General features: G+C 39.2%; 3 long non-coding RNA genes across 4 annotated transcripts; 2 read left to right on the top strand and 1 right to left on the bottom strand.

Moving 5' to 3' along the window:
• Nucleotides 1-44,258: 44,258 nt before the first annotated feature.
• On the bottom strand, nucleotides 44,259-48,738 carry LOC112641000 (uncharacterized). The gene is made up of 2 exons (XR_007408028.1): nucleotides 48,099-48,738; nucleotides 44,259-45,483 (listed from the first exon to the last, which is right to left on the bottom strand). It is a non-coding gene; the product is annotated as an uncharacterized LOC112641000 (long non-coding RNA).
• Nucleotides 48,739-52,527: 3,789 nt separating this feature from the next.
• Nucleotides 52,528-54,961, top strand: LOC118353186 (uncharacterized). The gene is made up of 3 exons (XR_004811612.2): nucleotides 52,528-52,602; nucleotides 53,356-53,516; nucleotides 54,832-54,961. It is a non-coding gene; the product is annotated as an uncharacterized LOC118353186 (long non-coding RNA).
• A 3,393-nt stretch (nucleotides 54,962-58,354) lies between these two features.
• LOC112641440 (uncharacterized) lies at nucleotides 58,355-60,724 on the top strand. 2 transcript variants are annotated; one of them, XR_003124647.2, is made up of 3 exons: nucleotides 58,355-58,604; nucleotides 58,937-59,068; nucleotides 59,219-60,724. It is a non-coding gene; the product is annotated as an uncharacterized LOC112641440 (long non-coding RNA). The 2 variants fall into 2 exon arrangements; XR_003124649.2 differs by having other exon boundaries at nucleotides 58,357-58,604; nucleotides 58,937-59,029.
• The last annotated feature ends 10,619 nt before the right edge of the window (nucleotides 60,725-71,343 follow it).

Here is a 71,343-nt window from a genome sequence, read left to right as displayed (position 1 = left end):
TATTTATTACATTTTAATCCACAGGAGAAGAACATTTTACCATGTGGGAAAAACTCATTATATAGCTCATTTCTATCTGTTCATTTATAATGTCTTGTCTATTTATTTTCTAAAACTTCTGCAATGACCAGATTATGTGTATCTCTGATAGCATTTTCATTGACAGCCAAAAATTATGTTCTCACATCCAACTCATGTTCAGAACAAGGAATCTTAAAATAATACCAAAACATGAGCCAAAAGTGTGTTCTTATTTCAAATACCACTCAAGTTGATGGATGACAGCTATAATAGAGCTCCTTAGTGTTAACTGAATATCTCATATATGATTCTGAGTTTTACAGAAATATTCCAAAATCTTTTAGAAATATTATTTTGATATACTTAGAACAAATAATGCTTGGGGGTCTTTCACATAATTTGTATAAAATTTAAAACTAATATTTGTATTTAAATACACAAATGAATTTAAGCAATAAAAAGGGTTGTTTGACTTTTTCCCAAACATTAAAAATAAGAATTGATGGGGCACCTGAGTGGCTCAGTCTGTTAAGTGTCCGACTCTTTGGTTCAGCTCAGGTCATGAATCAAGGTTGTGTGATCAGCCAGTTGGGTTCCCCATTCAGCAGGAAGTCTGCTTCTCTTCTCGGTCTTTCTCCCTCTGCCTTTCCCAACCCCTCCCTGCTTGTACACACACACACTCTCTCTCAAATAAATAATAAATAAATAAATCTTTTAAGAAATAAGAATTGATATTCCCCTATTTAGACAATAATATTCCTCCAATAAGTTTGCAGTCTCTATTTAGAGACTTTCTATTTTACTCCATTTTACCTCTAATATTACTCAATGACTTGATGGAAATTAGTACAAAAACATTTTTGAAATTCAAGTAATATATCACAGTTACTGTATTTCAAAAATAAATGTTTGTTTTATGGGTTTGTTTAAAAAGAAAGAAATATGAAGCCTCTAGAATAGAACTATCTCTTAACTGGTATTACTCTGTATGTATTATGATTGTTTTATCTAGGATTCCTTCTGATTCTCTGGTCAACCATGTTTACAATATTATTTCATCTTCATATACTGAATAATAAAAGTTGAACGTGGCTTGATTAGACTGAACTCTGAGTAGATAGAATTCACAGTATTATGTAACTTGCTGAGCAATCAACTTAGGACTTGTCTACACAGTAAAATCAGTCCTGGTATCATTCTAACATTTCGGATAACCAAACTGGGTAACCTCAACAGAATCATATTACCTTTAAGAGTAAGCAGTGAATGCTAGCATGGATGACAAAATTTGTAGGGAATTCATCAAAATCCTATAATAAAAAATGGGAAATTTGAACTTTAATGAAAGAGCGACCGAATATAGAAAGTTTCTATGTGGGAAAATAGATTCTATTTTTCAATTGGAGTTTTCCATTGATTTTTTTAAAAACATTATAGGCTTTATATGCTAAACATTCTTCTAGGTTCCAGAATGCTCTAGTGGATAGACATGAATGTGCTTTGAAGTTTGAGTTATGTAGGTGAGATACGTAGTAAACAAGCAGAAATACAACATAATTGCAAATTGTGCTAAATACTATGAAATAAGTTAAAATTAATATGCTGTTACTGACATTTAACTAAGATCTCAAGGATAAGGAGTATAAATAATAAGGCTATGGACATTTCAGATAGTGGGGATACACAAAGGTAAAATACTTTGTGGAAGAAAAGAACTTGGTGATGTCAAAAACTTAAATAAATTGTCATCTTATTTCTCCTCTGGCTGAGGAGAAAGAACACATAGGGTCAAACAAAGGTGGACAGATATACAGATGTCAGACAATATTAGGGTCTTGTAAGTCATCGCAATAATTTGCAATCCTGCCCTACGTGTAATAGGTGGTTATTAAAGGTTTTTCTTTATTTCTTTTAAGAAGGCAAATTACATGTCTTGACCTCTGTGTTTTAAAGACCATTGTGATATTTAAACGATCAAAGGGATGATGGCTGGAAGACGAGCAAAAGCCAATTAATAAGCAGAAAATTGTTACTGAGTTCAGCAGACAGAAATATAGTGGCCAGACTAGGGTTGTGAAAAAAAAGAAGACAGTAGTGGACAGGTTGTAATGTACTTCTCAGGTAGAACTGATGACGCTTTTGTAATGTGTCGCATAAGGACAGGCCGCAGAGGTATAAAGTAAAATCCCAAACATCTGAGTTGAGCTACTGGGTCAATGTCAGCTACTAAAATGTGAAAATACTGATGAGAGGCTTATGATGTAGTGGTTGACTAGGTCATATTAATTTTGTGATGCATGTGAGGCATCCATATGAGGAGATGTGCGGAATTCAAGGGAAATATTAATATTCCTCAACATAGAAATATTAATTAGAGTTGTGTGACTGGAAAAAGGCAATCTAGGTGAGAAAAGAAAGCACCTGAGGGCTAAACCCTAAAAAATATGACATGTGGAAGATGTGCTGGGGAGAGAACCTGATAATGATGCTACCAAATAAGCACCAGTAGTGACACAAGGGAAGCCAGAAAAGCATGACATCATGAAAACAAAGAAATATATTAAAAGAAGGACTCTTAAAACTACATTCATTGCTAAAAAGGGAGTGGGGAATATAAGGCTGAAGGTCCGCCTCACATTTAGACAATATGGAAGTCCTCGGTGACTTCACAGGATGTTTCCTGAGAGGAAGTATGGTTAGAAGCTAGACAGTTGTGAAAAGAAAATTGCATTGAAGTTGAGAATTGGATACAGAGAAAGTTTACCTTTGACAAGAACTTGAGTTAGGGAAACAGCTGGAAGAAAATTTGGTGTCAAGAAAGATTTTAGCTTTGCTTGAATGGTTTTAAAGATGATTCTAGATCCTGTTGCATACTTACGGGAATGATCTCATAGAAAAGAAGGTTAAGGTTTACAAGAGGGTGACAAAAAAATCTAACAAAGTCTTATCAAGTACAGTAGAGGGCTGAGATTTTTATCTTGATTGCAAGCCATCATGGTAACCTGCCATAATTTTGTCAATGCTGGAGAAGGCATAGACTAGTGGACTAGAAGACACACGCACACACACAGACACACAGATGCACACACCACAGAAAAACCTTTATGACTCACGGAACAGCAATCTTAAATTTCAGGCTTGTGCCAATGTCTCTTGCCTCCCAAGTTTTATGAGGGTGAAGCAAACTATCCCAGATTCATGCTGCAGTTGAGAAAACCTTAGGTTAGGAGACCTAAATCTTTTATAATAGGTTGAAAGCAAGCCTTCCCAATCTTTGTCATGGTGGAAAACTGTACCTTTATTAAACAGGATGGCAAACAAATTTTACCCTCTGTCCCTGGGGGAAGCACCATTTCATCTTTCAAGAATGTTCACTATGCAAATGATCTTGAAAAGATAGCCCAGAATGCATGATGTCAGTATCTCTATTTGCATTGTGCAGAAACATGAGAAACCCCTGGTGAACTCTCTTCTAACCAGGTTCTAAGGTGGCAAGAAGGCATATGAGGGGTTAAGTTTTGCAAGTAGAAAGGATATTTCTTCTATTTCAATAAAAGGTAATAACAGAGATCTGGTAAATGGAGGTAATTTTATGGTTTGATTGTTTGAATGTAAGTGTCCTGTTTTCTCAGTGAAGTATAGGCAAAGTACAGCCAGGATTGAAGCGTGGAGGGCTAGATGGTGAGAACATATGAATTAATCATTGTAGAAAGTGGGAAAGTAAATTTAATAGGGAAGACACATGCTGGAAGGATCATTGCTTTGAGGATATGGATCAGGAATCCATAATGATACCAGTTCAGCTGGCTATATGATTTTCTTCAGAAATCAGTTGTATCTCAAAGAGGCTATTTCTTTTGGGGGGGCCCACATAAGTCAAGACAGACAAATTTAAAATGTTTTTTTTTTATAGATTATATTTATTTATTCATGAGAGACACACAGAGAGAGGCAGAGACCCAGGCAGAGGGAGAAGCAGGCTCCACGCAGGTAGCCTGATGCCGAACTCCATCCTGGGACTCCAGGATCACACCCTTAGCCACCCAGGCGTCCCTAAATGTAAAATATTGTACGGAAACAATTACATTGATAAATTATGGCATCCAATCTGGAAAAGAGAGAAGTGTTGAGAGGATGTGACAAATTGGTTGAAAGAATGGGAAAAGGTCAATGAACAAGTCTTAGTAAGGTTCAAGAACTATCATACTGGAGTACTGTAGCAAGCAAATCTTAGCTTTCAGCAGACAGCGGAATGTGTGAATTAATTATTTTAGGGATAGTGAAGTCTCTAGTAATATAAAGTGTGGCTGAGGAAGTGGGTGAATTAGAGTGAGGTAAGCCATCGTTGTCGGGATAAGGAGGTCAAGTAATGAAGAGGCAAAGAGGACAGGTGGATTTTCATGATAGTTGTTGAAATTACCTGGAATAATGGAAGAAAGAGGGAAGGAGGCATGGACAAGGAGATGACGGAAGAGTCAAAGCCTTCAGTGGTTTTAGCAGAATGAACAAGAAGTTAGTATATGAGATGAACGAGGAGAAGGAAGGGTGATGCAGCACCATGGTGTGAGCTCAATGGAGCAGGGAGTTTTTAAAAAGGAACGTAAGTTCTTTATTCCTTTTTGACTACTAATCAGCAATATCATTTATTAAAAGATCACAAATTAATATTCACAACTGTTTAATATATATATTTAAATACAATCTATACCTAAAATCATTTTATTTTCATAATAAGTAAAATATCTGTAAGGGTTCTTTTCCATTCATCATATTTTAATTACTTTCTAAATGTCTTTAAACAGGAATTATTTAAAGGCACCTAGAAAATGGAAACAAGTCAAAGTTAGAGTAAAAATATCCTCAGGGTACTTATTTCAAAGTGCAAATGACTATAGTCATCCTATCAGTATTTAATTTTACAGTAAGAGCACATTTTGATGACTGCGTTCAATTCTTGTTGCTGTACTTATAGGAAGGACGTCACTAAGATTGAAAAGGTCAAGCGAAATGACAGTAACTAATTCAGAAACGAGGTGTCAAGAATTGAAGTTATAAAGCAGGGATTAACCTATAAGCAATTCAAGTGCATTTATATAGAGATAAACACACACACACAGGCACACACGAAAGCTAGTTAAAGTCGTATTTGAAAATAAATTGACAAGGTCAACAAAAGCAGCAAATTATGTGAGCTGAAGAGTGAACTATAAAAAAGGGAAAGTAAAAATAAACTGTTAAGTCTAGGACGCATCTGTATGTTTTAGAAATAAGACATTTATGCTGTATGTACTTCTGTGGAGCTACACTCTGCACAGGAGAAATAGGTTTTTATATCATTGATACAAATTAAGAAACAAATTAATCATACAGCTAATTGTTTAGTTTGTTATTCTGTGTTTATGATAGTTATTGTTTTGAATGCCAGACTATGTTGCAGTTTGGGTTTTAAAAAATGGATCTTGGGCAGCCCGGGGGTTGGGGTGGAGGCTCAGCGGTTTAGCACCTGCCTTCCGCTCAGGGAGTGATCTTGGGGTCACAGGATCGACTCCCACGTCGGGCTCCCTGCATGGGGCCTGCTTCTCCCTCTGCCTGGGTCTCTGCCTCTCTCTCTCTCTCTTCTCTCTCTCTCTATGAATAAATAAATAAAATCCTAAAAAAAATAAAAATAAAAAATAAAGTCCATTTTAAAAAATAGCAAAGGGTCTGATATACTAATATCAAAGACGATATACTAACGGTCAGTAAGCACATGTGAAAAACGCCCCAGGTCTTTTTGGTAGTGGATGCGAATCAAAGCACGGTGAGAGCACTTCAGCCCCGGGAGGTCGCCGCGGGGAGCGGGGGGGCAGAGGCGGGGGCAGGTGTGGGGTCGTGGGGATGGGGCGGGGTCGTGGGGATGGGGCGCCCCCCCCCCCCCCCCCCGGCCAGGGAGCGCGAGGGCGGCGCCCTCACTTTGGGGACCTCTCTGGCAGGTCCTCGGAATGTGAAACTTAGCAATTTCCCTCCTAGGTAAATACCCCCAAATAGTAAAAATACACCCACGCAAAAATCAGCCCGCGGATGCTCACGGCGTCAGTGGTCGTGACGGCCACGGAGCAGAAGCCGCCCCAAGGCCGATCACGTGACCCACGAACACAGACCGTGGCGTGGCCACAGGGAGGGACACCACTAGGCCAAAAAGGGACGAAGCACGGCCCCATAGCGTCATGCGGACGGATCCTGAAAATACTGTGCCATGAGCCGATCATCAGGCCGCCTCCCGTGCGAGTCCTGGGCCTGGACCATCTGCACTTCATATGAAATCTCCGAAATAGGCACAAAAATAGTTTCATTTCTGACTGGCGAACCTTGGCAGTCACCGAGCTGTTCTCGGGTCCCGGGTGGGGACTCCTGGCCCCTCCGACGAGAACCGGGCCCGAGGCCGCCGAAGGGCGCGGGGAAATCCCAGCACCTGTGACCCCGCGACACGGCCCGAAAAGCCCCGTTGGTGTCGCGGCCCACGACGGGACGTTCTGGGAGCGCGAGAAGGGCTCGGGGCTGCAGGGTCGGGACGGCCTGGCTCGGGGGCGGCCCCTGACCTGCCGGACGCGCCACGGCGGCCTCCCGACGCGCTGACGCTCAGGTGCGGTCCAGGTGCGGGGGGCAGGAGGGGCGGATGGGCGGGGGGGTGCGGGCGGGGGCCGCGACAGCGACGGGGCTTGGGCTCTGTTCACTCTGAACCTAAGACGTCTCCAGGGAGTAAGTGCAGTCCGGCATTGCACCCGCGCCCGCACACGCACTCGCACCCGGGCCCGCACACGCACCCGCACCCGAACCCGCACCCAGGCCCGCACACGCACCCGTACCCGCACACGCACACGCACCCGAACCCACACACGCACACACACATGCACCCGCACACGCACCCGAACGCACACATGCACCCGCACACGCACCCGGGCCCGCACATGCACCCGCACACGCACCCGAACCCGCACCCAGGCCCGCACACGCCCGCACCCGCACACGCACCTGAACCCACACACGCACACACACATGCACCCGCACACGCACACGCACCCGAACCCGCACCCGCACCCAGGCCTGCACATGCACCCGCACACGCACCCGAACCCGCACCCGGGCCCGCACACACACCCGCACACGCACCCGAACCCACACACGCACACACACATGCACCCGCACACGCACCCGCACCCGCGGGCGGATGGCAGGAAGCCCAGGGCACCGCCGACGTCGCAGCGTCCCGCCGCGGGCACGGGGACGGCACACGGGACCTCCGAGGCCCGAGGCCTGCGTTCGTTGGCTCCGACCTCAGGCTCCTCCAGGGTGAGGAGAGCGCGGGGGGGGGGGGGGGACCCGCGGGCCGTCCCTGGGCCCCGCCCGGCTCCGAGGCGGCCCACGCGCCCCCTGCCCCCTCGCGGGCGGGCGCTCGGCACCGTGAGCGCTTCATTGCCTCCGCCTTTTCTTCCCGCTTCTAGATTTCCAGAGGAAAGAAATGGAAAATGTCTCCGTGTCTGCCGAGCTTCCTCAGGCGGCCGCCGCAGCCCAGCGAGGCCCCCGGGGTGACCGCGGCTCCCAGCGGGACGGCTTCCCGCGCGGCTCGGGACCTGCTGCCCCCGCGCCGCCACTGCGCCTGCGCGGCCCGGGCTCATCCCGGGAAACGCAAGGATCCACCGCGGCATTTTGCAGCTGGAGGGCGGGGGGGTGGCGGGGGGTGCAGACTTGAGGCTTCTAACGTTTGAAACTGGGTCATCCACCTGCTCCTATGAGTAGTCCTTTTTATTTTTTCAGAGGTTTTTATTTTATTTTATTCAAATTTAATGGTATCCTTTATTTTTTACATTTTTAAAATTTAAATTCAATTCGCCATCATATAGTATAACCTCCAGTGCTCATGCCCTCAAGTGCCCCCTCAGTGCCCGTCACCCGGTCACCCCAACCCCCCCCCCCCGCCCACCTCCCCTTCCACTCCCCCTTGTTCGTTTCCCAGAGTTAGGGGTCTCTCATGGTCTGTCTCCCTAAGTTCTCCCACTCAGTTCCCCTCCTTTCCCCTATAATCCCTTTCACTATTTCTTATATTCCCCATATAAGTGAGACCATATGGTGATTTCTCTTCTCTGACCGACTCACTTCACTCACCATCATACCCTCCAGGTCCATCTGCATCCAAGCACATGGTGGGGATCTGTCGTTTCTAGTGGCTGAGGAATGTCCCATTGTATACAGAGACCACAGCTTCTCTATCCATCATCTGTCGATGGACACCGAGGCTCCTCCCACAGTGTGGCTATTGAGGACACTGCTGCTGTGAACATCGGGGTGCAGGTGTCCTGGCGTTTCACTGCATCTGTATCTTTGGGGTAAATCGCCAGCAGTGCAATTGCTGGGTCGTAGGGCAGGTCTATTTTTAACTTTGAGGAACCTCCACACAGCTTTCCAGAGTGGCTGCACCAGTTCACATTCCCCCCAACAGGGCAGGAGGGTTCCCCTTTCCCCACATCCTCTCCAACATTTGTGGTTTCCTGCCTTGTTAATGTTCCCCATTCTCACTGGTGTGAGGTGGGATCTCATTGTGGTTTGGATTTGTATTTCCCTGATGGCCAGGGATGCGGAGCATTTTCTCATGTGCTTGCTGCCATGTCTATGTCTTCTGTGGAGAAATGTCTGTTCATGTCTCTTGCCCACTTCATGATTGGATTGTTTCTTTGCTGTTGAGTTTGATAAGGTCTTTATAGATCTTGGATACTAGCCCTTTATCTGACAGGTCATTTGCAAATCTCTTCTCCCATCTGTAGGTTGTCTTAGTTTTGTTGCCTGTTTCTTTTGCTGTGCAGAAGCTTCTTATCTGGATGAAATCCTGATAGTTCATTTTTGCTTTTGTTTCTTTTGCCTTCAGAGATGTATCTTGCAAGAAGTTACTGTGGCCAAGATCAAAAAGGGTGTTGCCTGTGTTCTCCTCTAGGATTTTGATGGAATCTTGTCTCACATTTAGATCTTTCATCCATTTTGAGTTCATCTTTGTGTCTGGTGCAAGAGAGTGGTCTAGGTTCATTCTTCTGCATGTGGATGTCCAATTTTCCCAGCACCATTTATTGAAGAGACTGTCCTTTTTCCAGTGCCTAGCCCTTCCTGCTTTGTCGAATAATAGTTGACCCTAGAGTTGAGGGCCCATTTCTGGGTCCTCTATTCTGTTCCATTGATCTATGTGTCTGTTTTTGTGCCAGTACCATACTGTCTTGATGACCTCAGCTGTGTAGTACAACCTGAAATCTGGCATTGTGAGGCCCCAGCTATGGTTTTCTTTTTCAATATTCCCCAGGCTATTCGGGGTCTTTTCTGATTCCACACAAATCTTAAGGTGATTTGTTCCAACTCTCTGAAGAAAGGCCATGGTATTTTGATAGGGATTGCATTAAACGTGTAAATTGCCCTGGGTAACATTGACATTTTCACAATATTAATTCTTCCAATCCATGAGCATGGAATATTTTTCCATCTCTTTGTGTCTTCCTCAATTTCTTTCAGAAGTGTTCTGTAGTTTTTGTGGTATAGATCCTTTACCTGTTTGGTTAGGTTTATTCCTAGGTATCTGATGCTTTTGGGTGCAATTGTAAATGGGATTGACTCCTTAATTTCTCTTTCTTCAGTCTCATTGTTAGTGTATAGAAATGCCACTGACTTCTGGGCATTGATTTCGTATCCTCCCACGCTGCCAAATTGCTGTATGAGTTCTAGCAATCTTGGGGTGGAGGCTTTTGGGTTTTCTATGTAGAGTATCATGTCATCTGTGAAGAGGGAGAGTTTGACTTCTTCTTTGCCAATTTGAATGCCTTTATCACTTCTTGTTGTCTGATTGCTGAGGCTAGGACTTCCAGTACTATGTTGAATAGCAGTGGTGAGAGTGGGCATCCCTGTCGTGTTCCTGATCTTAGGGGAAAGGCTCCCAGTGCTTCCCCATTGAGAATGATATTTGCTGTGGGCTTTTCGTAGATGGCTTTTAAGATGCTGAGGAATGTTCCCTCTATCCCTACACTCTGAAGAGTTTTGATCAGGAATGGATGCTCTATTTTGTCAAATGCTTTCTCTGCATCTATTGAGAGGATCATATGCTTCTTGTGTTTTCTCTTGTTGATATGATCTAGCAAATTGTTTTACGTGTTGAACCACCCTTGTATCTCAGAGATAAATCCCACTTGGTCATGGTGAATAAACCTCTTAATATACTGTTGGATCCTATTGGCTAGTATCTTGAATTTTTGCACCCATGTTCATCAGGGATATTGGTCTATAATTTTCCTTCTTAGTGGGATCTTTGGTTTGCGGATCAAGGTTATGCTGGCCTTATAAAATGAGTTTGGAAGTATTTCCTCCATTCCTATTCTTTGAAACAGCTTTAGTAGAATAGGTATTATTTCTTTAAACGTTTGATAGAATTCCCCTGGGAAGCCATCTGGCCCTGGACTTTGGTGTCTTGGGAGGTTTTTGATGACTGCTTCAATTTCCTCCCTGGTTGTTGGCCTGTTCAGGTTTTCTATTTCTTCCTGTTACAGTTTTGGTAATTTGTGGTTTTCAAGAAATGCGTCCATTTGTTGGCATATAGCTGCTTATAATACATTTTTAAAAATCATTTGTATTTCCTTGGCATTGGTTGTGATCTCTCCTCTTTTGTTTATGATCTTGTTAATTGAGTCTTTTTTCTTTCTAATAAGCCTGGTTTATCTATCTTATTAATTCTTTCAAAGAACCAACTCCTGGTTTTGTAGATCTGTTCCAGTTTTTCTGGTCTCTATTTCAGTGAGTTCTGCTTGAATCTTTATTATCTCTCTTCTTCTACATGGTATAGGCTTTATTTGCTGTTCTTTTTCCAGTTCCTTTAGGTGCAAGGTTAGCTTGTATATTTGAGTTTTTTCCATTTTTTTGAGGGATGCTTGTATTGCGATGTATTTCCCTCTTAGGACTGCTTTTTCTGGATCCCAAAGAGTTTGAACAGTTGTATTTTCATTTTCATTCGTTTCCATGAATCTCTTTAATTCTTTTCAATTTCCTCGTTGACCCTTTCATCTTTTAGCAGGATGCTCTTTAACCTTCATGTGTTTGAGTTTCTTCCAAATTTCTTCGTGTGATTGAATTCTAGTTTCAAAGCATTGTGGTCTGAAAATATGCAGGGGAGAATCCCAATCTGTTGGTATTGGTTGAGATCTGACTGTGACCCAGTATGTGGTCTATTCTGGAGAAAGTTCCATGTGCACTTGAGAAGAATGTGTATTCAATTGTGTTCAGATGGAGAGTTCTGTATAAATCTATGGAATCCATTTGGTCCAGTGTGTCGTTCAAGGCCCTGGTTCCATTGGTGCTCTTCTGCTTAGAAAATCTGTCATTTGCTGATAGTGCAGTATTGAAGTCTCCTACTATTAGTGTATTATCTGAGTATCTAAGTATGTCTTTCCTTTGGTTATTAATTAATTGATATACTTGGTAGCTCCCACATTAGGAGCATAAATATTCATGATTGTTAGGTCTTCTTGTTGGATAGACCCTTTAAGTATGATATAGTGTCCCTCTTCATCTCTTACTACAGTCTTTGGAATAAACTTTAATTTATCTCATATGAAGATTGCTACCCCAGCTTTCTTTTGAGTACTATTTGAATGGTAAATGGTTCTCCAACCTTTCATTTTCAGGCTGGAGGTGTCCTTAGATTTAAAATGAGTCTCTTGTAACAGCAAATACATGGGTCTTGCTGTTTTATCCAATCCAATACCTTGCATCTTTTGATGGTATCATTTAGCCCATTCATGTTCAGAGTAACTATTGAAAGATATGAATGTAGTGTCATCATAATACCTATTCAATCCCTGTTTTGTGGGTTATTTCTTTGGGCTTTCTCTTTCTTTTACAGGGTCCCCTTTAATATTTCTTGCAGAACTGGCTTGGTGGTCACATATTCTTTCAGTTTCTGCCTATCTTGGAAGCTCTTTCTCTCTCCTTCTATTCTGAATGAGAGCCTTGCTGGATAAAGTATTCTTGGTAGCAGGTTCTTCTCCTTTAGGAGCCTGAATATACCCTGCCAGCCCTTTCTGGTCTGCCAGGTCTCTGTGGAGAGGTCTGCTGTGAATCTGATATAATTCTCTTATCTAGAGCTGCTTTAAGGATTTTTCTTTCTCTTTGAAATTTGAAAGTTTCACTATTAAATGTAGAGATGTTGAATGGTTTTTATTGATTTTTCTGGGGGGGAAATCTCTCTATCTCCTGAATCTGAATGCTGTTTCCTTCCCCAGATTAGGGGAGTTCTCAGCTACGATTTGTTCAAATATACTTTGTGGTCTTCTCTTTCTCTCAGCCTCTTCTGGAATCTCAATAAGATGAATATTCTTCTTTCTCAAGCTATCATTTATTTCCCTAAGCCTTTCCTCTTGGGTTCTTAATTATTTTTCTCTTTTTTCCTCAGCTTCCTTCCTTACCACAAACTTGTCTTCTCTGTCACTCACTTTCTCTTCCATCTTATTAACCGTAGCAATTAGAGCATCCAGTTTGGACTTCATCTCAGTTAAAATATTTTTAATTTCAGCCTGATTAGATCTCAATTCTATAGTAACGGAGTCTCTAGAGTCCTTTATGCTTTTTTCAAGAGCCACCTAGTAACTTTATAATTGTGCTTCTGACTTGAATTTCTAGCATCATATTTAAATCCATGTTCAGTAACTCTGTGGCAGAGAGGAGTGTTTCTGGTTCCTTCTTTTGTGGTGCATTCTTTCCTCTAGTCATTTTGTCCAGTGCAGAGTGGCTGTATGAGCGAGCTGAGTCAAAAATATCAACCACAACCTAATAAAATACACCCTAGATAATTCCTAAAAGATCAGAGACCTGAAAATAAAAGAAAAAGAAGAACAGACCCCTTCCTACCTTGTCAGAAGTGATCACTTTTCTCTCCGTAGTGTTCCAACTGTTCTCTCTTTACACCTCAGGTCGAATTCACAGGTGTTGAAAGTTATATAGGTAAGTTTGTGGGGCCAGGCGAGTTGAGGACCCCTACTCTTTGGCCATCTTGCCGAGATTTGGCCCATGAGTAGTTCTTTATACTAACTCCCACTGCCTTTGAATTACAAAGAAAATCCACTCTTTAGAGACAAAACCAAAATAGTGTTTAAATATTTCTTTGTTGTTTCCTAAGGTGTTTGTTAAGCAACCCAATCTCTCTTTCAGCAAGCATATCAAGAATTCAGTTTTAAAGAAGCCAAATCCAAGATCTCTTCCATTGGTCAACAAGTGTGCATTCGGAGAATTATTTCCTCTTTTAAGAATTGCAGATTCTGGGTGGGAAATATTTCCACTGTGATCTCTATTTTACAGCAATGAAAGAATCTCAATTCCCACACTATCCTGTGTGGAAGATAAGTGGACACTCCTTGTATGGTAAGCAACATCTGGAAATCATTGGGCGACTATTATTAGCTAATCATTTGAAGATCTCTGGTAGGAAAAAGGGAGAAAGCTTTCTATTACCAAACTAAGCATACTGTCCAAACTTATGGGAGCAATGGAAGAAATTCTTAATAATGGGATACAGGTTTGTATTATTAGTAAAGGGTTATGTAAGTATTCAGTTGTGCATACTTATAAATAAGGAAGCAGGTCCTCTTTCTTGCTCTCTCTCTCTCTCTCTCTCTCTCTCTGCTTTGCTTTTTTGTCTCCAGGTCAAGTTATCAAAAGTGAATATAAGTATTAATAATAATTAAAGGCATAAAAATTTGCATGTTACAGTATCTTTTTTTCAAGTGTTTAATATAGTGTTCGGTAAATATGTATTAATGTTAATATTGAACTCAATTATCAGAAAAGTGACACTTAAAAATGACACTTAAAAATTCAATTGGTAATAGTAAGCATTAAGACAATAATATATGTTTGATAATTTTCAACTATGAATTACAGAGGATAACTGCATGTATTTATTTACAGATTCTATTTTTTCTATTAAATCCCTTCATTTTATTCATGTTTACAGTTACTAAGACACTGCCAGAAATACAGGATTGTTGAGGTTTTGTAGTTTTGCCAATGTCTCATAAATCATAACCATCAATCTTTTGATAATGAGTGCCTTCATTTCTTCACACTTAATACTGTGTTAAACTTTAAAACTGACTATTGGAATTTTAACTATATGATCTAAGTAAGTCAAGAAAAAGTAGCAACCACAAAAAATAATGTGATGGTTTGTTCCATAAATTCAAGTACATCATTCATTCTATAAAGATTTCTAAGTTCACCAGAATTCTTTCTATATAGATTTTAAAACGTATACGTAAAGTATGTAAATATGGTAAGTGGGAAAATACTTTTGAATTATAAGTGATTTATCTAGTAAAACAATGAAATCCTCAACTCCTACACATCTTATGACATTGTGAACATTTTGAATCATTAGCATCACACTGAAGGCTACTCAGTTTTACACATTTTAAACAAAATATTTTATCTTAAAAGCTTATATCTGGGAGAATTGTTTTTGGTTTTTTAATATATACTATACATGCTGATACACATTTCTAATACTCCTAGAACTTATATGACCACTAGAAAATGGCAAATGAATAAATGGTTGGCCAAGAACTTATTGAACTATAATATAAAGAGTATAATGTCTAACATGGTAATTGTGTTTGTGGTCTTCAAAAATTATGTTGGGGTCAAGTAAATTGAACAGAAGCTAATTTATTATAATTATCATTTATTTAATGTTACCAGAATTGCATTTAGGGCAAAGTGAATCGGAGCAATTGGTTTGGGAAATGTGTTTCACTGAGGAACGTTTTCGGGGGGAGCCAGCGGAGAGAAGGACATTGTTCTGCCCACTGTTTTTATAACTGACTGAAGACGCATACGCATGTAACACACACATACATGTATGTATATGTTTGGATATGCTACATATGTGTATGTGCATGTGTACACACGCACACATACCTATCACCTTCAACAATGCAGAACAAAATGAAATGCGTTTGTCTTCCTCCGCTGAATCATCAGCCTCTAAGCTATGTTCTTATCCCTTTAAATCTGTCTTTGGCATGATTTTGCCTTCTTCAAATGTTGTCTGGATAAGTGAGCAAATTTCAACACATGGTAGGTTCTCTCTGAAGCATTGTTCTGAATGTAATAATCCTTTAGGAGCTGGAGTGCTTCGCTTTAGCCCGTTTTTCCCTGCTATCCTTCAAATAAGAATAATTAAATTTGGGGCACTGGGATGGCTCAGTGGCTTGAGTGACCAACTCTTGGTTTCACCTCATGTCACAACCTCACTGTCATGGCATCAGGCACCATGTTAGGCTCTGGGCTCAGCTCAGAATCTCTTCAAATTCTCTCTCTTTCTCCCTCCTGTGCACTCCCTCTCTCTCTCAAATAAAATCTTAAAAAAAATAATTGATGTTGTAGAATTCCTCAGTCGGTAAGTATGCAATTTTCATTTTTATGTAATTAGCTCACTGTCAGGCTCTCCTCTTTTTCTCTGAAAGTAAATGATGTAATCATACCCAGGAACATTGCTTCAATTATGCATATGACCAGGTAGTTTGCAACTCTTCATCTCCAACACCTAAATCTTGAATTCCTGTCTCTTATTTCCAGTAGCCTTTAGAATGTATTCAGCTGGATGTTAAAGGCACTTGAAACTCAAATCTTCACAAGCTGCCTCCTTTTAGGTTCCTGGACCCAGTTTTAATGTGAGGGCAAAAAATTCCCCAATGGGAACGCCTGGGTGGCTCAGTGGTTGAGTATCTGCCATCAGCTCAGGTCACGACCCTGGGGTCCTAGGATCAAGTCTCACATCAGGTTCCCCCCAGGGAGCCTGCTTCTCCTTCTGCCTATTTCTCTGCCTCTCTCTGTGTGTCTCTCAGGAATAAATAAAATCTTTTTAAAAAACTTTAAAAAGATGTTTCCCCAATAGCACCAATCAATTGTCAGACATCAGATCAGTGTCTGAGAATTTAACTGAATTCTGACACTATCTGCTCAGAGATAGCATCATATTTCATAAATTAAGAGTTCAGCCCTACAGGACTGCCTCTGCCCCCACTTCAACTACCAGTTACAAGTCTAGGTAGTTACCTGTGCTTCTGACTGGTTACAAATTGGAGGTTCCAACAACCCCCTCTAACTCAGGATTCCAAACACCAACTCTGGGTTGTTACCTCTACTTTTGACTGATGGGCTATGAATTAGAGGTTCCCAGAATCCTCTTTGGAGTTTGCTTAATTTGCTAGAGTAGTTCAGACCTCCGAAAAATATTTTACTTACGACATCACATGTTTATTATAAAAGAAAATAACTCAGGAACAGCTAGATGGAAAAGATGCAGAAGAGATATGGGGCCCAAATGGGAAGGCTAAGTTCTATCCTTTATTTCTTTTTGTCCTTCATTGTTCACATATCTTCAGTTTTTCAATGTCTTTTAATTCTAGATTAGCATTTTTTAAAAACCCACCGATTCTTTTCCATTCCCATTATCACTATCATTGGATGAAGTAGAGAAATAACCTCCTTGAGAGTGGTTTCTCTTTCTACATTATGATCAGGATGGTATTTTTAGGGGCACCTAGGTGGCTCAGTGGGCTAAGTGTCTGCCTTCAGCTCAGGTCATGACCCCAGAACCCTGGGATCGAGTCCTGGGTTGGGGCTCCCTGCCCAGTGAGGAGCCTGCTTCTCCCTCTGCCTCTGCCCCTCCCCCTGCTCATGATCTCTTTCTATCTCTCAAAAAAATAAATAAAATCTTTTAAAAAGTGGTATTTTATTGACCTTAAAATAGTTCATTTTTCCCTTTCTTTATAGGATACATTCTAGCTTAACATATGAAGTGGTTCTGAATGCTCTAAATCCTGAATTATGTATTCAAATATGTGATTTATAAAATTCTCTATAATAATTTTATCTTTTATTCTGAGCACTGCCAATCCCTAACTCAATTTAGTGACTACTTAGATGTAAGTAAACTCAGCCACCTTAGGATTTTTGACTTGGTCAATCAATTATTTGAACTCTGAATTTTGGATACAAATTTCTAAAAAACAACAACAACAAAAAGTTTTACAACAAGAAAACTACCTGTAATAGAAACTGACTTTTTTATTTGCAATAGAGATACAAATAAATAAAGACACAAATAAGTAAAGATACAAAGAAATAAAATTTCTTTGAGATCTTCAAATTCAGATTATGGTTTGTATTTTTTCTACAAGGAAGTTGAAAACTCTTCTTATAGCAGATGTATTAAATGTGTATGGAGAATAAATACAGATGTAAAACATTTGTGAATCTACCTTTATTAAGTAAATTTCTAACCAGTATATAAAATTCTGTCTGGTTTTAGAACAAATATTTGCTTTAATAGCCACACCATAAATATTTATCTGTGTCTGTTATCATTGTAAATAAGTAGATTTCATATTTTATAAAACTGAAAGAAACTTGTATTTAGAGAAAGATCAGTTCCAAATGGGATGATTGGTGAAAATTTTACTGAAAATGCATTTGAGCTGTCCTTTGGAATCTAAATGGGAATTGGACAAATAGGTGTGGGGAAAAGGCATTTTGTATTTTTGTGAACATGGAAAAAATACAAGTTATTAAAAGACAGTGGTTAAGGCCAACAGTTGGGTAAAGGATTAAAAAACAAATGGTTGGCAAGAGGAAAAGGAAGCTCTGATAAGTATAGACTCTAACTTGTTACTGAGAAAACTTCAGAACACGGCTTCCTTCTGTCTTTCACTCTTCTAGATATTGTACAAACCAACCCAGAGCCATCTGGCCTTAATATCATTTCTTTCAACGCTTTCTTTCTTGTTTGACTTTCAGTACCGACTATACTACAGGCCATATATTTCTTTATCATTAAGTAAACACTGATTTTTGAGGCAGGCTCTGTGCTGGCAAGGGCATAATAAGAAGAGTTAAATCCTATGTAGACTCCTTGGACTCTATTATGTACTCAAAAACATAAGGATGATAATGAGAGAGTCCTATTCTCAAGGATTTTGTCCTGGATGGAAAAAAAAAAAAGGAAACACATGAAATTTCTAAGTAAGCTGATTTTGTTATCTCAAACACTGCATCTTTTATGACATCTTGGTATCCACAAGCAGATGTGATACATGTAGCATCCATACCTCCTTATGCCATAGAGTCTACCAGCAGTGGAGCTGGCCAAGCCCTTTCCTTATCCTCATCAATTAGACAGAGTATGCTTATTTATCTTTCTACCATACGAATTTAAGGAATTTAAGGATAGCCTATACACCTACTATGTTGGTTTAAATCATCTGAGGAGTGAACTCAGCAATATCAAATAATGTTAAAAGGTCATGGAGATTGAGAATGTGGGCAAGACCATTGAAATTAGAGTGGCATTGGTGACTCTAGAGATACCAGTATCAGTAAAATGGAGACACCAACATCAGGTCAAGAACAGCTAAAGATAAAGTACAACCCATTCTGCTCTAACCTGATTCGTGCATTCCTAAATTTTGCCACTCTATGCACAGCAGAGCAGTCGCTTCTATAGCACTCACAGAGAAACTGGGGTTAGGATTGTAGCACTCAAAAACTCTGTCAACAACACATTAAGACAATAAAATGGAATAGAAAACTTTGCCAAACTAATAAAAACTATAACACAGTTTTAAACTAATTAGTCCAGAAATCTATAAAATATATTTATATCAACAAATAAATGTAAACTGTTAAGAAACATAACGTATGACATGTACTACAATAAATATGACACTTAACCTCGAAAAAGCCCTGGGATTTGTTTATGGAAGTGGACGTAGGGAAGGTTGTAGCAATCTGAGTCACTATGAAAGGATAGAAGGAAGATAATCTGAATGCAGACAGAAACTCACGACAGCACAGGGCCCGGGTGTGCTTGTAACACCCACAACTAACACTCAATGGCCAGAGGTCCCTGCTGATGTTTGGGGTGCGTGCAGGTGTGTGTATTGTGTATTGTTCGGTGGCTAGTCTCAGGTGAGTGCAGCTTTCCACATCCACCTAGCGCTTCTTGTGGACAATATCTCGCGTAAGCAAACACAAAATCTACATTTCGCTTATATTGTTCCTTAGCATATCACTCTTATTGGAAAACGTTCCATTTTCAAAACAAGCATGAGAGCAGAACTGACTATAGGTTGTGAGAAAGTGTGATAAGCTAATGGGTCATTTGTTCCCCTTGCTAAAATATCTCAACAGAATTTACTTGGACATAGCTATGACAGTATTCCGAGAGCAATAGTAGTAGTAGTATTCTGAGAGCAAAGCAATATTTTACGTAGAAAAATTATGAAAACCAGTAGATTTAACTCAAGTAAATGAAGAAAGGCACAGGGATCAAATAAATTTTGACTATCTTATAACAAGGCTCCCAAACATGCATATGTATCCTCAGGTCCCATACAAATTGCATATTTCTGTTGTACATAAATTCCAGCACCATATCCCTAGTACTTTCCTAATCAAATAGAGAAATTCTCCGACTCTGGTTCTCCATATTTTACTTAAGCTATTTTTCCAGGAGAGTCAGTGAAATTCACGTCTAGTTCAGTTTTTAATGTGTCACTAAGAAGACTTCATTCATTCAATCATTCATTCCTGGAAGCTATAGGCCTTGTTCCTTTCATAGCAATAATCAGGCATTTATTCTCTGTTCTAATTTCTTTTTCACTTGAAGATTTTAATTGCCAGGATGGGGGTGTGCGTGTGTGTGTATATGTGTGTGTGTGTATATGTGTGTGTGTGTTATGTGTATATACATTCTGTATATATGTATGTATATATCCCAGAAGACATAGCAGCATTTGTGTATGTTATATATAGAGAGAATTTTAGTATATTACACATATACAATTTTTTAAAACCCTATCCCTAGAAAATATGAAAATGAGGCCACAAAATCCAGTGACTATTATCCATAGATACACAAAGGCATATTTCTGTTCTTATAAAATGTTGCAAAGCTTTAGGCAGGCACATTTACATATCTAAATCCCTTGGCAATATAATTCAACCACCACTAGAGTTATTACAAATGAACTAGGGCATATGCTTATCAGAATATGTTAAATTCTCTTATACTGATAGTCTGTTTCAGCAAAAGCTTAATTTCAGATTACTGTAAGTGGCACGTGGAATGTATCCGGTGATGTACTTCAGTAATGACAGGATAAGAGAAATATGCAGGGGCACATTTCTCACAAACTGAAAGACACCATGGGCGATAGATCTTCTTTTCAACTGAAAGGTATTTTTACTAAAACCTTAAGTTTGTTTTCATTATTTCTTTAAAACCTCATGCCGTTTTATAGAAAAAAATTACGATTTCCACTGCTGGGGAACTGTTACCAATGCAAGCAATGGCAACATCAATTTCCGTCCAGTCCTTTTTTAAGTTTTTAATTTAAATTCTAGTTAACATATACAGTTGCTTTTTTAAAATATAAAGTTGGACTTACAGTCTATTATAAATCTCTAGGAGATACGAAGGGATTCATCCTAGATATTAGAGCTACAGCACAAAAACGTTACAATAGTTGTGTAGGTTTCTAATCTGAGAAATGGTGCCTAACACCCACCTCTGAGTTCCACTCACGAAAGCTGGCGAATCCGATTGTGAAAATAACTGCCGAAGGTGCCCCTCAAGATGTTGTTTCTTGTCTCTCAAATAGTTGTGATTTACTCTGCGTCACACAATAACCCTCTTTTAGAAATTTCATCTTTAATATTTGAGTAGGAAACATTAGGTCAAGTTACGGCATTATCTATATTATATTTATGGTGGATTTCTGATGAATCCAGTTTTATTGTGTGGTATACTAAGCATTTTTATGAACTCCCAAGTAGGATCGAAAAAAACTGGAGTTATTTGAGGCTGGAAAAATGTTTGAGTGGAACCTGAAACATAATCTGCAAACCACGGTTCCTCTTCATTTTATGTATATTTCAAGGGAAATTTAATTCATATGTTTCCGATTAATGCACACTTAGCTCATCAAACTTGTTGTGCAAGAGTTACTTGATTTCCAGGAAGCCTTTCTCTTTGCAAGCCATTTCCCTCTGTACGAGGAAGTCTAGTTCTGCCTGTGTTAGATGCTGTGCAAAACTGGAAACACTTCTGGTGCCTTTTTTTTTTTTTAACGTGTCTGAGTTCATACTTTTGCTTGACGAGAACTTTTAAAGCAACCACGGCCCTTGTCTTCTTATAAAAGCAGTAAAAAGAAAATAACTGATATACTAGATGTGACTTAATCAAACTCCACAAATTAGAAAAATAATTTGTGAATTTATATTACACTGAACCATACAATCTTTGACTGCAAAATGGCTAACATATGTTAGAAGCAGTAATGGAAAGAAATTGAACCAAAAGTCAAAGGATCTGGTTTCTAACCTCAATCCTGCCACACACTTTCTAGGTGACTTTAGAAGAATCATATTGTTTTTCTTTATCTTTATCTGTAAAATGAGGGGGTTGAATAACATGAGTTCCCTGGAAACAATTCTTAAAATTCTGTCTAATTTGTAAACTCAGTATGCATTTTGTCAGTGGTAACATATATATGTGTATACATATTTATATATACATATGTAATACAGCTGTGTCTCAAAATATCATCAAAAATCTATTTTACTTCAAGAAATTATCTTAATTCACTAAAATAAGTCTATAGCAAAATATATCTTGGTCAAAATTTAACTAAAGTCTTACAAAAATATTTTCTATAATTTTTCTGTGACCTGCTTTTATGAAAAAGAAACAAAAGATATGGCAAGGACTGAATTATGGGTTAATATTCTTTCCAGACTAGATTACAGTGTTTACATATAACACACATGTACAGCTATTACATCAGTGGTCTTTACATGACAAGTAATATAACAATGACATTCCTAAAACCCTGAAAATTTTGAGATCATTTTCTTAAATAGGATAGTTTGCTTCACACTACGATAACAGAGTCCCTATGTCTCAGTAGTTTAAAACAACCGTAGATCATTTCAAGCACATGTCCTTTGCGGGTTATCTGGGGCTGGGCTCCATGTCGTCACTCAGGGATCCACGTGGATGGATATACTTCACTTCAGGCTTTATTTGACAATCGTGGCAGGAGTGGGATGAGCATGAGAAATCACTAACGGTTCTCAAGTTTTTACAGAAGCTGGCTTATAACCTCTGCTGTGTATTAGTGACCATTGCAAGTTGCCTAGCTACACGTGACCTTCAAACAGGTGAGAAAGCACAAGTCTAGCATGTACCTGGGAAGCAAATGAGAAATAAGTGGTAGACAGTGTCAGTGACTCCCACAATGCAGAGAAAAATGTGATTTTTAGTGTAGCAAATTACTTAAGAAAAGAAAGTTGACTAACCTTAGATTTTTGAAATCCAGAGTGTTTTTTAATTGAAATAACTTTAAAAACCATATAATTAACTATCCCCTAATCTTTATTTTAAAATGCTAATTTCAATTAGTACATTTAAGAATACAAAATGTTATTATACTTAATGCTAAAATTATTCTTATAAAATCGTTTTTTAACTTAATAAGGACATTCATGGGTTTGACAAATTTATAATTTTAGATAATAGCTAATATATATCATTTCCTTTATACATATCATACATTCTTTTACTTATACATATATCCTCTGTGCCAACAATTAGTAAAAATTATTCTCAATGTGTATTCCAAAAAAGAAACAATTTATTTGTATTGTCTTTACTCACATATCTTTGAAGTATTGGTTTATTACCATTCTAGATTGAGACATGACCTCTCCAAGTCTTCCTTTTATAGATGAAGAATTGGTAACTCAAGTGATGCCTCCCTCAGTCCTTACCAGTATACTTAGAGCTCAATTTTTTCATTTTTAATCACTTCTTTTCTACCTTATTGAAGTATGATCAACAAAACTGTATATATTTGAAGTGTACAATATCGTGATTTGATATTTGAATATTGTGACATGATTGCCACAGTAAAGCTAATTAACACACCCATCAACACAGAGTACTTTTGTTTTTGTAATGTAAGCACTTAGGACCTACTCCTTTTGCAATTTTCAAGTCTACGATACATTATTATTTATAGTTACTATGCTGCATACAAGGTTGTCAAAACTTATTTATCTAACAACTGGGAGATTGTACTCTTTCACCAACATCTTCTCATTTCCCCAGGCCTCAGTCTCTGGCCACTACCATTCTCCTTTTTGCTCTGATGAGTTTGTCTTGTTTGATTATTTTATCTAAAAAATCAATAATGTTTCTTTTGTTTGGACTATTTTAAATATGGTTTAATATAATGCCAAGTAGTGAATTTTCTGTAGGTTATCTGATTCTTAGAACATTGAGCATTCTAATGGAACTCCTACAGTCTGCTGAATATTGGGGGAGAATCTAAGTGCTATCTCCAAACTTCTTGTTGTTGTTGTTAGTTGGTTTGTTGGTTTGTTTTCAGGGGAGAGGAAGGTTCTGCCTCAATGCCAAATGGACCAATGGTATGAAAAAGAGATTCTAGTTCAAAGGCATTCCTTCGCAATATGGTACTGCTTCCTCTTCTGTGCTACCACAGTGCATGTGGTATTGAGTTGAAATTAGGGCTTCTGTACTAGATTGCAAACTCCTTGAAGTCAAGTAGCAGGCTTATATATCTCAATAACTCTAGAACTTACTCCTAATTGGGTGAAACTTAATCTCTATTGAGTAAAATGTAAATGTCAAGTACTTCATAAAGTACTTGCACATATCTCATCTCACTTAACCCCCTCACACACTCAGGAAAGAGGATACTGCCCCCATTGTGCATGTAAGAATATTAAAGCTCAGATGACACAATTGAAAATACCCAATGCTGCATCAGGGTCAGGACAAGATGTAGACCTGGTTATTTTGAAGCCACGTAGGATAATATTTCCTCTATATCCTCTGTTTCATATATGAGGAGTCAGGCACAGAATAAACAGCCAATTAATAAGTGTTAAATGAGCCAATGTGATAATGTTGTAGAATTTTTAGCTGTGGAAGTCATGACAAGTAGTAGATAGTGTAGGATGTTGCCATGTGGACCCAAAGCACAAGGAGCACAGAGCATGGCTAGTTTTCTAGTCAACCACAGGAGGTGCTGAAAGAAAGGAAAGCTACCAGAATAAGGATTGTTAAAAGGTCAAAGCAGCTACATACCACTGGTCAGTTTATTATGAAATGAAAGGCACAGTGAGGGTAACAATGGAAGGACTAATGACCCCAAATTGTTTAATGGTAACTGACTCTTATTAATGATAGTTTGTTCTGTTGTTCTTTCCCTTTGTATAGCTGCATATAAAATTACTGATGTAATTCCTATCACTTTTCTAACCTAGTCATAAAATACATATTTACATTTTTACTTAAAATAATCAGAGTATCTAATAGAAATGAGACCATAACTATTAAAAATTCAATGCATTGCACAGAATTAAATTATTATTTCTCTTATTTCTGATTTTTTTTTTCATAGAAGTCAACTTTGTGGAGGCAAACAATGGCCTTGGGCTAATATTTACACTCTTTTATTTTAGTAAACTAGGAGTTTAGCATAGAGATGAAAAGAAGCACAAAGAGAGATGGATGTAGCTCTAATCTATTTTGATCCTACGTATCTTACTATCAAATTTGCCAACACTAATGTATTTTGGTCCTTATTTTCTTTTGGTTGAAATATTTTGATATTTACTATAATGGGAATTATGACAGTATGTGTATATATATATCTTCATACATGTATCTTTATACAATTTTGATCTCAGTAATTTCTAATAGAGTCTATTTTGTTTTTCTATATAGCTAACATTTTGGTACATTTTGTTGTACTTTCCTGTATAGCTCTTTAATATGTTCTGCTCCCTTAGTTTCTTGGGTATATTCTTCTAAATTTAAAATATGCTTCTGCTCACTTCAAGCTCATTTTGAATTCTGGACTTACTTTCCAGGGGGAGAATAAACACCTCCTTTCTGAAACATCTTCTCTAGCTTCTGTCAACAGCAAACATAATGAGCTTGCTTCTAAGACATCACTTAGGACACCGATGAAAATGCTAAGTAGCTTGTATTGTTGATCTTGGAAGCAGTATAGAATCAATTCTATAATCAATCAAGGCTGTATTTCTGACATTGTAGAGCTCATCGTGGTGATCATGACTCTCAGATAACACTTATTTGACTTTACAAGGTGGAGACAGGTACATCTGTTTATTACATGATGCAAAAGTAGTCTGACCTTAGATCACTGTGTTTCTAGAATAATGTGAAAGATAACAGTATTCTTCCAGCCATTTATTTTAAGAATCCTAAAATATGACTAATAAGAGGTAAATGATTACTTCTATAAATACAGTATTTTTCAATTAAGCCTAAAACATATTTGATAGCCTTTGAGGGAACCAAAGAAACATACAGGACTTAATCACAATGATCTAAGGGAAGTCTATCATGATTTAGTCAAAATAATTGTACAGAATCCTCTAGTGGCAATATAAATTGAATGTTTGTGTTCCTCCCCTAAGATATCCATATGTTGAAGACCTAATCCCCAACAGGATGGTATTAGGAGGTGGGTACTTTGGGAGACAATTAGTTGTAGATGAGGTCATGAGAATGGAGCCCCTATGATGAAGTAGTGTCCTTCTAAAAGGAAGAGACACTAGAGCTTCCTCTCTTCACCATATGAAGACACTAAGAAGGCCCTGCCTGCTAATCAGGAAAAGGACTCTCATGGGAGAACTGAATTGACCAGCATTGGTCCTGGATTTCCCAGCCTCCAGAACTGTGAGAAAGAAATTTCTGTTTTTTAAGCCATCCAGTCAATGGTGTTTTGTTATGGCGGTCCAAGCGGACTAACACATTTGGCGTTGTGCTTTACGATTCAGTCATAGACTGAAAAGAATACTAAGAGAAATGGAGGATATTAATGAAAGAAACCAATACAAGTACCTCCGACTTGAACAAAAAGTCAAGTAATATGGCACACTGAAAGGGGCCCCGACCAAGGAGATCAGGGACTTGATTTCTGATATTTTTCTCTGCAACTGAGAAGCCAAGTGATCTTGCACCAAATACTTTACTTACCCCACCTCAATTTCCTTATCTTTAATATAAAATGGCTGGAGGAGATAATTTTTATGATTTGTTTTTAGTACAGAAATCTTACATTTCCAAATATTGAAAAGTAGAGCACTTAATTGTATGCATCTATATACATATGCACCAGTATATATGCACACATCTATGTATATTTAAATGTATACATGTCTTAAAGATTTGCAGTAAAATGCACAGTATCATGTTTTCTCTCCTTTCAATAAAAATACAAAGATCAATAACAAGAGGAGATATAAATTTATGTGAGAAGGATATGAAATGCATTTCTTAATGTCTCTAAGAATCAAGAATTTGTACAATGAGCTAATGACATAAATCCAACCAAAGAAATCAAGTAAATCTTTAGGAGCTACTAAAATGGACATACTGAGGGTGGTAGATTTTTGAAGAGATGGGCATAAGGAGGAGGTTACTATTCTAAGGATCAAATTTTGCAAATGATTACTTATTATTGTCTCACTTTAGATTTAATATCCTTTATTTTTTACCTGGCTCAAAGATGTCTTGTTATAGGACGGCACAGCTATCTTTTCCTCACAAAAATGTATACATAGTTCATAAGTCTGTGAACTGGAAAATAATTTTTAATAAATATGTATCTGTTCCTCCTAACTTCAGGGTGTGGCTGAAGCATTCTGAGGTACGTTGCTTGCAAAAATGATACGTGCATCACACACCTGCTTCTCTGGTTTGGCTCCGATGGAAGGCACGGCTAAAAATGAAGTTTCCTCACTCATGTCGGTCTACAGGGTAATCACAATAGCTCTTTTATGCTATGTTTAACAGTATACTTTGTAAGCAGCACTTTTTCATATATATCATTTACACTTCTAGTACCCTAACTTCTTAGTCTACCCAAAAATCTAAGCTCACATCTTTGAATGGCAGAAAAAAATAAGCTTTTTAAGTTTTCAAAACTCTATTAAGGCCATTTGCTAGTTTTAAGGGAGAGAGATAGTGAGAAAAAAAGAGGAATAAAGGAAGATAGGAAGGAGAAAGGAAAGAAGGAAGGAAGGGAAGGAAGAGAAGGAAGGGAAGGAAGGAAGGAAGGAAGGAAGGAAGGAAGGAAGGAAGGAAGGAAGGAAGGAAAAAAGGGGAGAGAAAAAGAAGAAAGAAAGGCCGGGTATCTGAAGGAGAGCATCGAATGAAGAAGGGTGAATATTATTGACCACAACACACCAGTACAAGATTCGTTCTTCAAACCACAGAAATCAGGTTACCAGTTTATTCACCAAACTGATTCTAATTTTGAGTTTAATGAAGAAAAATCATCTGAAAAACCATGCCATGTAAATACGGTCTTTATTTCAACTTTTGTCTACGACCATGTTTCTGTGTATGAAACGTATTTCCCCCCCTGAGTGATTTTCCACATTTGCCACACACACTGCCCCCTCCTCCTGCCTTGAAACCTGCCTGTATTTTTCTTTTATAAACTTTGACAGAAAAATTGGAAACTTTCTTACCAATTAGATAATAAAAACAACTTCCCCTATTTCTCTCTATTACTCAGGGAAATCTCAGTTGTGCTGTTTTCTTATTTCCTCAGGTTATATATGATCTTAATATACGCTCATTAATTCAGACACACTGAACATTTATTTTATTTGTAATTTTTCCTCCTTGGTATTCTCTGGAGATGCACATCTCAAATTTATGAGTGACTTGGGGGTAAGTAGTTATGCAGTCATGCTCCGCCTGCCTCGGTGTCACACATTCATAACGTGGAACACTCCATCTACACCCCAGCCACACATCACAGTCATGGTTCCAGTCGCGCAGTGTCCTATTGCAGCGTTTCATGTCGTGCCTTTGAGAGAGGCAACTCCTGATTAGACCCTGGGTTTCCCCTGTTTCTAATGACTGGACCCACTTGGCTGCTGACCTGGTATAAATGGGGATGGTGAGCACGTCTTTGGTCTCCTGTAGCTGCAGAGGGCTCAGAGCAGACATAAAACAGGCCTACAGCTCTACAACATCTGAACAGTGTTTCCTGTCTGTAGTTCTCATTTTTACACTTGGCATGAGCTGCGGTGACCTTTGCCCTGTTCTTTAAAGAGATGCCTTTTATGGAGGTTAAGAATGACTTGGCCCCCAAGCTAACGGAGTCCTAGGCTCCCACTGAACTCCAACTGTGCCATATGTGCGTGGTGCCGTGAATGCTGATTTAGTGGTGTGGGCAGCAGTCCACCAGAACCGAGCACACTGAGATCACCACAATTATGTGACTTGAAGATATTTGTGTGCCCCACTGATCATTACCAGAGTTATGAAAGTTGGGCTTTGGGTTGCACTGAGCTGCCGAGTCGGCAGCATTTTGACCACATGAATTAATGATAGCGCGGAAAGAACATGCTACAGCTACTTGTGAGTATTCGCATTAAAGTCAAACATGGGACTTATCCTGGAAATAGTGTCTCAACCACTTGCTTCTGGATAGGGCTGCACACATTTGCTGTATCTCGTTCTCTACGTAGTTTTGACTCCACGTGCATCCCCGTGCATGGGATTCACTTGACTAAGAATCAATAATAAATTAAATGTATGTTTTTGCATAAAGTTGCATCCCTAAGAGATGATGAGAAAAACAAACGCTTCCTTTTGCTGGCCATTAGTATGATCATTTGGACATTCCTGAAAACTTTTGCAGGACCGAGTTCCTGGGAAGTAAATGTAATGTTTATGACATGAAGAATTCTCATCTTTTCAGAGCTGAAGTACAATGTTGTACCGTGCAAAATCTTTATTGAGATTGTCAGAGCATTGATTTAATATAAAATATTTTGATACTTTGTTTAATCAAGACAATGGAATACATATAAAACTATTTCCCTGACAAATTTCCCTTGATCTGTGATCAATGTGAAGGTGCTATCTTAATCATGGCATCTCAGAAATAGAGACCTTGCTACTTACTAGTTCTACTTACTATACTAACTAGGTCTATATTACTATTTACTATGATAGTAAATCTATTGTAGATCACTTAAAAATATATTATCTTGTCTGCCTTATTTCCCTCCAGGCCCTTGGAATAATAATAGAAGTGACTCTTGAGTTAATTAGTCCACTATGGCCAAATGCATCTACTTGTAGTAAATGAACAAGCAGAGCGCAATACTATGTCTCTTCCATTTATCACTCCCATTGACACTTTTTGGGCTCATTCAATGAGGAGTCTCAATCACAGACACTAGAAGTGATAAAAGTTAAGGAAGCAGATTCACTGTTTTCTGATATACTGTGTCAAAAACAAACTCCCAACATCTAAATATCTTTGAGGTCATGAAACGAAGAGCTAACAAGTAATTTTTATTCTCAAATTTAGGTTACTGAAATGTACTTCGACTGAATCTTTAGAATAAGAAATAAGTACAAAATCAAGAGAGGGCATTCTTTGGTGTTTACCCAAAGAATATCTATACCAAAACCTGCACAAGCATGTCTACAGCAGTTCAATTCATATTACCAAAACTTGGAAAAAAAAAAAAACAACCAGATATCCTTTAGCAGACAAATAAACTGGATAACAAATGGATTTATAATAAATGGATAAACTGTATATATTTAGACAATGGAATATTACTCAGTGCCAAAAAGAAATGAACTAGGAAACCATAAAAAAGACATGAAAGAAATTTAAATGACTATTACTAAATTTAAAAAGCTGATCTAGAAAGGCTGCATGCTGTATGGTTCTAACTCTATAACATTCTGGAGACCACAAAGCTATGGAGACAACAAAAGGATCAATGGTTGCCAGAGATTGAGGTGGGAGGGGGTGGGGATGAGAAAGTGAAGCACAGAGGATTTTTAGGACAATGAAAATACCTTACGTAATAGTATAAATGATGGATACCTGACATTATGCATTTGTCCAAATCCACAAAAATAACATGAAGAGAGAACTTTAACGTGAACTGTGGACATGGGGCAATATGGTGTGTCAGTGTAGGATCCTCAGTTGTAGTAAATGATCCAACTGCCAAACTGGTGGGGTGGGGGTATTGATGGTGGGGAAGGCTACACACGTGTGAGGGCAGGCGGTGGACGGGGAATCTCTCTGCCTTTTATCCAGTTTTTCTGTGAATCTAAAAAAATGCTCTAAAAATATTTAATCAAAAACAATCAAGTAGACAAGAGTAAAAATCTGTATCTTGGTGTTAAAGATAAATTACCACAGCATCCAAACTTGGCTTAGGCTAGACCATGAGCAAGCAGAGAGCAGGCTTCTATTTCATTTGTTCCTATTTCAGGTATCACCTAATCAAGTGTCTGACGTGACGTTGTTCAATGTATATATGTTGAATTGAATTGAATAGATATTAATTGCTGTTAACTACTTAAAATGAAGAGAAAAATAAATTGTATATCCTTTCTGGATGAGCCTTTGTCTTGAAAATCTTTCTCAAATAATTTTTATCTTTCCTTTTGCATTTATACTTTTCCCTCGCAGTTTCTTTTTCCCATTAGAAATGTATTTCATATAATTGGATGCCTGAATTCTTCTTTACTTGCCCAGAACAAATTCTCAATAGCCAAAGTTAAATGAAATCTCTAAGTCCAGCTAAATTTTCAGGAAGAAAATTTAAAAACCTGATTTTTATTTTAAGATTTTGTTTAGTAGATGATTAATGCTCTTTCTTAAGCAGTAAGTGTTGTGTACATAGAAAATAAGTATGTGTGTGTGTGTGAGGCCTATGAAATTCAATGACTTAAAAAGGAGATTTTAATTAGTATTTTAATTTGGCCATAAAACATGAGATTCTATAGCATGATACAAAAGAGTAAAAAATGTCTCCTTGACTTTGATTTGCTCAAAATCAAATGGTAAATAAGTCCAAATTAAAAATGACTAAGCATTCGGAGGTAGCAATATGTTTAAAAGCTTATGGTAATTGCATAAATTCAGAGAGGCATTAAGGGATCTGGCAACGTGAGTCCAAAATTGAATTGCTCTGCATTATCGAAAAAACGAATTCCTTCCAACTATCAACTTCAACATTTGAAGTCTTAACATATAGATTCTGTGGGCACTTTGCTACCTGCAGAAAACCCAGAGAAAATGGAAAATGGTTCAGTCAATATGCTCGATAAACTGCTCACCTAATAGAGGGAAGGGCAAAAATAACTTCGAGCATTTCATTTCATGGAGAGCTAGCCGCGGGGACAGAGCCTCCTTGCTGCTCTCCGGGTGAGCGTCCGTGCTCCCCTCCCCGGATGGCCCAGCTCCGTACTCCCCCTGCCTGGATGGCCCAGCCCCGTGCTCCCCTCCCCGGATGGCCCAGCCCCGTGCTCCCCTCCCCGGATGGCCCAGCTCTGTACTCCCCCTGCCTGGATGGCCCAGCTCCGTGCTCCCCCTGCCCGGATGGCCCAGCTCCGTACTCCCTCTGCCCGGATGGCCCAGCTCCGTGCTCCCCCTCCCCGGATGGCCCAGTCCTGTGCTCCCCTCCCTGGATGGCCCAGCCCCGTGCTCCCCTCCCCACGTGGCCCAGCCCCGTGCTCCCCTCCCCGGATGGCCCAGCCCCGTGCTCCCCTCCCCGGATGGCCCAGCTCTGTACTCCCCCTGCCTGGATGGCCCAGCTCCGTGCTCCCCCTGCCCGGATGGCCCAGCTCCGTGCTCCCCATCCCCGGATGGCCCAGTCCTGTGCTCCCCTCCCTGGATGGCCCAGCCCCGTGCTCCCCTCCCCACGTGGCCCAGCCCCGTGCTCCCCCTGCCCGGATGGCCCAGCCCCGTGCTCCCCTCCCCGGATGGCCCAGCCCTGTGCTCCCTCTGCCAAGATGACCTTTCCAGGGGCTGTGTAAACAGGCTTGGGCCTTGGATCTTAATCCCAACTCAACTGTGAGAATGAGAAACTGTGTGTTGCTTTCTGAATGGTCTTAGAGAGTCGTGATGTATGAATTCAGGATTTTGCGATCAAATCCCTCAGCCATTGTAGGCGCACCTGTTTCAGGCTCCGTGATTCGAGTGTTCTTCAGGAGCATTCCTGGTAGGAGACGCAGGGGGAGCGCCTTCCCATGGCACCTGCTTCCCCAGACGCTGCTGGGTTAATGGGCAGGTGCAGCGGCGCGTCCCGAGCGCCCTACGGGCCCAAGCGCCGGGGCTAGTGCTGGCAGGTGAGGCTCTGGCACCGCAGCGATCCGCCGCCTCAAGGCGGGAAACAGGTGAGCACCTATTTTTCCCAGATACAAAACAATGGGATACGGAAGACCTCCTTACCGGTTATTCACCCTGCTGCCGTAAACCCTCGGTACCAACTTTATCCTGACTTCATGTAAAACCCGTGTATTTAAGACGTTGGTGTTCGGGAGCTCCTCGTGACCTGGCCCCCTTTTGCACGGGTAACCCCAAACCGAGCGAGCACTGCAGGTCCTGGAATATGTACCCAAGTCCTTCAGTGGAGAAGTTTCCGCAACCAAGCTTTGCTTTCTTTCTTATTCCTCAATACTTGTCCGACTTTTGGCAAATAAGCCCTCCCTTGCTGGTCGAAGGCACTGTAAGGGTAGAGGATATTACTTGTACCCTGCTTTAGATTTTTACTTTCTATTTTTTTTCCCTTTGACTTCATGTTTAAAAAAACTGCATCAGCCTTTTCAATGAATCATAGAGAAGCACTGCAGGACGGCCTACTGAATGCAGCCAAGGATCTAGGGCTGCTTCACTTCTACACAATCTTGGTCCAGGCCCAACACAAGTTAGTCAGTCAAACCCTTGGATCTAGAAGGTGGTGAAAGACAGGGGGGGCCCTGCGCTCTTGTGATACGGTGATGCCAGCAAACCAGGAAGGGTTTGCCTCGTGGCTTGACCTGACATTGCAAAATGCTTTGAAGTACTCTTCTCATGGCCTTTTGGCATCTGGTTTCACTTGTACCTAATAATATTCGACAAGACTTGTGAAACACAAGTGGTAATTGTTTTTTCCTTAGCCACCAAATCTGCTGAAACAGTCTTACCTTCTTGTGAACCAAAAGACATCATATAACTAATATGTCTGGGTGCTGAGAAATGGGAGAATAGGAACAGATACCTGTACATTAAGCTGTAAAGTGAACTTAGACACTATTCACCTAATTATTTAGGAATTGTCATCCAGCTAATGGGACAGCACAGAATTCTCAAAGTTGACTCAATGCCATCCCAACAAGAGTTTTGTTTTTCTACCTTGTGATAAGAAATGGAAGCTTCTCCATGAAAAGAACATGCATGAGGTCTGTTTGCAAGGCAGATTTCAGTTGGTGCAAAAGATCAATCTTTTGCTTATTGTACTCATAAGGACACATAAGGATCTTATTAATTACTTAACTGAAAAAAGTGATGTGGGTAATAACTCCATTGACCATTGACAAAACACAACCATACTTGGTGCCTTTGAGTAACAAATGTTAATGAATATGGGCGCTTATACAATAAAGTAAGATCCATAGATTTGAGTATATGAACTCCTTTAGCTTATACACAGTCAAGACCAACAGATTCGTGGAAACAAACAATTAACAAAACAAGAAATATAATGGCAATAAAATGAATTCTTATAAATAATAAATGCCCATATAAGAGGAGACATAATTGCTTACTTCTGTAATGGATATAGAGTATTTAGTAAAGGAGAACATCTAGTACTAGATTCAAAGTATATCAAAAAGATTACTTGAGGATTGTATTAATAAAGTACAAATTGCTGGAAGTAATTTTGAAAGAAATTTTGGCTACTTTTCATAATCTGAAATGTAGTCTGATCCTTAACTCAGGATTTGCCTTTAAAAACTTATTCAGGGGATCCCTGGGTGGCGCAGCGGTTTGGCGCCTGCCTTGGGCCCAGGGCGCGATCCTGGAGACCCGGGATCGAATCCCACGTCGGGCTCCCGGTGCACGGAGCCTGCTTCTCCCTCTGCCTGTGTCTCTGCCTCTCTCTCTCTCTCTCTCTGTGTGTGTGTGACTATCATAAATAAATAAAAATTAAAAAAAATAAAAATTAAAAAAATAAAAATAAAAACTTATTCAGAGCAAATGAAATCTGCTTGTTCTAGAAGCGATCTATAATTGCATGTGACGTATCAGACAAAGGGCTAGTTTCCAAGATCTATAAAGAACTTATTAAACTCAACAGCAAAGAAACAAACAATCCAATCATGAAATGGGCAAAAGACATGAATAGAAATCTCACAGAGGAAGACCTAGACATGGGCAACATGCACGTGAGAAAATGCTCCACATCACTGGCCATCAGGGAAATACAAATCAAAACCACCAGGAGATCCCACCTCACACCAGTGAGAATGGGGAAAATTAACAAGGCAGGAGACCGCAAATGTTGGAGAGGATGTGGAGAAAGGGGAACTCTCCCTCCTGCACTGTTGGGGGGAATGTGAACTGGTGCAGCCACTCTGGAAAACTGTGTGGAGGTTCCTCCAAGAGTTAAAACTAGAGCAACCGTATGACCCAGCAATTGCACTGCTGGGGATTTACCCCAAAGATGCAGATGCAATGAAACGCAGGGACACCTGCACCCCAATGTTTATAGCAGCAACGTCCACAATAGCCAAACTGTGGAAGGAGCCTCGGTGTCCATCGACAGATGATGGATAAAGAAGCTGTGGTCTATGTATACAATGGAATATTCCTCAGCCATTAGAAATGATAAATACCCACCATTTGCTTCGACGTGGATGGAACTGGAGGGTATTATGGTGAGTGAAGTAAGTCAATCAGAGAAGGACAGACATTATATGGTCTCATTCATTTGGGGAATATAAAAAATAGTGAAAGGGAATAGAAGGGAAGGGAGAAGAGATGGGTGGGAAATATCAGAAATGGAGACAGAACATGAAGACTCCTAACTCTGGGAAATGAACTAGGGGTGGTGGAAGGGGAGGAGGGCGGGGGGTGGGGGTGACTGGGTGACGGGCACTGAGGCGGGCACTTGATGGGATGAGCACTGGGTGTTATTCTGTATGTTGGCAAATTGAACACCAATAAAAAATAAATTTATTATTAAAAAAATTGCATGAGCATAGAAATAAAAACAGCCAATAATAGGAAAATGCCTGATTGACTTTTGTAGCACTCCATGATACACTATTATTCAGCAGTAAAAATTCATGTTTTCAAAAGTATTAAGACGTGAAAATGTTCCTACCCACGTCAAAGGTGAAAGTATAAAGCTACCTACAGAGTCTGATTCACAGTCTATAAAATATCTAATAATATGATCTAAATGACAGCTGAGGTGACCCTGTCATTAATATATAAAGATGCTTGAGTCTCTCAAACACAAAATCCAGTTATTATCAAGATTTTTTTTTTTTTGCTTCTCAGGAATTTGAGTCTCAATAGTCATTTAGTGATTTCTCCTTTTTATGGATGGTCCTACAGTAATTAATAATATTCTTCTTTTTTCCTTTAATATTTCCTTTTTATTTGGTAATATTTTAGTTGTATTTATTTTTGCTTCTGATATTGGTAATTTGTATTTTCTCCTTTTTTCTTAATTATAGTTTCTTTGTGTTAATCAAGTCTAGAAATCTTTTCTTTTTTTTTTTTTTGTTCCTTTTGTTTGTTTTGTCTAGAAATCTTTTCAATGAACCAACATTGGTCTGTTTTCTATTTCATTGACTTATGCTCCCATTTAACTACTTGCCTTCTACTTACTGCATTTTTTTGTTACTTGATTTTCTGTTTTAGAATTCCTTAGCTATAAACTTAAATTAAGATTTCCTTCCTTTTGGATATAAATAAAGTATAAACTTAACACTATGCACTGCTTTAGCAGCGTTCCACAAATACATTCTATTTTATTACCATTCAATTTGACATATTTTCTCATTTTCATTGTATAGTTTTCTTTGACCCATTGGTGATTTAGGATTGTTTTAATTTCCAAATATTTGGGTATTTTATAGATTTTTTTTTTGTTCTTAATTTTTCATTTAATTTAATTATAGCCACCTATAAAATAGAACCTATTTTATAAGGTTTTAACCTTCTGACATTTATGGAAACATTCTGTGGTCCAGTGTATGGTCTATCTTTTAATTGTTGAAATGTTTGGATTTAAATCTATCATCTTGCTACTTGTTTTATATATTACAGGCAATTGAAAAAAACGTATTTTTCTGCTGGTGATAGATGTGATGTTCGGTCATTATTAATTAGGTTGGCTTTGTTGGTGTTTGTGGTGCACGTGGAAATGGGCTGTCCAGTTTTCTTTCAAGGAAGAACTAGCCATAGCACAACACACTGAGAATGTTTGTATGTCAGCCCCTTCAGATCCTACCTCAACCCCAAAAGTCACCTAACCGGAGGTCATGTCGTTCCTGGGAAGCTCACTTGTAGTAACCAGGAGAGGTGGGGAGATAAGGGCGCTGCTGGTTCAGCCCGATGTGGACAACTCTGACAGGAAATATTTTCTCCCAAGATTCTGTCTTGTGTTAAATGGAGAACTTGTCAGACTCACTTAACAGTTTCACTTCTATTCTTAATTCTGCTTTCTTCTTCCTTTCACAGGTGCTGACCTTGAGTATTAGATTGCCATGAAATCCTGCCAGAGTTTGCTTTAGGAGATCTACCTGACAGTATTGTTTATATAATTCTTGATTTTTTGCCAACTGTTTTTTTTAAATCAATTATTGATAGAAAGGACTATTAAAAAATCTTCAGGTATGGTCATGGATTTCTCCATCTCCCACTTTTATGCTGTCAGCATTTCTTCATGAATTTGAAACTCTGTTATTAAGTCATACATATTTAGGATTGTTATGTCTTCCTTATGAATTATTCCTTAAATCATTATTAAATGCCCCCTTTCCCTCTTGTAACATTCTTTGGCTTGGAGTCTAATTTTTCTGATGTAAATATGGACACAGAATCTTTATCATGTGTATAGTTTGTATGACAGACCTTTTTCTGTCTTTAAATTTAACTTCTTCTTTTCTTTAACATTTTTCTTTTAAAAAACATAGAATTTGTTCTTGTTCACTGTCCACTCAATACATCTCCTTTTTGATTGGAGTATTGCATTCAACTATGTTTATTGTAGTTATTGATACATTAAATTTATCACCCTTGCTATCTTTTTTTTATATATTCTGCTTATCTCTTGCTCTTTTTCTTAATTTTCTTTGGAAAATGGAATAGCTTTTAGCATTCCATTTTATTAACTCTATGATATCCTTACTTACAATTTAAAAATTATTTTCTTAATGGTTGCTTTAGGGATTACAATATGCATCCATAACTTTTTATTGAAAATAAAAATCAACTCAGAAGTTAGGGGGTCTCATGATGGAACACTGATGGAAACAAAATAATCTAATTATGTTTTAAATGTATGACATACCTCCACCCAAGAGGGTAGGTGGAAATAATGACTTAAATAATTTTGGAAATTAATGAAAATAGTAAGACTAAAGACAAAAGGAACTCTACATAAACCGTATACTTTAATTGGTAAGCTTGTTTCTTACTGGGGCATAGGCTAACAATTCTGAAATCACCACATATACTAGGATTGGATAAATAAATAAATGGACGACCATTGGCAAGAGTCAGGTTTCTTACCCCTGGAGAGAAAAGTAACAGATGAGATAAAGGGGAGAAGCTAGAATGAACTTTCAGTACTAGATTAAAGTCAGAGAGCCATGTTTATCTTCATATAAATGCAGGGGGGTAGATAAACAAATTATAGATCCATGCGTAGTCATATGTTAATATATACACATATATTTCCCAGCTGTGTCTGTTGAATAAGCCTAATGCGATTATATTATGGTAGCAATGTGGATACCCAGTGCCCAGATATTGATTTTTAATATCAATCCCCAATAAAAGGAATCAGGCCTCCTTCCAGAATGGCACTTCCCCTCTTTGGTCTTCCTTCCTCAAATCTATGACCTCAGTCTAATCACCAGAAAAACATCATATTTATCCCAACGAAGGATAGTCTATAAAATTCCTGATCAATTCTCCTCAAAACCATTGAGCTCATTGGGAATACCAGAATCTGAGAAATTGTCATAGACCGGAGGAAACCAAGAAGTCATAATGAATACATGTAATGCGATATTCTGGATAGAATCCTGGAAGTGAAAAAGGATATTGTTGTAAAAAACAAACAAACAAACAAACAAACAAACAAAGCATAGAGCTTAGTTCGTAATGACCTACCAACACCAGTTCATTAGTTGTGACAAATGAAGCATAGGAATGTAAAATGTTAATAATAGGGGAAACTTGTGTGGAGTATGCAGGAAATCTCTGTACTGTATATATTCTAAAGTAAAAAAAAATTATTTAAAAAATCTATTCAGAGCTAATAGCTTCCCACTTCATAGTTAGTATACCACCTTGACACTTCAAAACAATCACATGACCTACTTTGCATACATAATAACCTTACAGTAGTAGAATTTCATTTATTAATTATATAATGTAAGTCATTTTTACCATATTTTCTTCATTTATATATTTATGAACCCATTTTATAAAGTTAATTTGTGTTTAAACACAGTTGTCTTTTAAGAAAATTACAGAGAAAAAATATTTTATATAACTCATCCAGTGCTCTTTAATAGTTCCTCTATATCTGAAATCCATCTTATGTCATTTCTTTTCAATCTAAACATCTTTTTTTATGGCATTTTGTGTACTACAGGTAAACTGGTAAAAAATTTTCATAGTTTTTGTTTAAGATATTTTATTTCATTTTCTTTTTTAAAAATATTATTTATTAATTTATTCATGAGAGACAGAGAGAGAGAGAGAGAGAGAGACAGGCAGAGGGAGAAGCAGACTCCATGCAGGGAGCCTGATGTGGGACTCGAATCCAGGACTCTAGAGCCACGCCCTGGGCCAAGGGCAGGTGCTAAACCACTGAGCCACCCAGGTATCCCCCTATTTTCCTTTTCTCTATATTTTCATTTGACATAAATTCTGGATGCATGGTTTTCTTTTGTTTCTGTAATTTAAAGATGACATCCCATTATCTTTTGCTTTTCCATTGTTTCTAAAGAGAAGTCAGTCATAACTTGCATCACTGTTTTTTCCATTTGTAAAGTGTCTACCTCCTCTGTTTTCTTGGTGTTATTAGTATGTTTGCTTTTTAACAGTTGGGTTATCATTGATCTAAGTGTGGTTTTCTTATCCTACTTGAGGCTTGCTGAGGTTCTTTGATATGAGAATTGTTTTTTTTATTCTATTTTTAAAAACTTGTCAGATACTATTTTGTCTGACATTTCTTTCTATTCTCTTTCCAAGACTTGAGTTACATGTATGCTAAACCATTGCTATTGTCCCTTAGGCTTTGTTCATTCAAGAGACTTACATTAGCTTCTTTAAAGTTTTTGTCTTCCAAATCCAGCACCTGTATCATATCAGGGTTAGTTTCCCTTGAATGTTATTTCTTCTGAACATCTGTCATATTTCCGGTTGTGTACTGGCAATTGTGGATGATAAAGAGACTCTAGATTCTACTGTCTTCTCTCTGAAGAATGTTGATTTTTCTAAATCAATTACTAGATGATCATACTGAAAGCATATTGGCTTGTTTTTATATTTTGTGAAGATCAATCTATGGAAACTTCAGTATTCTTCAAACCCTTCAAATTTGGTAGGTCTCAAATTCCAAAGCGTGGACTTCTTCAAGTCTTGATTTTAAACTTTGTTGAAATAGACTTCGAGAAGGCTGTACTCTATAGTGTGGTCCTTTCTTCATAATGTGGCAGTTTTGCGTCTCTGCCCAGTGCCTGAGGTCTTAATGAAGTGTTAATGATGTCTCTCCGTTCTGGCTCAGCCAGACCTCCAGCATCTGCTTGTTCTGATTAAACTCTAAGAACTCAGTTCTATTCTCAACCCAGAAGAAACTGTTTCCAGATAAGCCGGCCCTACATATGTGAAGTCCCACTCTCAGCCAGGATGCATGAAGGAGGACCTCGGACTGCCCCCTCCCAGTTCCCTTTTTCAGCCACATCACTTGTCCCAGACCCCATCTCATCTCAGCAGGGTGTATCTGCCCCTCTTGAGCTCTAGTTTCATGCCATACTGATAGAGAGACTGACCAGGGAGCACACGGAGCTTCTTTAGGAGTTTCCTTTTGTCAGAAATGACGGAATTGTACCGCTGTTGTCAACATTTGCAAGTGACTAACACAGAGAAAGTGCTTAAAGTTTATACTTTGTATTAAAAGAAGCATTTGTCTCATATATTTTGCCCAATTTTATGATTGCTTGCTGTGTAAGGCAGTTCAGTACCAATGTAGTATCGAAACCTGGATGCTCTTAATGAGCTCCTGGTCTCAATTACATTTCATCCTGCATGGATGTTCTCTTTTCTCTCCTCTGTATTGACAGATAAATGAAATCCAGACACTTTTACTTGAGTTTTCCAAAAATAAGACAGGATATTTATATTTGTTATAGAATTTACTGAATTTTGGGAAAGAGAAGAATCTACATCACACAAATGCAAATGATCTTAAATTACTTGCTAGGTCTGCCTTTGATTTAACACGTTTTTGGGCACTGCAAAATTTCGAATGATCATCTTTCTGTCTGGTTTTCAGGCTCCTCGAACATGATCGACCTCTTTCTTCCTACCTTCACTTCTTCTCTTTTCACTACGTTCCCACCTCTAAGTGTCTCATCATCATTTTTTTAATGCATCAAGTTTAGCTTTTAGTTTTATTTTGCTGTTTATTTTTACAGGAAAGCCTCAGGGTCTCATTTTCCACATCAAAGGAGCTTAATTTCCTAAATAACATTCCCTCCCTAAGAAGAACTTTGGTGCCAGTAGATAAAATAATTATATCTATAAATGCATATTTGCAGAGATTAAAAATATGAATATTCAAATATATTATGCAAGTATCAATTTAAGTCATTCATTTGACAGGCATTTATTGAAAGCTTTCTGTATTTCATGTGCTGAGATTAAAAAGACGGAAAATGCATGATCTATCTTCTCCATGAACTTCCCATTCAAATCTGGAGGTTAAATCAATAGAAAACAATTTATCAAGTTCTATATCTGATTTGTACAACATGGTTTGCTATGGGAACATAGAGAAGATAATAACTCAGACAATTTGAATGGTGATCTGAGCTCAGATGTCTCTTTCTGAAGCTTTCCTTGGGTCTGATCATATAGCTCTGGTATTGGCTACCATCCCTCTCTTTATTCCTCTTTATAATTTTAACCACATTAATATATATGCCTCTACCACTAGAAAGCAAGTTCTGGGATGTTGGCCCTTTGTTTGCACAGTAGCTAGCACACAGTAAGTGTAAGTATACTCAGTAAGTATACTCTGAATGAATAAATAGTGTGTGTCTTGAAATATGTGTCTTTTGATGCTTAATATGTGGATTTATTTGTTGATTTTTGATAAATGATTAATGTCTTCAAAATACAGTCTTTTATTAATCTTTTATGTGTTCATGATTGATTCTCTCAAGAATCAAACATATTTTCTTTGCTTTTCTTAATATTTATATAGATAAAATTATGGTCTTGATTTCTATGCCTTCATTTGTAAAGAGATATGCACGCTTTTGTTTTTAATCTTGTTATGCATATGATCTGAGGAAAATGTTTCCTTCTTTGTACTGTTATTTGCTCTCTCTCAAAAAAGGCAGTGTTGTTAGGTCTTTGAGGATTTCTCTCATTGATATATTCAGAAGATAGATTATATTCCTCTTTGATTGACTTCATACTTGCAATTGTAGCAGCAGGAGAAAAAAAAAAGTATTTTTAGGTGTGTTAGAAAGAAGTGTCAAAGCACCTCAGGCTGAGCAGACAGGCCAAGATCACACTCTCTCCTGATGTTCAAGACAATCTGTCCTTGCCTTCTCCCCACTCTGATTTGAGCTCATGCACATTTAAACAAGAAACCTTAACACTGATAGATGCATATTTACATAAGTAAATAAGGTGACAAGAAAGCCTTTAATTTTGGAAGTTATTATTGCTATAATAAGAGGGTGCGCCGTCTCCTTCTGCAACAAATTAATGTTTAATTGTTCAGAATCTGTTTAGGGAACTAGGTATCTTGAAAGATTTATAATGATATAGAATTGTCAGCAGGAAGAAACACCAGGACTCATTAGTTAGTTCCCCAACTTGTAGGCAGGACTGGATCCAAGCCTACCCCAACATATGGATAGCCTTAGGAAGGAAGACTTCTCAGATTATTTTCATACCTAGTCTAGTGCCTTGAAATGTTGTGTTGTCGAAAGAACTCTCTATAGGAAATCACAGATCCGACTTCTATTTTTAATACAGTTATTGGCTTCATGGCATTTTGCTTGCAAAACCTACCTGATTTGCTTTTTATCTGTAAGATAGCAGTGGTGAGACACAAGTATGTGGAAAGCTCCCTTGAGGGAAAGGTGTGTTTGGAAGAATGACATTATTTTCTAACCTTATAAAACAATAACTCTGGAAGTTATAAACTGCAAATATATGCCTTTAATATTAGGATATCATGATAATTCATTGATTTCATTTTCATAATCCCTTCTGGTGTTGATATTCAAAGTTCTTTCATAAAATTATGAATTTTAAGGCTGAAAAGTAATTTTAAAGTGTGAATAATATGCTCGTGCTTTTGGTGAAGTGATTCATTACACATCCGGATATCTAGAAAGAGGAGAAATGCCTTGAACCTTTTAGAAGAAAGAAAACAACTAAATGCACATTCTTATTGTTGTCTAATCCAGGAATAGAAGGAAATATTTTCTTCAAGGAGATAAAACTAACTATTCTAATTCTTAAGGTAATATTTGGTATACTGGGACCCTCAGTGCTAACCTTGCATTCTGAGAATCCAGGATGACCACTACACACCCTCGCTCTGTGGACCTGTTTCTTCTTCAGAGAATAGCATGGGATGCTTGCTACAGATCATATAACTCACAGCCATCCCTGGTATCTGAATCAAAGTCTCAGAGAATGGGACATTTGTTACAGACATCTCAAGTGGTACTATTGCAGTACGTGCAGTTGATTCAAGGACCACATTTGGAAAATACTGTATTTGGACAGTATGAGTAAGAAAGAGGTATTAGCCCTCTGCAGCCACAGTGTGAAGTCTACACAGTGCAATGACTAAATTCAATGCATTCAGTCACCTCATGCTGCTGTTCTCTTCTATGATGCCTCATCCCTGACATTTCTATTTACTAATTATTTTTCTTGACGTATATTTTGGTTACATCTATTAAGCTGCGACTTATGCTCATTTTTCTTTCCTTCAAAACTTGGGTGCCTCAGAAAAGAGACCCCTTCAGAAGAATCTAAATCTTTAGGAAGGATCTTTGTGGTACTATGCAAAAAAGACCACCAGTTTTCCTCCCTCCCCTGTATCCATGCCCATTGTAGGACTCTTCCACTCTTGGCCTGAGCTTGGCTATTTGACTTGCCTTAGCCAACAGGACAGTGGGCAAATGTGACACAAGCAGGGACTTGAAAAGTGCTTGCATCCTTGCTGCTGTTGGAATCCTAGGAGCACCATGTGGAATGGCTGAGCTAGCCAACTGTGGGACGAGAGAGGGTGGCCCTGTGACTCCTGTGACTCTGCCTATAGCTCCCAAATACAACGCATGTGAATGAGGCCCTTTAGGTCACCCAGCTCTTTGGAGATCCGTAAGCAAAGTTGTTTTGCATACTTAGGGTAAAACTGCAGTATTGTGGCATTAGACTCATTCATTAATTGAAGTAAATAATTAACATGTTAAGATCATGAAAGTTGCAAGAGATGAGTTATTAAGGTATTTTCAAAAGCCAGAAACATTTTGGCTTCTGGTCGTGCAGTATTTTGACAACCTGCTGTGCTTGTATTTATAATTAAATAATTTATATATTTAAATTAGGTAATTGATCATCCCATTGCAAAATTTCTAAATATCCAACCAGGGAATACGGATGCCTGCAAAGCAAATGACATATATGACAAAGATGCCTACTTGTGCATATCTACATGATAAGTTTATTGCATATTTTATATGAGATGAAACACAGTGGAAAATGAGCACATATGTGGTTAATAAACTACATACATGGTTTTAAATATGTTAAAAAATATAATTGTTAGGATAATTCAAGATAGGGTATTTTCTATAGTATATAAATATTATATACATACACATATCTCAAAACTTTTAAAATTGACTTTAGAGTAAATATTACATCGTTGCCAACACCTAAATTTAATACTGAAAACAATATAACCCCACTGAATACGCCCCTCCATGCCGAGATTATTGTGCTATTACAAATGAGACACTTGGCTTTTAGTTTGCTGAAGCAGTTATATGCAGGTACCTGAGATGCTTCATGTCCAAACAGGGAATTCTTAGGCACTTTGGAAGATTAGTTAATTAGAAAAAAGTGTGGTTTTGCATAAATGTTTGCACATGCATCTGTGTGCATTACCATAGAAGACATTATTCATAATAAGAATATTTATTTTACTGTGCAGCAGCAGGAGGAAATTATATTTTTAGGCATTTGAGAAAAAAGTGGCAAAGTGCTCTGGCTGAGGATACCTGAGTTTACGTATCTATTTCAGTGTACGGATCTTGTACCATAAATGAAACCGTAAATACGGGCGATGGCCTCTCTTCAGCACTTACAGAGAAACTTCACACTCTATAAACATTTCTTACATTGACGAGAGCTTGTCTAGCTCCCAAGACATATGTCAAACCCATACCTTTTTATGCAACACTCTTACCCTAAATCCCATGGAAATACTGAGTATGGACAGTAATAAATCTGTGGAAACAGACTGTAGAACAACTATTACCTCTAGTTTCCAAAGAAAAGTATTACAATAACTTTTCTTTTAAAAATAAATCAATTCCCTCTCTGGTTCCATAAAATTTTAGTTCACACTGGGACATGTGGACACCTGTTTATTTACAAAGCTTTCAGTCATGAAGACAAAGATTTAGAGAGTTGAGACAAGAATAAAATAAACTGGATGGCCTCCTTTTAAATCCAACTGTGACTTTCATCTTTGTCACAAAATAAGCACAACATTTGGCAAGATTGGAAGCCTCAACACCAGGCCAGTCCAAGTTGGCATGGAATCACCTTGACAGGCTCCCAGATCAGCAACAACTCTCAGCTCTGAAAAGGCTCCTTTTGCTAAATTTAACTTTCCCAGTGTAAAATGAATTAGCTGTTCCCGAGGAGAAGAAATGGCTTTAAGATGGAGGAGAGAGGGCATCAGGCTCCGTCAGCGCATCCAGGTATGTGAGTTCCCAAGACTGGTGAGAACAACCTGCACAAGAGAAACACAGTGTAAACACATTAGGATCCGCCTGCAAGTTTGGGAAGATAACTGATTTACTCTGCTTTGCTTTTCCTGTAGGACTGCATCATTTCCACTCTCTTTGGAGGCAATCGGGCCCAACAGAAAAAGTGGGAAAGATGGATAATTATGTTGTGTCTCTATGCAAGCAATCCGATGATGGGTCTCAGGGCTATTTTCAATGTTAGGTTTTATGATTGGAAGGAGCTCCAACTTTCTTCTGCCTAAATTAAATCTTTTCCTAGAATAGAACCCAAAGAAATACACGTAATAAAACAGTTGCAGTTCTGGCAGGGCTGAGTCATGCACACAGCAAGAACTTTGAAGTCAAGGATTATTTCCTCTTTATTTAGGTTCACGATTTGCACAGAGGGCTGTGTCTTTTCCCCTGTCACACAAAACATGTTGGTAAAACCCTGATGAGATGCTATAGCATAAGTGTGGTTATTTTAGGAATCATTTTGGCTCATGTCACTATAGAGTCAACCAGCTGTCAAGCAGCCTAAGAAAGTTACTTAAACTAAAGACTGTCTTAGTAAATTAAATATTGATGAAAAAGAGTCCTTAATCTCCGTCTGCCTCTGGACATACATTTGCTTAATTTCAGCTTAATTTACTTAAATTCTCAGTCCCTTTTTCTTTATTAGATAGTAGAAACAGAGAAGTTTATTATCCTGCCAGAGACAGAATTCTGTGCCACATGATGTAACTTGTTCCCCTTTTTTTGGACAAGTATGGCTCATTATATGCTCCTAGCTTTAATTTCCTTAATCAGTCTGTATGGATGGAAGCTCTCCCAGGCTTCATCTCTGTGTCAGTGCAGCATCAAGCACTGTTTGCTGCGTTGTAAGTGCTGTGGCGTTCTGCAGCGAACGTCTTATGTATTTTGCTGGCTGGTATTTTCTTCTTGTTCATTTTGCTCTTCAGAATGCAATAGGCAGAGAACCTTAGGAAGCATCTGCTCTACGTTGTTCACTTTACCAGTGAGGGAATCAGATCTCTATGATGCACAGAAACATATCCGCACTCACACTGCTCATCAGAAATGTCAAATCAGAAATCAGGGCTACCTGTTCCTGGTTTTGCTTTTTTTCTTTCTGATAAATATGTTCCCCGGGAGCTCCTAGGGCTTTTCCTGGAGTCCCTTTCTATTCTTTTTTTTTTTTTTAAAGATTTTTATTTTATTTTATTTATTCATTCATGATAGACAGAGAGAGAGAGAGAAGCAGAGACACAGGCAAAGGGAGAAGCAGGCTCCATGCCAGGATCCGGACATGGGACTCCATCCCGGGACTCCAGGGTCGCGCCCTGAGCCAAAGGCAGGCGCCAAACCACTGAGCCACCCAGGGATCCCCGAGTCCCTTTCTATTCCTACATCAAAAAACAGAGGCCTGTCCTATTTATCACCCCTTGACCGTACATGAAACTTTCTGCTAGAAAGATGAAATGTTAAAAGATGCTAAACACCTACATAGGTATCCCCAGTCTCATTGCCTTGCAGAGTGACTTAGACACGGAATTTTTATTCTTATTTTTACTTTTTTTTTTGCATTTTTATATTTTTCAGTTTTTTAATTGAGAGGACTGCCCCCAAAGAAGAAAAGCAGATAAAAAACAGGAAGCATGGATGTTCAATGTTATAATTTTTAAGGAAACATTTAAGTTCATCTTAAAAGTTCATTTTTAATTTTCTTGGAAAAATTATTTTTCAAAAATTCAATTCATTTTAAAATCAAGAAGAAAAATCTGTTGGAAATACATAATAGAAATAAATATATTCCACTGGAAGTTTTCCTTCTAGAAGGATGTACTTCTCCCAAAGGACTGGGGGTTCCCTCGAGACTATGAAATGGTCTCGTCCTCATGCACATTATCTCCAGTTTTTGTATTCTTATGGGTGAGAAAGACACAAAGTCAACTCTTCATGCATATTGAATCCCAACTTTGTTAGCCTTCATGCCATAAAGTCACTAGATGGCAAGAGCCTCTCTACCTTGAACACTGGAGCCCCCAAAAGGCTTGGACACACAAATGAAGTGTGGGTTCTCGGCAGCGCCCTGTGCACACTCGCCAGCCGACTTCGAAGGCCTCCGGACTTCTGCCAGGGATGGGTGTGGGTAGTCGGCCGGGGCGATGAGGCCGCCGCAGGGTGCGACACGGCCGTGGACAGCCGCCGGACTGAAGTCACGTCAAGGTCTGTACACTATTTCTTTCATCCCTCAAAACCGTATGGGGCGTGCCCTCGAGCATCCTGAGTGTGAAGCCCAAGAACCCAGGAGGCCGATGCTCCGCTGGTCGGAAAAGCCCCTCGTGTGGGTTTGGACGGGCTGCGCTGATCTGACCCCACACATTAAACTGCCAGGCGGTGTACACATCTGTGAGTGTACACTGGGGTTTCTGACCCTAATATGCCTTCTTCCTCCTTTTCTCTTTAAGATTTTATTTACTTATGGGGGGGGGGGGGCAAGAGTGGGGCAGTGGCAGGCAGAGCGAGGGGAGAAGCAGGCCCCCCGCGGAGCCGGGGCGGGACGTGAGGGGGACGCCCAACCGCTGCGCCCCGCCTTCAGAACTGATGCTCAACCCACCTGGAAGACACTGATCCTCGGCCTCGGCCTTGCCCTCAGAGGCCTTGGCTGGACCCTAGCGGGGTCTCCGGAGGGCTTGCGCATCCCGCTGCATCTTAGGGTCACTCCTGCAGCATCGCTCCTGGACCGAGCGCAGGGCAGGTGCGCAGGGATAAGAAGTACGAAAAAACTCAACGTAAGATCTAGAGGTAAGAGTATTCCTATTGTTTATGTGTTTCCTTTCGTGTGTCTTTTTATTTCTTGTTTTCTGAATTCTTCATTGTCTAAAAATAAGTGTCTCTTTCTCTCTCGCTCTTTCCTTCCCTCTGCTTCCCGCAGAGGCCACTTCCCGCGGGAGCCAACCGGGTGCGAGCGGCTTCGGCTTCGGCTTCGGCTTGGGCGGAGGCAGCCCGTGGTACCCGGGCCACGTGCCGTGTGTCGCCCAGGGGCCGTTAAACTGGGTAATTGTCTACGCGGAAGGGGTCGGCGCTAACAAGCGGAGCACAGTCTCTGTGTTCGATCCCTAAAGCGACGTGAGCCGTGCGGGGCTGAGGGTCAGCCTGGGAACCGCGCTCACCCACCGCAGCAAACGCGCAGCCCCGGGACCCACTTCGGAGTCAGACCCGCTGCAGTCGCCGCAGGGCGGGTTGGTGGGCGGTGGGCGGGGCCGGGGGCGGGGCGGGGCCGGGCGGTGGGCGGGGCCGGCCCGGGCGGTGGGCGGGGGCCGGGGTGCCCGGGCCTCTGCGCGGTCAGTCCGGCTGAGCGCTCGCACACCGCGTGCCGGGGCTCCGGGATTCCCCCGGGGGCCCCGGCGTGTTCCGGGGCCCAGCCCTCTCGTTGGGGCGACGGGACGAGGACTTGGGGTCCTCGTTCCGAGCCCGCGCGGGCGAGAGGCCACCGAGGAGAGGCAGGCGGACCGCAGGCGGACGGGCGTCGGCGGGCTGTCCGGGGCTGGCCCTCCCGGCCCCGCTGCCTGCTCGGGGCTGCGGGCGGGCCTGGCGGGGTGAGGCCGCGAGGGCGTCGGGAGCTGCCCCCGCCGTGAGCGCGGCCACGAGGTCCAGGACCCGGCTGCTCTCCGCCCTCCGTGAACGTGTCGGCCCCGGCGGGGCCGTGCCCTGGTGCTGCGGCCCGCGTGTCTCCGAAGCCAGACGGTCCGGGTGGCCGAGCTCTGCGACGCCTCATTGAAAAGAAGAGCAGGGATCCCCGGGTGGCGCAGCGGTTTGGCGCCTGCCTTTGGCCCGGGGCGCGATCCTGGAGACCCGGGATCGAATCCCACGTCAGGCTCCCGGTGCATGGAGCCTGCTTCTCCCTCTGTCTCTGCCTCTCTCTCTCTCTCTCTCTCTGTGATTATCATAAAAATAAAAAAAAAATAAAAAAATAAAAAAAGCAATTGGCTGGTCGACCGTAAAGAGAAGGACGTTTACGGTAATAAAAGAAAGAGGCTGCGATGGCAACGAACCCAAAATGATCATTTCGTAAGTGATGAAAACTGTGCGAATTTAGGTGGCTCTGGCGCCCTGGATGTCACATCTCATACGGTCACAAATTAGGAAAGAAATGAGGAAGAAAAGGGAAAGAAAACATTTGGAAACATAACTAGTGACAGGGACACTCTGCTTTGCCTTGGGACGGGGACTGTTTCAGATTTGAGGTTCTAAGGAAGAAAACTATTTTTGGAATGTAAGCATCCAAGCCCGGGGCCGCGCCGCCTGGGCAGGGGGAAGGCCGCGCTGCAGGCCTCGCGGCGAGGGGAGCAGCCTGGGCGCCCCCCAGATCCCTCAGGGGAAGGAACCACACCACCAAATACCAATCGAAAGGTCTCGAATAATTAGGACAACCTAAGCATCGTGCGGTGACTGATGCGAGGGAAACAGGAGCCTCATGTGCTCTTCAAGCAGAGGCACAAGCAGTTTGACTGCTTTGTTCCAAAGACAAACACGTACTTGGTACAAAGGATTTTTTTTTTTTTTTAAGACTTATTTATGAGAGAGATTGAGAGAGAGAGGCAGAGACACAGGAGGAGGGAGAAGCAGGCTCCATGCAGGGAGCCCGACGCGGGACTCAATCCCGGGACTCCAGGATCGCCCTGGGCTAAAGACAGATGCTAAACCACTGAGCCACCCAGGGATCCCCCAAAAGACGTTTTTAAAAGCTAATGAGTACTTTTTTTTTTTTTTTTCTATTCCTAGGATAGTCGATTTTTTTCTGGATTTCGCTTTTCCCTTCAATGGAACTGATAGGAACCATTTATTCTCTATCCAGAAACTCCGAAATCAAAGAAATAAGAAAGAAGATTTTCTAAGTTTCTTGCTTCAAGTAGAGAAAAGCCACCAGAGAGAGGACATTCTCAGTGTAATTTCCCATGAATATTTTTTATAAGAACATAACTATATTCTTCTTAGTAATTTCTACTTGGGCTTTTGAGTTGGAGTAGCAATAGGCAAATATTCACGTTTTCGTTTAAGAGAACAAAACTTGCCTTTCAAAGTATAGTGTCCAGAAACCCAGACTCTGTATGGGATCCCATACTGATTGCACTGGTTTCTCTCTCTCTGTTCCATGCGGTCGCTTGGGATCCTGAAGCTCCCAACTATGTCTTTTCTATACCTAGAAAAATAATCTAAGTCTGCTAACCAAAGTGGAAAATTAGGTATAACACTTGGCAGGCTTTCCAGCCCCCGCAGGTCGGAGCCTACTGAAGTAGCCCTGCCTGTATGAGACTCTTTAGAACATTTAGCCATTTTCTTTTCCTTTTTAAAGCCGTTGACATTTGTAACATTGAGACACACTACCTATCAGCAATGTAAATGTAAAGAATGAATGCCCATTACGGTATTTCCTCTTAATAATGTACTTCTTTAACCAGATCCCAAAGTTGTAATAGCTTCCTGCAATAAGTGATATCATTTGCATCAAGAATAAAAATCACAGGATCCCTGGGTGGCTCAGTGGTTTGGCGCCTGCCTTCGGCCCAGGGCCTGATCCTGGAGACCCGGGATCGAGTTCCGCATCGGGCTCCCTGTGTGGAGCCTGCTTCTCCCTCTGCCTGTGTCTCTGCCTCTCTCTGTGTCTCTCATGAATAAATAAATAAAATCTTCAGAAAAAAAATCTACTTTTCCCCTACATTTATAAAATAAATAAAAATTAAATAAAATAGAAAATCACTGAAACTGGCATATTTTTTCTAAACTCAGATTTTGATCTAACACAATGCTTTTGTCAAACAGCACTAAATACATAGCGTTTACAATCACAATGTACTTTACCTCAAGCTTTTGCCGTGAAGCAAAAATCAACTGATCACAATGTGAAATTAATTCTGGTTCATCAAAGTCATAGTGGAGGAAATATTGTATTTGCCCATGTAGTTTTCTTGCCTTGAATACTTATAAGCAATTATAACTGAGATCTAAGCTCATTTGACTGATGAAGCATGGCACACAGTGGAGACAGTGCTAAATATCAAGTATATCATTCTTCTTCCTGAGATGCACCATATTTAGAGCAATTTCTTTTTCTCTTTTAAAGCAATACTTGGATTCCCAAATCATTTGAGTTTCCTTTCAGGCCCAAAAAGCCGCGTTGTTTAGTACATGAATAGGGAAACATTGTCAGTACTGTCAAAAAAATCAGTGCCTCATCCTAAATTCATTCAGTTTTCAGGAAGTTTACTCTCCATCCCTATTCCCTCTCATTAAGAGCAATATATTTAACAATGCCCATCTGTGAAAGACAGTCTTCAGTTTTACAATCTTGCTCAAGCCATTAGCTATTAAAATCTATCAGTAATCCTTTCTTTCAGGAGATTTCAAAGAACAAATTTTCTGATATTCCTCTTCAGCTTATTTTCCTTTAGAATCTTCCTCTTGTATAATGTCAAGTATGAATGTAAGAAAATGAAGGAGATAGAACCTTGAGAAAAAGGGGATAATATGAAAGAATGATGTCTCAATCGATGACAAAAAAAAAAAAATCACTGAAAAAAAAAAGAGCAACCAAAAAAATAGATGAGAGTTTTTTAAATTGATAACATGAAAAAGTCTAAGAGGTAAGGAATTCAGGAGTGGCTAAATCCAGAAGCACAAATACCGTGTCTAGTGTTCATGCTTAACTAGCTCTATGTTTCTCTGTGATACTCTGATTCTAGGCCAGCTCGAAAGCCTACTGTATGAGAGTATCCTTTCAGGCTTGATATATTTACTTCTCTTTTGATCATGGCAACTGAGTCCCTTTCCAGGAGTTGTGCCCAGCTGAAGAGATCCACCTTCTCGAGGACATGGTCTCTCCCTGGAGGCAGCCTACGTCCAATGACTCCCAACAGGGAATACAAAGTCCCTGGCTTCTTGCCTGGAGTGACCCTTTCTAAAGAGCCATCGAATTCTAGAGCTCTGGAAGACCAATTGAGGCATTGTGACTCATCTCAACTCAATCCTCCCTCTGCCTGATTCTACTTCCTTTACTCTCTGCTATGGTCTGACTGTTGGTGTCCCCCCCAAATTCACATGCTGAAATCCTAGCTCCTAAGGTGATGGTATTAGCATAAGGCCTTTGGGAGGTGATTAGATCATAGAAATGGAGCCCTCATGAATGGGGTTAGTGGCCTAATGAAAGAGGCCAGAGAAAGCCCTCTTGCTCTCTCGCACTATGTGAGAGCACAGCAAAAAAGATGTCATCTATGAATCAGGAAGCGAGCTGTAGCCTGACACCAAATCTGCAAGACTGGATTTCCCAGTCTCTAGGACTGTGAGAAATTAATTTCTGTTGTTCAGAAGTCACCCGGACTCTGATTGCCTTGTTATACCACACTGAACCAACTGAAGCACTCCCTTTCCTTAGATGACCTGGAAGGTATCCTCCAGGAAACTTCCCTGCTCAAAGTCTGTTTCCCTTGGGGCAGCCCCGGTGGCTCAGCAGTTAAGTGCAGCCTTTGGCCCGGGGTGTGACCCTGGAGACCCGGGATCAAGTCCCACATCGGGCTCCCTGCATGGAGCCTGCTTCTCCCTCTGCCTGTGGCTCTGCCTCTCTCTGTCTCTGTGTCTCTCATGAATAAATAAATAAAATCCTTAAAAAAAAAAAAGTCTGTTTCCCAGGTAACCCAACCTGGGACACAGTTCCAGAGTTTTGTCCTCTTAACTCCAACTTCAGCAGAAAGGTAGCTTTGCTTCCGTATTCAAATAAAGCCAAGGAAGTGGTGCCCGTTATCCTGGCCCATTGGAAGGCCAGTCACTTGGGACGGCAGAATGACAGGACCAACCAAACCATGTGTTCTCTTCTCAAGCTGCCGCCCGCGGAGGATGGTTAGACAACCCCACCCAAAAGTATGAACTGAGAGTGAGAGAAGGATAATTCCCCAGAAGAAAATTGATGTTACTCACCAGAAGATGAAATGGTGTGGAAGGAAACAAGCATAAAACACAACATCCATACACGACTAACAAGGTGTACATTTATTTTTAATAATTCTAATTTAAACATATTTTGTTATTTTACTCTTACATTAAAATAATGAAATAAAAGATAACAATAGCTAACAATTGAGTCTTTACCAAGTGCTAGCTACTCTGCTATATACTTCTATATACTTTTGATTTATTGACACATTTTTTTAAAGATTTTATTTATTCATTCATGACAGACACACACACAGAGAAAGAGAGAGAGAGAGAGAGAGAGGCAGAGACCCAGGCAGAGGGAGAAGTAGGCTCCCTGCATGGAGCCCAATGCAAGACTCGATCCCACGGACCTGGGACCACACCCTGGGCCGAAAGCAGGCGCTAAAGCTCTGAGCCACTCAGGTGTCCCAACACATTTTATTTTAACAATGATTCTACCAGCTGGAGACTAAAATTCCCACTTTATAGATAAGTAAACTGAGGCTTAGTGAGGTTAAATTGCCAGAATTACATAATTTAATATTCTTTCACTACTCCTTACTTGTCTCTATTACTAAATTTAGTTCTACAACTAAATTAAATTTCTTCATAAACATGCATGGGGTTCTGTGGTGGTTTATATTATCTTTACCTGAATCACCTTATCTCCTTGTCTGACATATTTTATAGAAGCTTTACATAATATTTCCATCCCACTGAACTCAAATGTACATGTGATTTGGGCAGTGAAATTTGGAGCGTCACTCCTGGGAAGGAACTTGACATCTAGCACATGGCTTGCTATGTAATTTTTATCTATTTGCCACAATACCACCAACCAATATCCAAGAGAGAGGCTGTGCCATCAGCCCGTGTTTCAGGATGAAGATGCCGTCTAGCAGAGCCAGAAAGAGATATTTGGTATTATTAAGAAACAAACATTTATTCATAGTTTTGGAATCAAAGAGACAGTAATAAATATTGTGCGTTTTCTGGAAAGACCCCTCTGTATAACTTCCTTGTGAACTCCTGGGAATAGGTAAGATTGGTGAGATATTGGAAAATATGATCCAGAACAGGCAGTTGTCCAATTTCTCAAAAGGTAAATTCATATAAGTATATGATAATGAATCTGACATAATTAAAAGGTCTTACTAACACTTAGAAAAGTAACATTAGCGTTATGAACCACAGTAGACTCTTTAAGAACACATGGCTCTAAAATAAATTTATTCTGTTTTTTTCATGTTATTGGACTGACTGATCAAGGTAACACGATGCATGTACTATATTTGAATTTTGCATCAATATTATACAAAAACATGGATGCCCTTTATCTAAGTGTAAATAATTTTAATATCTGTTTTCATCCTGTAAAACAGATACTGCCCTTGTTATAGATGAGCACACCGAACCTCAGAGAAATCAAATAAATTTCCCAATTTCACACAGTGGATGATTTGGTTTGAAACCAAGACAGACAAGATGGAAAATAAATGCTTGCTTAATATAGTGTAGGTAAGTAAATTCATAGATGACAGAAAACTTTACCCTTAAAGTGTCAAGTAAGCTGAACTAAGATTTATTTGGTCTGAGAACATAGTCTTTTTAGCAAAGCAAAAAATAACAAAATTTCTTTTCAATGTATATTCTGTTTTGTGACATGATTTAGAAATAGAAATTGTATATTCTCTACATGTGTTACCATATCTGTATTGTATAGAAAATATGACTAATCTCTCCCTCCAAACACATAGAATATCGTTTTTTTTTTTAAAAAAAAGCTAAATATACCAGAATTACATGGACTCTTCTGCACTAATTAACAAGGTCATGTAGATCATTTGTTGTCCCTGATAGAGAGGAGAATTTCTGGATTTCTCTGAAACTTACTCCTTGTCAGGTGACAGAAAGTGACATACTTTTTAAGCAGTCTTTCTTCACAAATCCCCCATGTGTGTCAGAGAATCTGTTATTCTGCTGATACCTTAGAAGTAGAAGGTGTCTGGTTTCTCTTTTTCTTCACTTCTTTTCACTCCATCAGATTAAATATCCCTTAGCTTGTCAATACTTTTTTGACAATATCCTTCAAATTTGACCATTCCTCTCTACATATATTACAGAGTCCCTACTTATTCCAGAAGAAGCAAACTAGCTGGAGAAAACAACTCAAATATCTCTGTAGCTTAACAACATAGAAGTTTATTTCTTGGTCATATCATTGTCTAATAAAGATTGGGTGTCTCTTCTGGAAAGTTTTCCTTTAAGGGTAAATATGAGGAATGAGGTTTATATAATGTATGTCTCTTTTATCTAGATATCTTCAAAAACTGCCATATGGATGGGACAGAGAAAAAGTAGATAACCAATAAGACATTTTATGATTAAGGCTAAAAATGATGTCTTCACTTATGCCAAATAGTCCACTGCTCAGAAATCTGTCAAAAAAGTCCAAAAATAATTGATAGTTGGCCTGGGAAATTACAGCTGATGATGACATTACCTTGGCCTCACTACCCCTAGAAATATTTACTGCTTCCAGCATTACTATGGTGCTATTCTTGTTGGTTTTATTTTTTAATTGACCACCCATCTTTATAGAGATATTTCATAGTAATTTATTTCCTCATTCAAACATGTCATCTGGTTATCTATTATCTGTTTATGGAGTATATGCAATAAAGCATATTTGTTGACTTTAACTGTTATACCCAATTATAGACAATTGAACTTAATGCATATCTATATTACTTCATTACTTAACTGCCATTATAAATATAAATATATGCAATACATAAGGGAAGTAGTTGAAAGTATGTATAATTTTTTAGAAGAGGTGGTAAAAATACTTAGAATTGTTTCAGGAACAAGTGTGCCCATATTTGAGTCAGTATTCAGAGAGATCAATATTAAAATCATCCAAAGTACCACAAGTGCTTGTTTTGGATTTTCTGAATATTTTCATACCAAGGAAAGACTTATGCAAATAGACTGAGTAGGATGCTGCCTGCACAGTTTGATTTAAGATGTGAATGACTCCTCTATCTACCAAATTATCCTTCTATCTAAAATGACTAATTCTCACCACTGAAGTCTTTGTATTGAAATAAGATTTTGTTTTCCAAAATAATCTTTTTTCTTTGGAAAGTTTTGTGCTGGAATTCATTACCATTCAAGTTTAAATTAGCGTGATACCTAAGAACCTCGCCCAGAGGTGTGCGGGGAGGGGATGTGAAAAGTACAGAGAACTGAAGGGACGTCCAGGAATGGGGCCATCCTGTGAGACTCCAGACATTCTGGCCGTAGAGCATCACACTTGGTTTAGGGGAACAGAAAGTGAAGATGTGAATGCAAAGAGACGTTTCACTTAATTCAAAGTTTTTTGATGCACCTGAGATTGGTGATGTGTGTGTTAAATGAATGGTGCATTGATATTTTCCTTTATTTTGTACGAAGATTTTCATTTTCCTAGAAAAAGATGTGCATACAACACCCACGCAGCAAGAATGCCAGCTGTTAGGGTGCCGGCCTGGCTTTCTGAGAAAAGGGAGGTCGCGACAAGGATCCCAGTGCAGGGGTCAGGTCCCCAGTGCAGGGGTCAGGTCCCCAGTGCAACGGTCAGGTCCCCAGTGCAGCGGTCGGGTTCCCAGTGCAGGGGTCGGGTCCCGATCTGCTGACTCCGTCTCCGTTAAGTCTCTCACTGGGTCAAAGCCGGCTGCTTCGCTGAGTCATGGCATTGCCAGGGGGGCTGGGGGCTGTGACGTGTCCGGCATCGCAACCACAGCGCCTGCAGCTGCCACCAACCCCCTCAGCGGCCGCCGGGGAGGACGTGCCCGTCCTGGCTTGGGAAGGTGACGAAAAGGGTGAGCTGGGAAAATAAGGTGACTGTGTGGCAGCCACGGCTTTTCAACCCAAGTTAGAGTGGGGTTGGTAGCTGGGGCCACGCAGGGCAAAAAACTGTTGGGCAACAATCTTGGGTGGATTTCTTCCATTTCTCCCCCCTTTTGGCCTTTGGAGCAAAGGCGCGTTGACTCATAAGCATGCCTTGGAAGCTAAGGTCTCCCTGAGGGCAGGGACTCCAGGGTATTCCAAGGTGGTAAGTTGCCTACCCCCCACCCCCCTCCCCCCAGGGATATTTCATTACCTTCCAAGGTAAGGAGTAATCCATTATTTTGGAGGGGAGGATGGGCGGATATGCCAGCAGACATCTAAGAGCATCCTCTATTCTAATTGTGGAGCTGTGGTTTTCTTGTCCTTATTGTTTTGCTTTTTTGTCTGAGGTGCAACCTCTTGCATGTGCCCTTAAAGCACCTGGCCCTCCTTGAATTGCCCTGTGGGAATGGGGGCAGGAGGAACTGATGCAAGTATTGCGCTGGCTGCAGCTTTTCTGCTGTGAATAATAAACTGTCTGTGTCTTTGACCTAGAACATGTGCATATGAACCTATAACAGGCTTGCTTATTAGTTTGCAATCAGAGTAAAATCTTAGACCCTTAACAGTTCCTAACTCAACAAGAACAAGGGAAGCAACAAAAGCCTTAGGGAATCAGGGCCGATGTATAAACCCAGACCAATACAATTTATGATGCTATATTAAGAAATAGCACACTATAATTAATTTTTAAAAAAATAATTGACTTTACACACTAACTTGATAATTTTTATAATCATTTTGTATTCATTTGGGTCTTTCCTCCATGATTCCATCTTCTGTTATTTCCTTATCTTTCCTTTTTAGCAAATATTTACTTTCTAAAAATTTTTCAAGTTTTTATTTAAATCTAGTTAGTTAACGTATAACATTAGTTTCAGGCATAGAGTCCAGTGATTCGTCACTTACCCACAACACCCAGTGCTCGTCACAGGGGCCCTCCTTAATGCCCATCCCCCATATAGCCATCCTCCTACCACTTCCCCTCCAGCACCCTCCATTTGTCGTCTATTCTTAAGAGTCTGTTTTCTGGTTTTCCTCTCTTTTTTCCCCCCATGTACATCTGTTTTGTTTCTTAAATTTAAACGAATATTTGCTTTACAGATCCATGCTCTGCCTTGTAAACCACAAAAAAAAAAAAAAAAAAAAAAAAAAACCTGGAACACAAAAGAGACCAACAGGTACTAGTGCATAGAACGTGGTGGCATCATTCTCTTTGTTCTAGGTAAGAATCATTTGATTCTTAAGACTCCCATAGTAGAATCATTATTATCTACATTTTAAAGAAGGAGAAAAAAGAGCATAATAGGATTTAAGCAAATTGTTCAAGGTCACACAGCCAATGAAGGATAATGCCTTAATTTGAAACAAGACTGCTTAGATTTAAATCTTTACACTTAAAAGTTTTAATTCTGTCACATTATCTTAAAATTTAAGGGGAGCTAATGAGGTATTTCTACAAATATTTCTAATACATCTAAACATGCAAAAGGTTATTCTGGGAGGTTCTGAAGTCTCTGAATTGACACCTCTTCTCATTCTTAACACTCTCCACAGGCTTCTCATCAACACATTCAACTTCATTTGTCATCCATCAGCCACGGACTTCCCCACGTGTACATTCAGTCCAAAACTCTCTTCTAAACCTAAGTACGTGATCAGTTTAAAGCCCTATGAATAGCTCAAAAGGTAAAATCCAAAATCTTAAAAAAAAAACTCTAACATTGTAAAAAGTCTTGTACTTCCCTACCTGTTCTAGATTCTTCTCACAATTTTCTTACCCTCACTTTTCGAAATCTCATGGGTTTCTAAACCGTGTTGTGTTGCCTTCTAATATAGGTCACCGTGCCAGGAAATCAGTTCACTCTGCCTCCATCATCCACCACTATCACCACACACACCTTCAGATGGTTCACTCCTCTTCAGACCTGAATTTTAACATCATGCTGTTGTAGGTTCTCCCCCAATCCACCCAAGATGAGATCAGATCTCATTGTCATGCAGCATAGTGGTATCAGTAATTTTTTTAGTAGTACAAGCTATTTGTAACTGTGCATAATTGTTTCATAATTGTCATACTGGAATGCAAGCTCATGAGAATTGAGACTTTATCTTGTTTTTATTGTTCTTGTATCCCTTATACTTATTACAGGCTAGACACAGGCATTAGTACTTGAATGAATGAATGAATAAATGAATGTGGAAGTGATTAAGACAGAGAAAGAATGATACAAAACGCAGTAAGATTTCAAAGGTGAAAGAGATTCACTCACTCCTAACTTCACTGCTTAGAGAAAGTTTTATGGAAAATATGACAACTGAAATGTATCTTTAAAAGATGTTGGGGATTTTGACAGAGATGGGTGAAGTATGTTACAGTTTGATCAAAATGGTTTAGCAAGAACTAAAAGTACTGCATTAAAGTAGTGAAAGATAAGTGTAGGAGTTATACACCATGTATTCTACTCCCTTTAAAGTCATACTGAAAAGCCTACCTCAGGAAGAGAAGAAATCATAACTCTGTGGTCTAGCAATTGAGTTGAAGATGACAATCACTAAATTAAGATTAACGTAGCTGCTAGTAATTTAGAAATAGTTCTTTATCAATTGATATTCAGTTACTAAACAATCATGAACAAGAAAACATAAAATATATGAGTTGAAATGGATTCATAGATCATCTAGCACCTGGACAGACGAAGATGAGGTCTAGCTTGACGAAGCGACATGCACAAATTCACAAAATGGGTGAGTGATAAAGTTGAGAACTCCGATCTCTCCATTGCCAGCTAAGTACATAGGGCAAAAAAAGGCCCCGCAAGAAAAACACTTGCCAGGCATAAGTTCATATCATACTTAGCAATACTCATCAATATAAAGAACTGCCTGCTGCTACACACAAGTAAGTAATAAATCTCAAAACCTTATGTTGAACAAATGAGCCCAGATACAAAAGCATATATTCTGTATGCTTCCCTTATAAGAAGTTCTAAAACATCAAAAACACATCTGTGATGATGAAAATGAAAATAGTGTATAGAGTTAGGCAAGGGGGGGTTAATGGAGAAAGAAACTCAAGAAATATCTGGGGTAATGAGGCATTACATATCTTGATTGGAGTAGGGGTTAAGTGGGTTTACACATTTATCAAAATGTGTAGTAATGAAGCATTGAAACTCGTGTTTTGTAAGGAATGTAAATTATACCTCGATAAGGGGAACTTGGGTGGCCCAGTTGGTTAATAAACTCTTGATTTCTGCTCAGGTCATGATGCCAGGGGCGTGAGATCGAGCCCCATATCAAGCCTGCCTCAGGCTACAGACTGGGCATGGAGCCTGCTTAACATTCTCTCTCAAAATAAAATAAAATAAAATAAAATAAAATAAAATAAAATAAAAGATTCTCTCTCTCCTTCTGCCTCCGCCCTCCCTCCTCCCCTTCAAATAAATAAATCAATAAACTTCAATAAACATCCTATTGCCATAATCATATAATACACTAATTTTATTTAAAGAAAGGCTAAAAGAAAAATAAACTGACTGCCTGACTGTGATAAGCATGGCCAAATATTCAGAGAGATGATAGATAATAGATACATAGATAGATAGATAATAGATGATGGATGGATGAATGGATGGATAGATAGACAGACAGATGTGTAGTTACAGATGCAGGCATAGATATAATAATCATTTCTGTACTTCTCATTTGTACTATGACTTAATACAAGCCCTGATCCATTTTGATAAGTAGGTTATCTACTAAATTATAAAAAGGGGTAAATTATAAAAAGGGGTAAGAAAACTAGGATTTATTTTGTATTCCTGTTTGGACCTACTCTTTTCCTTTGATAGTTTTTCGATTCTGTGATAAAAGGCCAAATAAAACAGAATTTTCCTTTGTACTACCATGCCTGATAGGAGTCTTAATTTTTTATTCCATTGAAAAGGTTCTCATCAAAACCCCCATGTACATTTCTAGACTTCTCTGAAAATCTCCTTTCACTTCAAATATGCTGTTGGGTATATTCCTTCCCTTATTCTATCAACTCTACTCACCAGCCTCTAAAAGCATAATCGAGATAGAGGAGATATAACAAGAAAAGAGACAGGCATCTCTTCACCATTTGTGAGCATAATGAACCCCTCCGTCTGATTGTATTATAATTGCGCCCCCTCTGGCACTGGTCTTTGGATCTGCCCCCAGTTATGCCAACCTCAATTTCTGGGCACATTGATGCATAATCTCAGCCGGCAAATCTCTACTTTCCAGGCCTGTTTATTGTAATATCGATGAGGTTTTCCTTTTACAGCTCCCTCTCTCCAGAGGTAAACAAATTTGGTTAAAAACAAAAGAGACTATTAATTAGCATCTTTCTAAAAAGGAAGACTGTTTTGTGCTGGTTTTTAATTCCCTCATGTATACACCATTCTTTCTCTCGCTGCCTCTGTTTTTATACAACTCATGCCTGCTTACACAGATGATAACAAAAGATAATTATCCTCTGTTTGTATTTTTAAAATTCATTTTGACATTTAAGAAGATATTCATAGATCTTGGAAACTAGCCCTTTATCTGATAGGTCATTTGCAAATATCTTCTCCCATTCTGTAGGTTGTCTTTTAGTTTTGTTGACTGTATTCTTTGCTGTGCAGAAGCTTCTTATCTTGATGAAGTCCCAATAGTTCATTTTTGCTTTTGTTTCTTTTGCCTTGTGGATGTATCTTGCAAGAAGTTACTGTGGCTGAGTTACTGTTGCCTGTGTTCTCCTCTAGGATTTTGATGGAATCTTGTCTCACATTTAGATCTTTCAACCATTTTGAGTTTATCTTTGTGTCTGGTGCAAGAGAGTGGTCTAGTTTCAATGTGGATGGAACTGGAGGGTATTATGCTGAGTGAAGTAAGTCAATCGGAGAAGGACAAACATTGTATGTTCTCATTCATTTGGGGAATATAAATAATAGTGAAAGGGAATATAAGGGAAGGGAGAAGAAATGTGTGGGAAATATCAGAAAGGGAAACAGAACATTAAGACTCCTAACTCTGGGAAACGAACTAGGGGTGGTGGAAGGGGAGGAGGGCGGGGGGTGGGGGTGACTGGGTGACGGGCACTGAGGGGGGCACTTGACGGGATGAGCACTGGGTGTTATTCTGTATGTTGGTAAATTGAACACCAATAAAAAATAAATTTATTATAAAAGAAAGAAGATATTCAGTTGGTTGAGCATAGTTCTTTCCTTTACCAGACTCAGCATTAGAAATGGTATTTATCAGTTACTAAATCACAGACATTCAGTATATACATTTAACTACAAAAACGGATGCACTGAGGCAGATTGATCACAAAGACATCTCCAACTCTCCAACTCAGTGAAATGATAGAGCACTCTCACCTGAAAAAAAGAACGGTTTTCTCTGTCTCTTTTTTTTAAAAGATTTATTTATTTATTTGAGAAAGAGAGAGAGTAAGCAAACACAGGGAGGGGCAAAGAAAGAAACGTTAGCAGACTCCTCACTGAGCTGGGATCCCAATACAGGGTTCCATCCTAAGATCCTCGGGTCATGACCTGAGCCAAAATCAAGAATCAGCCACTTAACTGACTGCACCACCCAAAGGCCCCTCATTTTCCTCTCCCATGTGGGAGGAAAGATAATTTGCCTTTCCTATTTGTTTAAATGAAATAGCAAGTCTGGTCTGTATGGTTTCCTCCCTGGATCTTTAAAAGAATTTCCCAAAGGCAACAATTAAAGAACAAATTTATGTAAATACAATAACTATTTGACAGAGAATCCTGTTTATTTTAATGTCCTTGATTTGGTTTGCTACTCTATAGATCTAATCATTTGGAGAGATTTCAGTTGTCCAGATCAGTAATTGAATTGTAGAGTGCTTTCCAAGTTGCAGAAAAAAAATGCACATCATTTGCTTCTCCCAAGTAAAGTTAATTAATATTTTCTTATTCTTAGCTTCAGTTAATTCATCTAAAAGTGAAGAGAATTCCAAAGTTCAATAAGGAAATTGCTCCTTGATACCAATAAAGGAATTGCTTACTACTTTTTCTACCCATTTTGAGCTGATATATATACAGTCCTTACTTATTCAGGTGGACCTAGGAGGAAATTACCTGCAATCACATAAGGAAGCACAGGTTTCTAACTTGATACACAATTATAATCTGTAGTTTTCTTTTTTCAATGAAAAGCACTGGACAATTAATTTGGGTGGGCTTAAATGTGCAATAATTCATTGCTCATTTTAATCCACCTTGGGGGCTAATTTGGAAAATAGACCACATTAACCTACCACTCAGAGATAATTGCTGAATGTCTTCCAAGAGTTAGAAATTATCCCATTATGTACATTTCTCTTTTCTTATTTCCATTTGAGTCAATGAAAGGTAAAATGTTAAGTAGGGTGAACTAATTATTCCAGGAGAACATTTAAAAAGATGTTTCTCTGCATTTAGTCGAGTGTTCTGCACATAATACAGTAACAGACTGCTACTTATGCCTTTGATTATTATGATCATGTTGAATGGCAAGGTATTTGTAAAACATTTCTGGAAAAGATTGGCTTAAAGAAAGGTATAGGTAAAAATAAATCATGATTCAAAGGTTATCCTGCTAGTAAACTACTACGTGATACCTGTTTATTCAAAAGTGTAAATTGTTTCTTTTTTCCTAAACCTTCAGCGATTCCTGTGACAATAAAATATATTCATCAGTCTTTTGCCTTCTCTAGTTAATGTTTCATGCCTTTATCACATCGGAATATTTAAAGTTAACATAGCTCTCAATACACATTGAAACAAGAAGTTTTTCACAGTTATTTATATCTTCCCAATAGCTTCCTGGTTTTGCTTTTTAAAACAAACAAGTTTATGAGCATAAAAAGGGCCACAGACCCCAGGGAACCAACCGTACAAACAATTAACTTTCTCATTAACAAGTTTCACAAAGCTTGTAAGTTAAAAAACAACAGTAATAACAAATCCTTATTTCTGAAATGTTAAATCATACTGTGTTGCCTGTCATTTCAAGTTATAACCTGTCCCAAATTCACAGACTCTCAGGCATGCCCTGAAAACTGAAAATAAAAACTAAAAGCCTTCAGAATGGAAATCAGATTTCAGATGTCTAACCAATTAGTATAAAACCTAAAATATAAGAAAAATAGATTATATTATGAGAAATTTTTCTCGACCCAGTTATTTTAGAATCTCCAAATCGAAGGAAAATACCATAGAAATAAATACTTGTCTCTAACCTTTGCCTTAAATGCATCTTAGGGTAGTTATCAGATTTAAAACATAGATGTGAAGTAGGAAGGAGACAAGTCTAAGCAGTTGGGTGCTGAGTCGATGCACAGAATGAGGGTAGGAGTGCTGGATCCAGAATCTGAAGTCCAGGATAAATTTGATTTGCAAGTATTGACATGATTGCAGGAAAAATCTAGAGGGAATCGTAGGCAGCAAAAGAAATGCAAGTCATCTCATATGGTTACAACTTGAAAAGAAAAACCATGTAAGCAGAAATATCTAGGAAAAGACCCTCAAGTTTCTTAGTAAATGGACCTGCTTGAAATTAAAAGAACAACTAATGTTTAATTTTAAATTTAAATTGATTACTTTCTATGTAACAAACTAGGAATGACAATGAATAAATTAGAGTTTCTGTCCTAAAAATATCTCACGATCTAGCTGATACTAATATCTGCATGCTTCCTTAAAATTCAGTGTAGGGGTTTAGTTCTGCTGGTTCTTGTGAAGGCTGACCAGATTAGTTAGAAGTCATCACCTTACTGAAGACAATGAAGAAACTTGACATTGGAGAGCTTGGGTGACTCAGTTGGTTAATCATTCAGATACATGATTTCGGCTCAGGTCATGATCTCAGGGTCCTGAGATAGAGCCTGGGGTTGGGTTCTATGCTACATTCAGAGTCTACGTAAGATTCTCTCTCTCCCTCTCCCTCTGTCCCACCCCCCTGCTTGTGTGCTGTTTTTTTTTTTCTCTCTCTCTTAAAAAACAAAAAACAAAAAACAAAAAAAAACTTGACATTTAAAGAAAAGGATATGAAAAAAAATGTACCTGGAGACCTAAAAAGACAAGAGAAAATAATAAGGCCGGGGGTCATAAGAACATAGAAATCAGAGATGTGAACCTAGCATTTGGGGCTAGTTTTCCCTTAAAATGTCTTTGAATTTCAGGAAAAAAAGTATTTAAGAAATTGGCAAGTTCAGAGTTCAAAAACAAAAGAATAATAACTTCCTGCTTTGGGATTGGACTGTAAAAGACCTACATTCTCAAAGTGAACTAAGGAAGAAAGGCCCTGTGGAAAGGGAGCTCAGCTTAAGGTCATTACTTTAGACCTTAAATTCTTTCTCTATTTAAAAATTGCCAAGAGAAATATTGAATGTAAATCAGTTATTTAAGAAAAAAGAGTTGTCAGACACAATCTTTGGCTACTCTTGAGATATTCCAAGGAGGTGAATGATATGATTAGAGATTTTAGCAGAAAATTGGAAATTATATAAGTAAAAAAAATAGAAATCAGAACTGAAAAAATATAATAAACAGGCAAAGCTGAAGAGAAAATTAGTAAGCTGAAATATGCAAAGAAAGAAAAGGTCCAGAATGAAACAAAGAAATAAAAGGGAAAATACAAAACAGAGAATCAGAGACACAGAAAATAGAGGAAAAAAATCTATATGGAAACAGAATCTCCATGTGGATGGAACCAGAGTGTGTTCTGCTAAGTGAAATGAGTCAGTCAGAGAAAGACAAGTACCACATGGTCTTACTCACATGTGGAATTTAAGAAACAAAATAGATGAACAAAGAGGAGCAGGCGAAAAAATAAAATAAGATAAAGACAGAGGGAGGCAAACCATAAGAGACTCAACAACAGGGAACAAACTGAGGGTTACTGGAGGCGAGGGCGGTCGGGGGATGGGGTAACTGGGTGATGAGCACTGAGTGTGATATGCAACTGATGAATTACTGAATTCTACCTCTGAAACCAATATTCCACTATATGTTAACTAACTGGAATTTATTTTTTTTAATTTTTATTTATTTATGATAGTCACAGAGAGAGAGAGAGAGGCAGAGACACAGGCAGAGGGAGAAGCAGGCTCCATGCATCGGGAGCCTGACGTGGGACTCGATCCTGGGTCTCCAGGATCGCGCCCTGGGCCAAAGGCAGACGCCAAACCACTGTGCCATGCAGGGATCCCACCTAACTGGAATTTAAATAAAAATTTGGATGGATAAAGAAAAGGCCACACACATACACACACACACACACACACACACACACGCACACACGATAGATATTACTCAGCCATCCAAAAGATATCTTGCCATTTGCAATGACGTAGATGCAGATAGAGTGTATTATGTTGAGTGAAATAAATCAATAATAAATGAAATAAGTGAAAATAAGAAATAAGTGAAATAAATATCATATGATTTCAAAATATGGAACTTAAGAAACAAAACAGATGAACATGTGGGAAGGGGGAAAAAGAGAGAGGGAAGCAACCATCAGAGACTCTCAGTGATAGAGAAGAAACTGAGGGTTGATATATATATGGGTGATGGGCATTAAGGAGGGCACTTGTGATGAGCGCTGGGTATGATATGTGAGTGATGAGTCACAAAATTCTACTCCTGAAGCCAATATTACACTATATGTCAACTAACTAGAATTTAAATAAAAACTTGAAAGGAAAAATAAAACTTGGACAAGGGTTATTACCGACTATACTCATGTTTCATTTTTATTCCATTAGTTTTTATCTTCTATCTCTCTACATATCACAATTTTATTTTTGTTGATTTTCCTTACCAATATATTATTACTGTCTTCTACAGCATCCCTCATCTAAATCCCCCAGCATTCTCCATGATCATCATCTTCAAAGAACTGTAGCCAAAGACCACTATTATTTCTCCACTTGTTGACCTTTTGTTTTTCAGTATATGTCCTTCCCACCCTGCTAAAAGGTTTTTCTTCAGAAAAGTCCTTTCTTTCTTCAGAAGTCTTCATTGACCTACATATTTTCTTTCAGTTGTCTCCTAGTGAATAAATTCACAGCATTTGTCATCGTGGATCATTCCAAAGACGGAATTCCACCATTCTGCTAGATCTTTGTTGGATATCCTAACATTAAACTATCCCATCTATCTTGCAATTTCTTAACATCTCTTCCTTTACTCATACGTATGCCTCTTTCCCCTCCATCTTTCTATTATGCTAATTTCTAAGAATCGGTCCACAGCTATTTTTTTATGTGCACTTTCTGTCTCTGGAGTCTTGCTTGGCTAACTCTGTGATTTCAACTACCATCTCCAAATCAATGACTTCCATCTCTTTCCTGAAAAACAGCTGAATTTCTAACTGTACATTATTTCCACTTTGAATTCAGTAAGTCTGAAATTAAAGTCTGTCACCATCTTTTTCACAGTTCCCAAGAGTCTTAACGCACTTTTTTCCCATCTCTATAACTAAAAATTGCTGAATTATTCTTGTTTCTTTCCTCTCTATTGTCTCTAATTATATACATATCATAATATATATAAAAACTGCATATATATGTGTACATATGCAAGTACATACATAATATATATTATACATAGGGTTTTTGTGCATGGAGTTCTTCTTTCTAACCCCCTCTTCACCATCCTAGTGAAAATAATCATTCTTACTTGAGGCCATAATTAGTATTTTTGAAATATTTTCACTCTCACTCACTTCCAGGTACATGGTAAGAGTGTCCTTCCCTGTGTTCTCTGAAGTTAGGCCATGAAATGTGACTTCCTCTGGTCAGTTCAGTGTGAAGAGAAGTGTTACATGCAAATTCTGGATGAAATCTCTAACGGCCACTGCAGGTCTTACTTTGCCCACATCCTTTCCCACTGCAACGACAATGGAGAGCATTTTATAAATCATCCACCATTACCCTGGATCCATGAGCAACAAGGAGGATTGCCTGCTGGTATGTGTTGGGTAAGTTGTGTGAGAAACATTTAAAGACTCTGAAAACCAGGATTTTGTTTTGTTTTTCAAATAAACTTTTAATCAAAAGACTTTTTACCTAAACTTTGTTTTCTATATGAAATTTTTCTCATGAAAAATACATATAGTATAAAGATTAAAGGAACTCTACACTCAGCATAGTGTAAAGTATAGAGTTGTCCAATCACTATTTTGTATACCTGAAATATAACACCATATGTCAACTATACTTTGAAAAAAATTTTAATGTGCATATGGCAGTATTTTTTATTATTTTATTTTTCCTCGGTCAAATGAATGATTTGAGTTACCCCCAAAAAAACATAAAGATGCAAAAATGGCTTAAATACAGAATTCAATCAAATTAAAATTAAGGGGCACCTGGGTGGCTTGGTCAGTTAAGCAGCAACCTTTGGCTTGTGTCATGACCCCAGGGTCTGGGGATCGAGCCCCCTGTCAGGCTCCCTGCTCAGCGGAGAGTCTGCTTGTCCCTCTGCCCCTCCCCCCTGCTCATGTGCCCTCTCTCTCTTCCTTTCTCTCAAATAAATAAATAAATAAATAAATCTATCTTTTACAAAATTAAGATTAAAAAAGGTGTACAATATAGCCAGAAACAAAAGCATAATATGGTAGAGGAGTTGTTAGGAGGTCAGTTATAAGGATGGAAAGAAGATTTTAAAGGCTAACGTATAAAGAATAATTCAATAAATTACATAATTCATATATTTCATAAGACAAAAATGGTTCAATTGCTCAAAATTTACCTTTGAGTATATAGAACAGATGAGTTATTTCCCCATTGTTCAAGGTGAAGCTTCTGTTAATGGAATACATTTGTAACTCCGGAGAAACTTACTGATTTATTGGCAGCAGATACTCAAACCCACAAGTCTCCTATTGCAGAACATGAGAACAGGGGCTAAGTCTTATGTGGTTTCCTTTACTGATTATTAGTTTCAAATGGAGTAACCTGTCTGTCGAATAATCAGGGAGTCATGTCAGTTGGAGAAGGCAGGGAGATGAGGCAGGGAGATGACTTTGGTTTGGGGATGGGATTAGTACTTGTAGGCTTTCACTAAATATGCTATTTTCCCTATCTTGAAGCACATCTTCACTCAATTTTCAGTGATCATTATGTATGTCAAATTCCCATTTCTTAACGGTTATATCCTCATTCTTGATCCTTTACTTTGTGATACCTTCAGAAATCTCCCTAAGCTGGACTGTCAGTTTGTAGACAATCAATAATGATGAGCCAGTGCGATTTATCTTTCAGTGCTCCCTCACCACCTTGCAGTGGATGGCCTGGTTTTCCCAAGGTACATCCCTAGGTCCATCTTTTTACTCTTTTCCTATCTACAACAGCAACCTTCATTAAATTGTTTTTCTCTACTCAAGGTTTGAGCAAATATGAATCAGTTTTTAACATCTAACATTCTGGATCTTGAGATACATTTTGTGGTTTATGATTTTGAACTGCAGCTGATTCCTTAAGTGAGTACAACCTTAACAAGTAACAAAACTCAGACGTGTAACGGACAGCTTTATTTCCTATAACGTTTTATATTTTAAGTCCAAATTTGGTTCTAAAAGTTTATCTAGATACTTTTTAGATGTATTCATCATTTCAGGATTCAACCAACGTTTTTCACTGACCTCCTCCTTTTCCCTAGAGAACTATTCAAATTCCTCCTGGCTTATGTGTCTAGCCTGAACCTGGGAAAGGTAAAACCACATGATCATCATTGGTTCACTCTGGCACCTGTCGAGGTGAACGATCCAGTCGGAGTCTTGAATGCATCATCTGGGGTGCCTCAGCCATAGCACCCCATTGATACCTGCTAGAACCCGACAACCATGCCAGGTTGGAAACACTTCTCCCCTTCTTAGTTCCTGGCAGTTCTCCTCAAACTCCCATGCCTTTCTCAAGGCAAGAGAAAATATAACTGCTTTCTCATAGTACTCTGGCCACATGTGACTCTTTGAGGGAACACCTGTCCCACCTGCCTCCAGAGACTTCTATATGTAGAAGCCATCCTGCTGCCAGACTGTTGGTGTTCAGGAACATTTACAAGTCTGAGGGCATCGAGGTTCAAATGGAAACCGCATATGAGTTCCACCTCTTTCAGATTTACCCCAAAACATCTGGGGAGTTCCTTCTTCACCTCCTTTCTCTGGAACGAGTTCCTTCTCAAAACCCACATCTTGAAGCCTTTCTTTTCTGCTCATCCAGTTCATGGGGAAACTGGCACCTCTATCATATTCATTATTTCCAAAGTTGTGCGTACTCTACTCATATTCTGTCCTGTATCCTTCAACATATTTTGTAACCAAAATAAAGTCATCTTTGGCAACTCAAATATTTTCAAATGATCATGTTACGTGTTTCAGGTGACAAATCTTGAGCTCAAAAGTCAAGAACTTAACACTTCTCCTCTGTTGTTCGTCTGTTCGAACTTTGCTGCTTGGACCCATATTCCTGGACTCACATAAGTGCTTCGTGAGATGCGGAGACTAGATGGGAGCAAAACAGAATTCTGGTAATAAAAACCACATTGATGAATATCAAAATATCACACTGATGTACTTGTTTCATTAAAGATAGACTTCTTCTCTACGTGTATTTTTAAAATTTTGTCTTATTTTTCGTGGGTGTGAAATTGGACAATGAAATAAAAACTGCTTTTATTGCCATATCTTCAGCCACAAGTCCCATTGGCTTGGAAGTATGCTGATAGCTCTGCCAATTGGAACTACTTCTCGTCACACTAATAGTACCTCCCAGCTACTGCCTGAGTTCCTTTCTCTCAGTGCCAGACTTCTCCACGGAATCTTCCACACTTGGAGTTCATGTCTTTACGGCCCTTATCTTTTGAAACAAAATATTCAACCTAAAAGCAATGTTCAATAAGCAAAATGTTTACCACCACAAAATCTCAAAA

The sequence above is a fragment of the Canis lupus genome, chromosome 33, assembly GCF_003254725.2.
Source record: "Canis lupus dingo isolate Sandy chromosome 33, ASM325472v2, whole genome shotgun sequence".
NCBI lineage: Eukaryota > Metazoa > Chordata > Mammalia > Carnivora > Canidae > Canis > Canis lupus.
This window is presented reverse-complemented; position numbering and strand designations above follow the sequence as displayed.